At 59.1% G+C, this 66,421-nt stretch overlaps 4 protein-coding genes across 12 annotated transcripts; 3 read left to right on the plus strand and 1 right to left on the minus strand.

The window, feature by feature from the left end:
• Positions 1 to 323: 323 nt before the first annotated feature.
• On the plus strand, positions 324 to 17,830 carry LOC138242061 (caspase recruitment domain-containing protein 10). Of its 4 annotated transcripts, XR_011191335.1 has the most exons (24): positions 325 to 1,097; positions 3,436 to 3,717; positions 4,086 to 4,223; positions 4,686 to 5,023; positions 5,545 to 5,727; positions 5,833 to 5,952; positions 6,267 to 6,392; positions 7,529 to 7,690; positions 7,775 to 7,906; positions 9,303 to 9,336; positions 9,612 to 9,649; positions 9,743 to 9,831; positions 10,486 to 10,526; positions 10,721 to 10,844; positions 11,632 to 11,794; positions 11,996 to 12,119; positions 12,215 to 12,458; positions 12,559 to 12,625; positions 12,803 to 12,905; positions 13,310 to 13,468; positions 14,320 to 14,432; positions 14,598 to 14,713; positions 16,200 to 17,509; positions 17,569 to 17,830. XR_011191335.1 is itself a non-coding variant. In XM_069196995.1 (23 exons), the coding sequence occupies exons 1-23, from the start codon at positions 1,091 to 1,093 to the stop codon at positions 16,405 to 16,407; spliced, it is 3,111 nt and encodes a 1,036-aa protein (XP_069053096.1). In that variant the 5' UTR covers positions 325 to 1,090; the 3' UTR covers positions 16,408 to 17,830. The 4 variants fall into 4 exon arrangements, 3 of the variants coding, with proteins under 3 accessions (XP_069053098.1, XP_069053096.1, XP_069053097.1); XM_069196995.1 differs by having other exon boundaries at positions 16,200 to 17,830; XM_069196996.1 differs by having other exon boundaries at positions 10,724 to 10,844; positions 16,200 to 17,830.
• Positions 17,831 to 18,303: 473 nt separating this feature from the next.
• On the minus strand, positions 18,304 to 25,586 carry LOC102698435 (probable endonuclease 4). The gene is made up of 8 exons (XM_069197031.1): positions 25,498 to 25,586; positions 24,850 to 25,038; positions 22,911 to 23,120; positions 22,164 to 22,346; positions 20,374 to 20,505; positions 20,043 to 20,147; positions 19,114 to 19,243; positions 18,304 to 18,544 (listed from the first exon to the last, which is right to left on the minus strand). Exons 2-8 carry the CDS (start codon positions 25,025 to 25,027, stop codon positions 18,487 to 18,489), a joined length of 996 nt encoding a protein of 331 aa, XP_069053132.1. The 5' UTR covers positions 25,028 to 25,038; positions 25,498 to 25,586; the 3' UTR covers positions 18,304 to 18,486.
• Positions 22,343 to 49,314, plus strand: tnrc6ba (trinucleotide repeat containing adaptor 6Ba). Of its 4 annotated transcripts, none has more exons than XM_069196988.1 (22): positions 22,343 to 22,504; positions 30,995 to 31,082; positions 31,224 to 31,245; positions 32,252 to 32,659; positions 33,733 to 36,870; positions 37,163 to 37,321; positions 37,432 to 37,616; positions 39,484 to 39,558; positions 40,061 to 40,261; positions 40,797 to 40,943; positions 41,301 to 41,435; positions 41,792 to 41,926; positions 42,109 to 42,237; positions 42,516 to 42,696; positions 43,439 to 43,609; positions 43,739 to 43,915; positions 44,258 to 44,401; positions 44,751 to 44,843; positions 45,004 to 45,216; positions 46,366 to 46,436; positions 47,013 to 47,152; positions 48,243 to 49,314. In XM_069196988.1, the coding sequence occupies exons 2-22, from the start codon at positions 31,026 to 31,028 to the stop codon at positions 48,853 to 48,855; spliced, it is 6,594 nt and encodes a 2,197-aa protein (XP_069053089.1). In that variant the 5' UTR covers positions 22,343 to 22,504; positions 30,995 to 31,025; the 3' UTR covers positions 48,856 to 49,314. The 4 variants fall into 4 exon arrangements, with proteins under 4 accessions (XP_069053089.1, XP_069053087.1, XP_069053090.1 ...); XM_069196986.1 differs by lacking the exon at positions 22,343 to 22,504 and adding an exon at positions 27,952 to 28,451; XM_069196989.1 differs by lacking the exon at positions 22,343 to 22,504 and adding an exon at positions 27,952 to 28,451 and having other exon boundaries at positions 40,821 to 40,943.
• A 3,062-nt stretch (positions 49,315 to 52,376) lies between these two features.
• Positions 52,377 to 65,786, plus strand: csnk1e (casein kinase 1, epsilon). Of its 3 annotated transcripts, none has more exons than XM_069197022.1 (11): positions 52,377 to 52,618; positions 55,571 to 55,666; positions 56,542 to 56,652; positions 57,331 to 57,479; positions 58,227 to 58,455; positions 58,812 to 58,982; positions 59,229 to 59,377; positions 59,465 to 59,651; positions 60,046 to 60,185; positions 62,497 to 62,569; positions 63,063 to 65,786. In XM_069197022.1, the coding sequence occupies exons 2-10, from the start codon at positions 55,591 to 55,593 to the stop codon at positions 62,527 to 62,529; spliced, it is 1,245 nt and encodes a 414-aa protein (XP_069053123.1). In that variant the 5' UTR covers positions 52,377 to 52,618; positions 55,571 to 55,590; the 3' UTR covers positions 62,530 to 62,569; positions 63,063 to 65,786. The 3 variants fall into 3 exon arrangements, with proteins under 3 accessions (XP_069053123.1, XP_069053125.1, XP_069053126.1); XM_069197024.1 differs by lacking the exon at positions 52,377 to 52,618 and adding an exon at positions 53,095 to 53,391; XM_069197025.1 differs by lacking the exon at positions 52,377 to 52,618 and adding an exon at positions 54,911 to 54,935.
• Positions 65,787 to 66,421: the final 635 nt, after the last annotated feature.

A 66,421-nucleotide genomic window follows, 5' to 3' on the forward strand; every position in this document is an offset into this window, starting at 1 on the left:
TTTCTGTGTCTGGTCAATGTAATGATCCCAGTTTGGGACAGTTTGCGACGCCTTTGCTCTACTACGGTGCAGCGGCGTCATCTGCCTGGTGATGACCCCCCTCCAGCGGTCGCCTTGTGAAACTGCAGCCCCGGGGGCCACCGCCGCCGAAGCGGTCCGGACCGGGTCCCTGCTGCGGGTTCTGAAAAGGTCCCGGGAGTTCGGTTCGGTTTGCGTTTTTGTGGCGCGTGGGGGAGTCAGACGTTTAAGGGCCAACTTTCATTGTTCCATCGTGTTGAGCCTTTGATCAGATTATTATTATTAATTATTATTATTACTCGTATTTTTTAAAAAATAGACTGTTCTGCCTGAAACGCATGTGGGAACACGTCCTTCGGAACTCCCTGCGCCTCCAGACAACTCCTGAGACTTGTTTACGGGACTCTTAGCGACGAGGGCGAGAGCGAGAGGTTGAACGGGACCCCAGTTTAGAACCCATTAATCCAGGCTGACACGTTACACGTTGTTTTTAAAGAGGGGCGACACCTGTAAGCTACCGGTGAATAAACCTCGCAGAGAACTGTCCTGCTCTTCAGAGAAGAGCGAGAGGCTCCGATAATGTTTTCCTGAGACAAGGGCGTGATTACAACGTGCTTTCTCAACACGAGGATTGAATTTCAGGAATGCGCCTATTCTTATAAAAAATTACACACAACCGGAAGTTTATCTCCGTCAGGGGTGCGCCCTGGTGCGGGAGGGCACTCCATCAGTCTAGGTCTATACCACTTCACGGGCTAAATATACCTGCGTGACGTTTAGAAACGGCTTCGCTGAGCAGTTAAACTTGTGTTGTCGGTGTTGTGTTTTTTGCCTGGTCTTCTTCTGCTCGGGGGCTTATAAAGGAACTTCCCGCCGCCTCCCTGTTTGGGAAAATCCGGGGACGGGGGAACCCAAACACTGGAGAGGGGCAGGATCAGCGGTGAGGAGGGCGGGTACGAGAGTCTGTAGCGCTGCGACCGGCGCCGCTCCACCACTTGCAGCCCTGACCTGCTGCTCACCTGAGCTCCTCTCGGATTCCAGGGAGTCACTCTCACGAGCGTACATTCCGAGCATGTGTGGTAAGAGAGGCCTGTTCCCGGCTGTGTGTGTCCGTGTTTCTGAAGCTGTCTGACCGGGGTCTGTCTGTCTGTCTGTCCAGGTGTCTGTCCGTCCAAGTGTCTGTCTAGCTGTCTGGAGTCTGCCTGTCTGCTGCTCTGTTTGTCTGCTGGTCTGTGAGTGTGTCAGGACGTCAGGACCAGTCACCTGTGTGTGTGTGTGTGTGTGTGTCAGTGTGTCAGGACGTCAGGACCAGTCACCTGTGTGTGTGTGTGTCAGTGTGTCAGTACGTCAGGACCAGTTACCTGTGTGTGTGTGTGTCAGTACGTCAGGACCAGTTACCTGTGTGTGTGTGTGTGTCAGTACGTCAGGACCAGTCACCTGTGTGTGTGTGTGTCAGTACGTCAGGACCAGTTACCTGTGTGTGTGTGTGTGTGTGTCAGTACGTCAGGAGGTACTGGTACTGAACTGAACAACTTTATTTTGTACAATATAAATTCCAGGTTATAATGCTATTACTGCTTTTGAAAATGTATACGCATTACTTTCTCATTTTATATGGTAATTGATTTTTCATGCATATGAATGAGAATTAAGCTATAGTTGTTTAACAGCTCTGACTTAAGTTCTCCGAAGTGTAACTGGACTGCAGTGACTGTACAGTGTGTCTGCAGTGTGAGATCACCGGACTGGACTGCAGTGACTGTACAGTGTGTCTGCAGTGTGAGATCACCGGACTGGACTGCAGTGACTGTACAGTGTGTCTGCAGTGTGAGATCACCGGACTGGACTCCAGTGACTGCACAGTGAGACTGCAGTGAGAGATCACTGGACTGGACTCCAGTGACTGTACAGTGAGACTGCAGTGAGAGATCACCGGACTGGACTCCAGTGACTGTACAGTGAGACTGCAGTGAGAGATCACCAGACTGGACTCCAGTGGTACAGTGTGACTGCAGTGAGAGATCACTGGACTGGACACCAGTGACTGTACAGTGTGAGTGCAGTGAGAGATCACTGGACTGGACACCAGTGGTACAGTGTGACTGCAGTGAGAGATCACTGGACTGGACTGCAGTGACTGTACAGTGTGTCTGCAGTGTGAGATCACCGGACTGGACTGCAGTGACTGTACAGTGTGTCTGCAGTGTGAGATCACCAGACTGGACTCCAGTGACTGCACAGTGAGACTGCAGTGAGAGATCACTGGACTGGACTCCAGTGACTGTACAGTGAGACTGCAGTGAGAGATCACCAGACTGGACTCCAGTGACTGTACAGTGAGACTGCAGTAAGAGATCACCAGACTGGACTCCAGTGGTACAGTGTGACTGCAGTGAGAGATCACTGGACTGGACACCAGTGACTGTACAGTGTGAGTGCAGTGAGAGATCACTGGACTGGACACCAGTGGTACAGTGTGACTGCAGTGAGAGATCACTGGACTGGACTCCAGTGACTGTACAGTGTGACTGCAGTGTGAGATCACTGGACTGGACTCCAGTGGTACAGTGTGTCTGCAGTGTGAGATCACTGGACTGGACTCCAGTGGTACAGTGTGAGTGCAGTGTGAGATCACTGGACTGGACTCCAGTGGTACAGTGTGACTGCAGTGGGAGATCACTGGACTGGATACCAGTGGTACAGTGTGACTGCAGTGTAATCCAGCAGACCAGCGTGGGTTGGAGTTGGGTTTTGTCAGAGTGCAGCCTGCTTTTGTATTTGATGACCGTGACTCACACCTTCGCCTGCACGAACGGCCGATTCTCTGATGAGACGGAAAATCGAAGGGACAGGGCACATTCCTCCAGAAGAGGGAGAGAGGAGAAAGCAGGACGAAGGGACTGAGGGAGGAGCAGGAGAGGGAGTGGGAGGCGTGCGCAGAGACAGAGAGTCTCGCAGGGCTCCTGGGAGAGGGAGACGGGCCGAGAGCGCGGGGGTCGCGGCGTCTGTAATGAGCCTCCAGTTCTACTCCCGCCCCTCTCCTGATCTGGCAGAGAGATTCCTCTGGGCCTGCGATCTGTCTCGGCCTGTCCTGGGACCGCCGTCTCTGTGTGTGCTGTGTGTCATCGCCCCCAGGCCGGTCTGCTGCTGTTCCTCTCGGCTCTGCTCCGACTTGCCTCTTATCTGCGCTGAGAAACTCACACATCGTTAGAGAGCAATCTCAGCCCCCTCCATCTCTCCTCCTGCCACCCCCTCCACTCATTCTTTCTCTCCTGTCTCCCCCTCTTTCTTCTCCTCCCTTTCCTCTCGCCTCTCTCCTCCCTCTTTCTCCACTCTCCTCCCTCTCATTCTCCCTTTCTACCCCATCTCTTCCTCTCCTCTCTCTCTGATCTCCCTGCGGTCCCCCTCTCTCTGCAGACTGGGTGTCCATGTCTGTGGAGGGGACAGGGCAGCCGGGGCAGCAGGGCAGCAGCACGGAGGCAGGGGCAGCAGGGGCAGCAGGGGCAGCGGCCCCACCCTGGGGCCCAGGCCAAGACGAGGAGCTGTGGGACAGGGTGGACGGGGTGCGCCACAGGCTGACCCGCCTCCTGCACCCCGCCAAGCTCACGCCCTACCTCAGACAGTGCAAGGTGATCGACGAGCAGGACGAGGACGAGATCCTGAACTCGCCACTGTACCCCCTGCGCATCAACAAGGCCGGTGAGGGAGGGAGGGGTCGGGGAGGTAGAGGGAGGGGCTGGGGAGGTAGAGGGAGGGGTTTGTGGGTGGATGGAGGGAGGAGCCAGTGATATAGAGGGAGGGGCTAGTCAGGGTTGGGGGAGGGGTCAGGGTGACAGAGGGAGGTTTTGCGGGTGGGTTGTGGGAGGAGCCAAGGATGTAGACTGACGGGTTGGACAGGGATGGTGGGAGGGGCCAGGGGGGATAGGGGGAGGGTCTCTGGGGAGTGGGCGTCGGCTAGTGTGAAGGAGGCCGAGGGTCGGAGGAGGGGCAGCTGTGGTTGTGAGACCACCTGACTGTGGGTTTTGACTGTCCCTGCCCATGTGCCCATCTGTGTGCCTGTCCATCAGGACGCCTGATTGACATCCTGAGGCAGAGGGGGCAGAGGGGCCTGCAGGCCTTCATGGAGTCTCTGGAGTTCTACCATCCAGACCAGTACACCCAGCTGACAGGGCAAGAGCCCACCCAGCGCTGCTCCATCATACTGGGTGAGTCTGTCTGATTGCCTTCATTCCTGTCTGTCCTTCATGTGTCTTTCTAACCCTTCTCTCTCAGTGTACTGGAGTGTCCAGTCAGTGTGTCTGTATGAACCCCTCTCTCTCTCAGTGCAGTGTTCATGTACTGGAGTGTCCAGTCAGTGTGTCTGTATGAACCCCTCTCTCTCTCAGTGCAGTGTTCATGTACTGGAGTGTCCAGTCAGTGTGTCTGTATGAACCCCTCTCTCTCTCAGTGCAGTGTTCATGTACTGGAGTGTCCAGTCAGTGCATCTGTATGAACCCCTCTCTCTCAGTGCAGTGTTCATGTACTGGTGTGTCCAGTCAGTGTGTCTGTAGTGACCCCTGTGTCCAGGCGGCCAGTGTGTCTGTAGTGACCGCTGTGTCCAGGCGCCCAGCGGTCAGCGTGTCTGCAGTGACCCTGCAGTGACCCCTGGGAGTCCTGTCCTGTCCCAGATGAGGAGGGCCCGGAGGGGCTGACCCAGTTCCTGCTGCTGGAGCTGCGGAAGCTGAGGGAGCAGCTGAGGGGCAGCCGGCTGTGCGAGAGGCGCCTGTCCCAGCGCTGCCGGGCCGCCGAGGAGGAGCGGGCGCGGGCCGAGCGCCGCGCGCAGGAGCTGGCCCAGGAGCGCCGCGCGCAGGAGCTGGCCCAGGAGCGCCACCGGCTCGACTGGGAGGCGGGCCGCCGCGAGCTGGGCCTGCTGAAGGACCGGCACCTGGAGCAGGTGCTCAAGTACTCCCGCGCCCTGGAGGAGCGCGGCCTGGCCTCCGCCCGCGAGAGGGAGCTGCTGGCGCAGGTGCCCGCCCGGGGGGGGGCGGGACGAGACCGGGGGGGACCCCGAAACGAGTGGCTCCGGCTCAGTCAGGAGCGACCCAGGCTCCCATGGCCGAATCTGGGGGGGGGTGGGGGGCAGGGGTGAGGGGACCCCCTCTGTGAGGTGGGTCAGTGACTTCTCTGAGCTCCAGGCCAGCTGAGAGAGGGGCTCGTCCCTGCCCTGTCGGGTTTGGACCAGAACCGGCAGGGCGGGGCAGCAGCGGGGCGGTAGTGGACTCGGGACTCTAGGGCGGGGCAGCAGGGTCCCGGGTTCACATCCCGGGGGGTCACTGGTACCCTGCTCCGCTACAGATGGCTCTCCGAGGCGCCTGTGACCGTCAGAGCTGGTCTTGCGGTCATTCCTGTCCCATCGTCTCTGATCTGGACTCGTGCAGCGGGGGGGGAGAGAGGGAGGCGCCAGACGGGCCGACGGGGGGAGGGGGGCACCCCCAGAGACGGCCAGATGAAAGGCGTGGTTGTCGTCTCTCCCCCCCCCCCCTGCAGGTGGAGCAGCTGAAGAAGAGGCTGATGGCCCTGGAGCAGGGGGAGAGCGCCCCCCCGGCCAAGCTGCCCCTCCAGGGGGACGGCAGCCGGCTGGCCTGCGGCGAGGGCGCCCCCGCAGGTCAGGAGGACTCACTGCACCGCACGGACAGAGACAGGCCGAGAGAGGGATCAGGAAAGACCCAGGTGACGGGCCGTACCCTGCGGGCTTGGTGCGCTGATAGTCGTTCCTGGGGGATCAGCCAGGCTCTGTTGACTCCTGTGTCTCCTCTGTCTCTGCTCCTCCCCCAGGCCCTGCTGGATATCCTGAGACAGGACCAAGAGGAGGCCCAGCAGCAGAGGCTGGAGCTGTGCAGTACCATTGCCAGGCTGCAGGGGGAGCTGGAGGCCAGTGAGAAGCAGAAGGACAAGGTCTGGGAGAGAGAGTGTGCAATTTGGTCCTGTGTGTGTGTGTGTGGAGACCGTGTGTGCTGTGCACAGTGTTTAATCCCATGCTTGTCTCGCACAGCTGAGCTAGTTTCTCACTGTCAGCAGCTGGAACGTGGACAATAGAGGTGTGTGGTGCTGTTGTGTAATGCTGTCTGAGTTGTGATGCATCTTGTCTTGTGTGATTGCATACTACATTGTGCTCTCTGTTGTTGGGTGGCACACTGGGTGGTTTCAGTGTGCCCCCTGTTGCGTTGCCATTGTTGAGCGTTTTGTTGGTGTGTTGTGACGTTGTGTAGCTGGTTTCCCAGTGCGAGCACCTCCAGCTTAAGGTGCACACGCTCCAGCTGGACTGGGAGACGGAGCAGAAGAGAAGCATCTCCTACCTGAACCAGATCATCGAGCTGGAGAGAGAGAGGGACCAGGTCAGTGTGCGCTGCAGCACGCCTGCTGTGCAAGTGCACTGTTGTGAGCTGCAGCAGTGTTGTGTAGGGCTGCTGTGTGTCTGAGTGCACTGTTGTGTGCTGCAGCAGTGTTCTGCAGGGCTGCTGTGTGTCTGAGTGCACTGTTGTGTGCTACAGCAGTGTTGTGTAGGGCTGCTGTGTGTCCGAGTGCACTGTTGTGTGCTGCAGCAGTGTTGTGTAGGGCTGCTGTGTGTCTCAGTGCACTGTTGTGTGCTACAGCAGTGTTCTGCAGCGCTGCTTTGTGTCCGAGTGCACTGTTGTGTGCTGCAGCAGTGTTGTGTAGGGCTGCTGTCTGAGTGCACTGTTGTGTTGTGCTCACTTTTTAAAGACAGTCTCTCTCTCACCCTCCCTTTCCAACCCCTCACCCTGATACTTTCTCTCTCTTTCGCTGTGTCTGGATCTTCCCCTCTTTCTCCTCTCTTCTCTCTCCTGCTCTGTTCCCTGTGTCTCCTCTCCCTCCCCATGTCTCCTCTCCCTCTCTCTCTTGTCTCTCCCGCCCTGCCCTGTTCCCTGTGTCTCCTCTCCCTCTCTCTCTCCTCTCCCTCTTTCCCGCTCTGTTCCCTGTGTCTCCTCTCCCTCTCTCTCTTGTCTCTCCCGCCCTGCCCTGTTCCCTGTGTCTCCTCTCCCTCTCTCTCTCCTCTCCCTCTTTCCCGCCCTGTTCCCTGTGTCTCCTCTCCCTCTCTCTCTCCTCTCCCTCTTTCCCGCTCTGTTCCCTGTGTCTCCTCTCCCTCTCTCTCTTGTCTCTCCTGCCCTGCCCTGTTCCCTGTGTCTCCTCTCCCTCTCTCTCTTGTCTCTCCCGCCCTGCCCTGTTCCCTGTGTCTCCTCTCCCTCTCTCTCTCCTCTCCCTCTTTCCCGCCCTGTTCCCTGTGTCTCCTCTCCCTCTCTCTCTCCTCTCCCTCTTTCCCGCTCTGTTCCCTGTGTCTCCTCTCCCTCTCTCTCTCTTGTCTCTCCTGCCCTGCCCTGTTCCCTGTGTCTCCTCTCCCTCTCTCTCTCTTGTCTCTCCCGCCCGGCCCTGTTCCCTGTGTCTCCTCTCCCTCTCTCTCTTGTCTCTCCCGCCCTGCCCTGTTCCCTGTGTCTCCTCTCCCTCTCTCTGGCAGGCTCTGCGCTCCAGGGACGTGCTGCAGCTGGAGCACACCGAGTGCCTGCTGGACAAGAACCGGCTGCGGAAGCAGGTTGCGGAGCTGCTGGCCAGTCAGGAGCAGCTGCAGCGCGACAGGGAGCAGCTGATCAAGAGCAGCGAGGAGCCCTGCCTGCACTGTGTGAGTGCGGCACCCTTCCCAGCGCACCCGCCTGCGCAGGCGGCCCTGCCCCGCGCCGGGGCTGACCCCTCTCCTCTCTCGCAGAGCCAGCTGTCCCTCTTCAGCGATGAGCCCTGCAGCGACCTGTGCTGCTCCTTCAACGACAGGATGTCATTACCCGAGGACACCAGCTGGGGGAGCTCTCACCCTGACAGTGCACACCCACCACTGCGCAAGGTGGACACGCTGCACCTTACACACTGCACAGAGCACACTACAGTGTTCACACTGCACAGAGTACACTGCATCTTGCACACTGCACTGTTCACAATACAGTGTTCACACTGCACAGAGTACACTGCATCTTGCACACTACAGTGTTCACACTGCACTATTCAAACTGCACCTTTCACACTGCACTGTTCACACTGAACCTTACACACTACAGTGTTCACACTGCACTATTCAAACTGCACCTTACACACTGCACTGTTCACACTGCACTGTTCACACTGAACCTTACACACTACAGTGTTCACACTGCACTATTCAAACTGCACCTTTCACACTGAACCTTACACACTACAGTGTTCACACAGCACTATTCAAACTGCACCTTACACACTGCACTGTTCACACTGAACCTTACACACTACAGTGTTCACACTGCACTATTCAAACTGCACCTTTCACACTGCACTGTTCACACTGAACCTTACACACTACAGTGTTCACACTGCACTATTCAAACTGCACCTTACACACTGCACTGTTCACACTGCACTGTTCACACTGAACCTTACACACTACAGTGTTCACACTGCACTATTCAAACTGCACCTTTCACACTGAACCTTACACACTACAGTGTTCACACTGCACTATTCAAACTGCACCTTACACACTGCACTGTTCACACTGAACCTTACACACTACAGTGTTCACACTGCACTATTCAAACTGCACCTTTCACACTGAACCTTACACACTACAGTGTTCACACTGCACTATTCAAACTGCACCTTACACACTGCACTGTTCACACTGCATCTTACACACTACAGTGTTCACACTGCACAGAGTACACTGCATCTTGCACACTACAGTGTTCACACTGCACTGTTCACACTGCATCTTACACACTACAGTGTTTACACTGCACTATTCACACTGCACCTTTCACACTGCACTGTTCACACTGCACTATTCAAACTGCACTATTCAAACTGCACCTTTCACACTGCACTATTCACACTACACTGCTCACACTGCACAGAGTACACTGCTTCTTACACACTACAGTCTTCACACTGCACTATTCAAACTGCACTGTTCACACTGAACCTTACACACTACAGTGTTCACACTGCACTATTCAAACTGCACCTTACACACTGCACTGTTCACACTGAACCTTACACACTACACTGTTCACACTGCACAGAGTACACTGCATCTTGCACACTACAGTGTTCACACTACACTGCTCACACTGCACAGAGTATGCTGCACCCTGAATTCTGTACCCTGCAACACTCGCACTGTGCACTGCCTGCACCTGGACACTGTATATAGTGGGCTGGTCTGTCCAACGGAACTCCATGACTGCTCACACTGCTCTCTTCTCTCACAGGCTGTGCCGAGGCGGAACAGAGAGTCCTCAGATGGTGAGTGCAGAGCAGAAGCACAGAGATGGGGAGGAGAGAGTGCTTGTCTTTGCTGTGGCACATGTGTGTTTTCTGTGCACAGTACAGGAACGCCCTGTGTGCAGCGTGTGGGGTCTGTACTGGTGTGGACAGTGCACACTGTCTAGACAGTGTCGAGGTCTGTATGTGCACAGTGTAGTGTACAGGTGGACACGGCCAGTGTCCAGCCCCGGAGCAGGTGATCTGTCTGTGTAAAGACTGTGGGTGTCGGCTGATTGTACCCCTCTGCTCTGCAGGATCCTGTTCCAACTCTGAGGAGTTCATCTACCTGCAGGTGAGAGCAGCTTTTCAGAACATTGCTCCGCTCTGTCCCGGTCCTTCGCTGCTGACCCCTACAGTCTAACCCCTGTGTCCGTCCGGGTTTCAGGAGATGGGCAGTGAGAAGGACATCAACAGACTGTCCATCTTTCCCTTCCCTCCCTGTCTGGGCTCCATGCACCGCAGAGCCACCACAGAGTGCGTAGAACCTTGTGGACACGGTCGCCGAACCCCACACCCACTCACGGTCACCGAACCCCACACCCACTCACAGTCACCGAACCCCACACCCACTCACAGTCACCGAACCCCACACCCAACTCACAGTCACTGAACCCCACACCCACTCACGGTCACCGAACCCCACACCCACTCACACTGCCACACAGTCACCGAACCCCACACCCATTCACAGTCACTGAACCCCACACCCACTCACACTGCCACACAGACACCGAACCCCACACCCACTCACAGTCACCGAACCCCACACCCACTCACAGTCACCGAACCCCACACCCAACTCACAGTCACCGAACCCCACACCCAACTCACAGTCACTGAACCCCACACCCACTCACGGTCACCGAACCCCACACCCACTCACACTGCCACACAGTCACCGAACCCCACACCCATTCACAGTCACTGAACCCCACACCCACTCACACTGCCACACAGACACCGAACCCCACACCCACTCACAGACACCGAACCCCACACCCACTCACAGTCACCGAACCCCACACCCACTCACAGACCCCCTCATACCGCCACACCTTACAGAGCCCCACCCGGTCGGTGTGTGTGCTGTGTGACGGGCTGCTCAGCGTGTGTCCTCGTGTGTTTCAGCTTTGACCTGGACTCCTGGGGCAGTGACGAGTGCGCCGCAGGTACGGGAGAGTCCTCGCCCGTCCTCCAGCAGCCCCCTGTTCACCCCTCGCTTCTTCCTGAGGTCCTCACTGGTGGACACTGGCGTCTCTGTGTCTCCACGGGCCGGAGCTGTTGCTCTGAAGGGCTGTGTGTGTCTGTGTGTGTGTACTGTTCCACTGAGTGTCCTCCTCTTGTTGTTCCACTCGTTGTCCAGCAGAGGACCACAGCGAGCCATCGCTCTCTGCCTCCTGCAGCTCGCTGGCCTCCTACACTTTCCCCCCCGACCTTGTGACCCTGCCGAAGACCGCAGCCCCCAGACCCCCCCTGCCAGACCGCAGGTACCAGCCCACACCTGGCACTGACCTCTGCTGACTCACACTCACACCCTCTACTCTCTCACACTCACACTTACACACTCACAATCTCTTACACTCTCTCACACTCACACACTCACACACACTTACACACTCATACTCTCTCACACTCACACACTCACTCACACTTACACACTCATACTCTATCACACTCACTCACATACTCACAATCTCTTACACTCTCTCACACTCACTCACATACTCACAATCTCTTACACTCTCTCACACTCACACACACACTTACACACTCACACTCTTTCACACTCACTCACAATCTCTTACACTCTCTCACACTCACACACTCTCTCACACACACACTTACACACTCACACTCTTTCACACTCACTCACATACTCACAATCTCTTACACTCTCTCACACTCACTCACATACTCACAATCTCTTACACTCTCTCACACTCACATACTCACAATCTCTTACACTCTCTCACACTCACACACACACTTACACACTCACACTCTTTCACACTCACTCACAATCTCTTACACTCTCACACTCACTCACATACTCACAATCTCTTACACTCTCACACTCACTCACAATCTCTTACACTCTCTCACACTCACACACTCTCTCACACACACACTTACACACTCACATTCTTTCACACTCACTCACATACTCACAATCTCTTACACTCTCTCACACTCTCTACTCTCTCACACTCACATACTCTCTCACACTCTCTCACACTCACTCAGATACTCACTCATTCTCTCGCTCTCTCTCAGACCGGAGCCCCTCCTGCCCAGCCCCACCTCCTCCCGCCAAAGAAGCCTGGCCGACGACATCACCATCGTCGGGGGCAACTGCACAGGGATATTTGTGCAGAGCGTGAAGGCGGGGTCCCGGGCGGAGCAGTGCGGCCTGAGAGAGGGGTCCGAGCTGCTGGAGGTGAGCCGGAGAGGGAGGGCGAGAGCAGGGACGGAGGAAAGGAGAGATGAAGGACAGAGAGGAGGGTGGTGGCCAGATGAGGGAGGGAAGTGGGGAGAGGAGGAGGAAGGGCGAGACGGAGGGCGGGGTGCCATGCAGGAAGTGGGGCTCTGTCTGCGTGTGCCGTTGCCCTGACCCGCTCCCTCTCTCCCTGTGCCCCAGCTGCAGCGGGTGCTGCTGGGAGGAGCCAGCCTGCAGCTGCGCCACTGCACCCTGGAGGTGGCGCACTTCAGCCTGCAGTGGTGGACCGAGCCCGCGGCCCTGCGGCACCAGCCCAGCCCCGAGGGTGAGTGCCTCGCCGTGCCCGCTGCCCACGCCCACGCCCACAGCCGCCGTGCAGCCGTGTAACGCGCCCTGTCCCTTCCTCTTCCTCGCCCTCAGCCTACGCCAGCCTGCGCGCCCAGGCGGACAAGCCCGGCCCCGCCGCCGGCTTCGATTCCTTTTACATCCGGGTCAACCTGGACCTCAACCCCCAGGGCCCGCCCCCCTGCCTGGGCGCCCACGCCGACGACATCCTGCACGTCACCGACACGCTGCATCGAGGGAAATGCCAGTGGCACTGCGCCCGAGTCGAGCTCCAGACCGGAAAGGACCTGGAGGCTGGCGTCATGCCCAGCTACAACAGGTAGGGGGAGGCGTGTGCGTGGCTGTGCGGATGTGTGTGTGCACTGGAGCCTGGCTCCCCTCTGTGGGCACGCTGGGTCAGTGTCCCTCTTTCTCCACAGAGCTCAGCAGCTGCTGCTGGTCAGACTGCGCACCCTGGCCCGGGAGCAGGAGGACCGTAATAAAAAGGTGAGAGACTGACCCAGCAGTGACCCCTACAGGCTGGGGAGGACCCCCAGGGTCCCAGTCCAGGATGAGCCCCTACAGCCCGGAGATCACAGTCAGGGTCCCAGTCCAGTGTGTGGTTTGGCGAGTGTCTGGACTGGACAGCTGTGTGCTGAGACCGGGTCTCTCTGTGTCCTGCAGTTCTCCAGGAAGGCCAGGGAGCGCGTCCGGCTGGTGAAGGCGGTGTCCCCTCACTGCCGCGGCATGGGCTCCGCCCCCCAGGTTCACTACACCCTCAGCCAGCGTGAGTGCCGCCTGCCAATTAACCAATTAACCCAGCAAGCTCATTAACCAATTACCACCTGCCCCTCTGACTCCGTATATCTACTGTTGTCAATTATGACAACCATCTCGCCAACAGAGGGGTTCACGAGCAGCAGGGGCCACAGGTCACCCCTTAATGAGCAGTTTTGAAGGAATGGGCACAATCCCACTAAGATTATTTCAGAGATAATCGAACAATTAAGCAATTTACAGGTCATCTGGGCTGGAAACAAGACCACCACACCTGCCACTATCCAGGACCAAAGACAGTCATCCTCATTAAGCAAATTAACAAGATCAAATTAAACACAATTTTATATTTCTTTCCTGCTTCACAGAATGATGGATTTTCCAGGAAGACTGTTCTCTGTAACTGTGTTTCAGGTCACGAGGAAAACCTGATCCCATACAGTCTGGTCCAGCCCGTCCTGGTCCAGTCCAAACGGCCTGTTGTCTTCTCCCCCTCACTGCTGTCCCATGGGCTGATAGTGCGCCTCCTGCAGCCTGCATCGTCTGGGCTGGAGTTCAACACCTGTCCCCCAGGTACGGCCACGGACACACACACCTGTCCCCCAGGTACAGACACGGTCACGCTCACCTGTCCCCCAGGTACGGCCACGGACACGCTCACCTGTCCCCCAGGTACAGACACAGACACACACACCTGTCCCCCAGGTACGGCCACGGACACACACACCTGTCCCCCAGGTACGGCCACGGTCACGCTCACCTGTCCCCCAGGTACGGCCACGGTCACGCACACCTGCCCCCCGGGTACAGACACTGACATGGCCACACACACCTGTCCTCAGGTACAGACACTGTCATACACACCTGTCCCCCAGGTACAGACACAGACACACACACCTGTCCCCCAGGTACGGCCACGGACACACACACCTGTCCCCCAGGTACGGCCACGGACACACACACCTGTCCCCCGGGTACAGACACAGACACACACACCTGTCCCCCAGGTACGGCCACGGACACACACACCTGTCCCCCAGGTACGGCCACGGACACACACACCTGTCCCCCAGGTACGGCCACGGTCACGCTCACCTGTCCCCCAGGTACGGCCACGGTCACGCTCACCTGTCCCCCAGGTACGGCCACGGACACACACACCTGTCCCCCAGGTACGGCCACGGTCACGCACACCTGTCCCCCAGGTACGGCCACGGTCATGCTCACCTGTCCCCCAGGTACGGCCACGGTCACGCACACCTGCCCCCCGGGTACAGACACTGACATGGCCACACACACCTGTCCTCAGGTACAGACACTGTCATACACACCTGTCCCCCAGGTACTGTCACGCACACCTGTCGCAGGTGTGGATGTAGTACTGTAGGGCCGGGGATATTCAGTCCCCGTGTGTCTGTTCTCAGAGCCCATCAGCGCCGCCGACAGGCAGGATCAGAAGGTGTTCCTGCTGGAGTCTCCTGGGCCCGAGCAGAGTCTGGGGATTAGACTGCAGTCCATCCAGGAGGTCATCAGCCAGGTACAGAGCCGGCCCTGTGATGATGGGAACAGCCAGTCTGTGTGTTGTGGCGTTTCAGAGGCTGAGGTCACACACACACACACACACACACACACACACCTGAGCGCGGAGCTCTGAGCCTTGTGTGTGGACTGTGAAGCCGTTGCCCTCTTGCCCTGTGTGCAGGACAAGCACTGCCTGCTGGAGCTGGGCCTGGGCAGCGTGGAGCGACTGCTGAGGCAGGGCGTCTACCCCATCGTCATCCACATCAAGCCCAAGGACAAGAAGGGCCGGAAGTTCAGGTGAGCCACACTGCTGAGGCCACCGGGCCGCCTGCTGCAGCTACTCTCACACCCAGTGTGACTGCCTCACTCCCCGGCTCTCTCACTGCCTCACTCCCCGGCTCTCGCACTGCCTCACTCCCCACTCTCACACTGCCTCACTCCCCGGCTCTCACACTGCCTCACTCTCCACTCTCACACTGCCTCACTCCCCACTCTCACACTGCCTCACTCCCCACTCTCACACTGCCTCACTCCCTACTCTCACACTGCCTCACTCCCCGGCTCTCACACTGCCTCACTCCCCACTCTCACACTCACACTGCCTCACTCCCCGGCTCTCACACTGCCTCACTCCCCGGCTCTCTCACTGCCTCACTCCCCGGCTCTCGCACTGCCTCACTCCCCACTCTCACACTGCCTCACTCCCCGGCTCTCGCACTGCCTCACTCTCCACTCTCACACTGCCTCACTCCCCGGCTCTCACACTGCCTCACTCCCCGGCTCTCACACTGCCTCACTCCCCGCTCTCACACTGCCTCACTCCCCTGCTCTCACACTGCCTCACTCCCCACTCTCACACTGCCTCACTCCCCGGCTCTCGCACTGCCTCACTCTCCACTCTCACACTGCCTCACTCCCCAGCTCTCACACTGCCTCACTCCCCGGCTCTCACACTCACACTGCCTCACTCCCCGGCTCTCACACTCACACTGCCTCACTCCCCAATCCCATACTGCCTCACTCCCCACTCTCACACTCACACTGCCTCACTCCCCGGCTCTCACACTGCCTCACTCCCCGGCTCTCACACTGCCTCACTCCCCGGTTCTCACACTGCCTCACTCCCCAGCTCTCACACTCACACTGCCTCACTCCCCGGCTCTCACACTGCCTCACTCCCCGGCTCTCACACTGCCTCACTCCCCGGCTCTCACACTCACACTGCCTCACTCCCTACTCTCACACTGCCTCACTCCCCGGCTCTCACACTGCCTCACTCCCCACTCTCACACTCACACTGCCTCACTCCCCGGCTCTCACACTGCCTCACTCCCCGGCTCTCACACTGCCTCACTCCCCGGCTCTCACACTGCCTCACTCCCCACTCTCACACTGCCTCACTCCCCGGCTCTCACTCTCACACTGCCTCACTCTCCAGCTCTCACACTGCCTCACTCCCCAGCTCTCACTCTCACACTGCCTCACTCTCCAGCTCTCACACTGCCTCACTCCCCGGCTCTCACACTGCCTCACTCCCCGGCTCTCACACTGCCTCACTCCCCGGCTCTCACACTGCCTCACTCTCCAGCTCTCACACTGCCTCACTCCCCAGCTCTCACTCTCACACTGCCTCACTCTCCAGCTCTCACACTGCCTCACTCTCACACTGCCTCACTCCCCGGCTCTCACTCTCACACTGCCTCACTCTCCAGCTCTCACACTGCCTCACTCTCACACTGCCTCACTCCCCGGCTCTCCCTCTCACGCCCCTCCCTCCTCACAGGAAGCTGGTCTCGGAGCGCGGCGATGAGGGGCTGCTGGAGGCCGTGTGCCAGGCGGAGGAGCTGCAGCTGGAGACTCTGCCCCTGCTCTACCACACGCTCGAACCCGGCACCTGGCGCAGCACCGAGGAGCTGCTAGCCGCTGTGCGCAGAGCCATCGGCGGCCAGCAGAGGGCGATGGTGTGGGTGGAGCCCGACAAGCTGCAGTAGCCCCCCGGACCCCTCGATCGGCTGATCGCCCTCACCTGGCTGAACGACACCCGGTCCGTCTGGGGCTCTCCGTGCTGTTGAGTGTTTAAATAGCCGACCGGTGGGAGGGGCGAGGACCTGCAGTCGGATGCCCTCTGTCTCTCTCTCTTTCTCCCCGCCTCTCCGCCCCTCTGTCCAATTCCCATGGCGCAGGCCCTCCCTCTGTCCCTCAGGCTCCCACCTTACTGGCCACGGGGACCGCTGGGGCTCGCCATTCCCAAGGAACAGACAACTGGAAACCAGCAGGAGAATCTACCAGTCGGCGCTTCGGTACCGGGCAGCAGTGCCGGTCCGGACCGGGCCAGAGGGACCGTTTCGCACAGACGCAGTGTCAGCAGTGCCGGTCCGGACCGGGCCAGAGGGACCGTTTCGCACAGACGCAGTGTCAGCAGTGCCGGTCCGGACCGGGTCAGAGGGACCGTTTCGCACAGACGGAGTGTCAGCTGTGCCGGTCCGGACCGGGCCAGAGGGACCGTTTCACACAGACCGGTCTGGACTCACTTCACCCCTGTTGGAGTAGCACAGAACGGCTGCCCTTGGACCCCTCCCTTACCAACAGCGCCCCCTGTCTTTACCTCCCCCGAATCGGGGAACTGTCCTAATAAACCACAGGAGCGGCCGAGAGAAGAGCAGAAAAATCGATTTAATCGCTAGCAACAGGGCTCAGCCGGGTCTCGCCAATCCCACCCCCTTCCCAGAACTCTATTCCGAGCCCCCGGGGCTGAAGGGACTCGGTTTCTGGGGCAGCCTGGACTCGCTGCCAGCTTCCGGGGCCTCGGTCTCTGCGTCTGCGGGGGCGCGAGGTGGAGACCGGCTGGAGCGAGCCCCGGGCGTCTCTGAAGCGGAGAGGAGAGAGGGAAATGGGTCGGGGCTCTTCCCACGCTCGAGGGCTTCGGAAGCTCGAGCGGCAGGCGGACTCCCTGGGAGTTTTCCTGGACCCACCCAGCCCAGAGCAGTGTCCGGCTGCATCAGCAGGACTAGCTGGACAGGTGAGGCCCGGGGCCAGGGCAGGACCCCCGATTCAGGGCCACATACAAGACTAGACGGGGTTCTCCAGGATCAGGCCTGGGGACCCCTGATTCAGGGCGACATACAAGACTAGACGGGGTTCTCCAGGATCAGGGCTGGGGACCCCTGATTCAGGGTGACCTGTGGACTAATTGGACTGCACTGCTGTTTTTCTGGAGGTGATCCTTAAACCAGACTTAAACCTGCCTGAAGACGGGTGATTGGCTATCGACCGAGTGTCTCAGCAGTGCGACGCCACGTTTAACAGTGCGGAACAGTGTCCGTGGTCAGGGTTAGACACACCGCTTGTTTTAAAATGCAAAAATGATTTGTTTTTAATGCCAATAAACAAATATTTGACACGGCCCCCTTAAAAGCTTGCATCTCCAAACGCTTTCCATTGAAGGGAGAGAAAAAAACATTTCCCAGAAAAACAATTACAGCAGTGTGGATGAGAGCGTGCTGCAAAAAAATGGACATTTGGGATCAGCGCAGGGCTGGTAAAGGTGAGGATCAGTGCAGGCGATCTACGATTCCCCAAAATGCCCTTAAGAAACTTCAGCGGACTGCCCTGGGAATTGCAAGCAGCCGCGATGCGATACCGGAGCGCGGGTTCCAGCCGCCTGGACTCGCTGCAGGACGTCCCGTCCGATTCTCTCGGTCTGGACCGGGGTCAGACTGAGGAGCGCGCTCGGCAGCCAGGGCCCTGCCAGGCCGACACATGCGGGTGCCTGGTTATTCTGGAGAGAGACGGGGACGTTCTCCACCTCCATCGCAGGCGCCTCTCTCCTGAAAGACTCCCCCCTTCCCCACACATCTGCACACATGCCCAAGACCAGAAGCGAGAGCTTTCACGTTCATCTGGAACTTTATTGGTAATATTTTTAATTTGACAACATTTCCGGGGAAAAAAAGACACAGTCAAAAACAAAAACGTAGAAAAATACAAAACCCAGGACAGGCAGTGACCTTGCCCAGTCCGGGGGGAAGGAACGCTGAGAACATCGCGGTGTGACCTCTGACCTCTGACCCCTAGTCCTCGCAGAGGGAGTACAGCAGCTCAATCTGCTCCGCGTACTCGAACCCTGTGCTGTGGAGGGCAGCAAAGAGAAACTTACTGGAGCAGTATCTCACCTGGGATTCGAACCCACAACCTTCCAGAGTAGGGTCCAGTTTAGAGATCATGTCACAGTCCCCTGCAGCCCTCATGAGCCACACCTGACCCTTCCTGACGTCAAATAAAAAAACATCGCTAAATTGATCAAAACGGGCATCGTAAAACCTGCTGGCCTGCGGGTCCCAGTGGTCTGCTGGTCACCCCTGACTGCGGCGTCTCCATCTCACAGGTACACGTTTAGAACTGAACTCTGCGTTACCGGTGGTAACAGACATGTTAGCTGTGGTAAGAATAGGATGGTGATTAACACACAGGCCAGCTCTTGTCCCAGGAAACTGGGGGCTGTCCATGAGCACCAGGACACTGATCAGATGGGAGACAGAGTTAGAGGTATGAATGGCAAGGAACTTGTTAGATCAGTCAAGGCGCCAGTCGCCCCAGGAAGGCGGGAGGGTGTGGGATCCAGCAGCAGTGGGGGTCACCAGGACCGGACTGGGAACGCCGGGGAAAAAACGTCTCCCTGCCGCCCGCGCCACACTCACCGGCCCGGCGTCTCGAGGATCATGGGGATGCCGTCCAGGCGCGGCTCGTTGACCAGCTCTCGGAACGCTGCCAGGCCGATCTGGCCGCGCCCAATGTCCTCGTGGCGGTCCAGATGACACCCCAGCTTTCCTGGAACGCCAGCAGAGGGAGGGGGGGGGACACAGATTTGGGGCGCGATGCGGTGACTTGTTTGAGCTCCAGTTGCCCTGCATTTCCACTCCCTACCACTAGAGGCCACTTTCACAGAGGAGCTGGAGCCTATCCCAGCAAGCACCAGGCGCAGAACGGGGTACATCCTGGACAGGACGCCAGTCCATCAGGGCACACACAGACACAGACCAGGGCCAGTTAACCTACCAGCCTGGCTTTTGTGGACTGTGGGAAGAAAGAGGAGCAAACACAAAGAGAACATACAAACTCCACCCAGACAGCACCCCAGGAATTGAACCCAGGGCCCCAGCACTGTGAGGAAGCAACGCTAACCATTGCATTACCTTGCTGACCTCCAATAACTACAGTGAACTTTTGCAGGATAGAGCTTCAGTGCCCCCTAGTGGCAAGCAGTTGAAATGCAGGGAGCCAAAGGAGTGACCTCCCAGCTCCCCAGTCAAACCTCACGCTCACCTTGGAGGTCAAGGGGCAGGGGGGGTGGAGCGTGAGATCACCCCAGTTCGGGACCCTGAGGGCCACGGACAAGCAGATTTCTGGGCCCTTGGTTTAAGGTGCAGAGAAGGGCTCAATTCAGGTCTGGCGTTAACATGAACTCTTTCCACAGTCACACCCCAGAACATTACGCGTTCCCAGGCTGGGATAGTCTGGAGCCCCCGGAGTCCCACTGGGCTGTGGCCCTGGAGGGCCAGAGCCGGTCTCGGGGACGAGAGAGCCGTGCGCACGCAGAGACAGGGACAGACGGGGACACGAGACTCACCTTTGGAGTCGTTGAGGTGAAGAGCTCTGAGATACGACAGCCCCACCACAGAGTCAAACTCATCCAGAACCTTCTTTATCCCTCCGGCCGCAGAAATGTCATAGCCTGGAGACAGAGAGAGAGAGAGGGGCAGAGAGAGAGGGAGGGAGGGAGGGAGAGGGGTGTGGGATGGAGAGAAGATGAGTTCAGACGCTCTGAGACTCAAAGGCACAGAGAGAGGAAGTGCAGACAGCGTGGGTCCCGGCTAGAGGAATTGTGGGAAATGAAGGGGAGGGAGAGGGTGGCGAGGCACAGAGCAAGGGAAGGGATCGGCCCCGTCAGGCCCCCTCACCCGCGGCGAAGGCGTGGCAGGTGTCCAGACACACCCCCACTCTGCTCTTGTCCCGAACCCGCTCGATGATCCCGCGCAGCTCGGAGAACTGGCCGCCCACCGTGCTGCCCTGCCCACTCATGTTCTCCAGCACTGCGGAGGCACAGAGCCGGGAGAGATCAGGCCTCGCTGGCCCTGGCATTGTCAGTGTGTGTGTGAGGCTGTCTCTGTGTGCACCGGTCAGTGTGTGTGTGAGGGAGAGTCTGTGTGTACTGGTCAGTGTGTGTGTGTGTGTGTGTGTGTGTGAGGGTGTGTCTGCGGACCAGTCAGTGTGTGTGTGAGGGTATCTGTGTGCAGCAGTCAGTGTGTGTGTGAGGGTGTGTCTGCGCACCAGTCAGTGTGTGTGTGAGGGTGTTTCTGTGCACCAGTCAGTGTGTGTGTGAGGGTCAGTCTGTGGACCAGTCAGTGTGTGTGCGAGGGTGTGTCTGTGTGCACCAGTCAGTGTGTGTGCGAGGGTGTGTCTGTGTGCACCAGTCAGTGTGTGTGTGAGGGTGTGTCTGTGTGCACCGGTCAGTGTGTGTGTGAGGGTGTGTCTGTGTGCACCGGTCAGTGTGTGTGTGAGGGTGTGTCTGCGCACCAGTCAGTGTGTGTGTGAGGGTGTGTCTGTGCACCGGTCAGTGTGTGTGTGAGGGAGAGTCTGTGCACCGGTCAGTGTGTGTGAGGGAGAGTCTGTGCACCGGTCAGTGTGTGTGAGGGTGTGTCTGTGTGCACCGGTCAGTGTGTGTGCGAGGGTGTGTCTGTGTGCACCAGTCAGTGTGTGTGCGAGGGTGTGTCTGTGTGCACCAGTCAGTGTGTGTGTGAGGGTGTGTCTGTGTGCACCGGTCAGTGTGTGTGTGAGGGTGTGTCTGTGTGCACCGGTCAGTGTGTGTGTGAGGGTGTGTCTGCGCACCAGTCAGTGTGTGTGTGAGGGTGTGTCTGTGCACCGGTCAGTGTGTGTGTGAGGGAGAGTCTGTGCACCGGTCAGTGTGTGTGAGGGAGAGTCTGTGCACCGGTCAGTGTGTGTGAGGGTGTGTCTGTGTGCACCGGTCAGTGTGTGTGTGAGGGTGTGTCTGCGCACCAGTCAGTGTGTGTGTGAGGGTGTGTCTGCGCACCAGTCAGTGTGTGTGTGAGGGTGTGTCTGTGCACCGGTCAGTGTGTGTGTGAGGGTGTGTCTGTGTGCACCGGTCAGTGTGTGTGAGGGTGTGTCTGTGTGCACCGGTCAGTGTGTGTGTGAGGGTGTGTCTGTGCACCGGTCAGTGTGTGTGTGAGGGTGTGTCTGTGTGCACCGGTCAGTGTGTGTGAGGGTGTGTCTGTGTGCACCGGTCAGTGTGTGTGTGAGGGTGTGTCTGCGCACCAGTCAGTGTGTGTGTGAGGGTGTGTCTGCGCACCAGTCAGTGTGTGTGTGAGGGTGTGTCTGTGCACCGGTCAGTGTGTGTGTGAGGGTGTGTCTGTGTGCACCGGTCAGTGTGTGTGAGGGTGTGTCTGTGTGCACCGGTCAGTGTGTGTGTGAGGGTGTGTCTGTGCACCGGTCAGTGTGTGTGTGAGGGTGTGTCTGTGTGCACCGGTCAGTGTGTGTGAGGGTGTGTCTGTGTGCACCGGTCAGTGTGTGTGAGGGTGTGTCTGTGTGCACCGGTCAGTGTGTGTGTGAGGGTGTGTCTGTGTGCACCGGTCAGTGTGTGTGAGGGTGTGTCTGTGTGCACCGGTCAGTGTGTGTGAGGGTGTGTCTGTGTGCACCGGTCAGTGTGTGTGAAGGGTCTGCAGGCCCAGCTCACCCGTCATGACAGCAGGCACCTGGCGGTGGGCGTGGTCTATCGCCTCGGCGATGCGCTGGATGCACTGGTCAGTGGTGATGTCACCCAGGGACGCCCCGGGGTGCAGGTTAAACATGGAGAGGCCCAGCTGAGCACAGCGCGACAGCTCGTCCACCAGCAGGACCCTGCTCTTATCACACACATCTGGACAGAGAGAGAGAGAGACAGGTCACAGCTCTTCACACACAGCTGGACAGAGAGAGAGACAGGTCACAGCTCTTCACACACATCTGGACAGAGAGAGAGAGATCTTTTTGATCTGGCAGCCCAGTATGTGATCTCCTGTCACAGCCTGAGGAACAGTGAGTCCGTCTCCCAATAATGCTCCAGCCGCCTACAGTATATGTCAATATTATATAATATGTCTTTGTTGTAAATGTCTGTAACATGTCTGTAGATTTTATTTTACTTCTATTTTTTGTTTTGTTCTATGTTAATTTTATTATTTTTATTTGCTTTGGCAACACTGATTGTACCTATCGGTCATGCTAATAAAGCACCTTGAATTGAATTGAATTGAATTGAGAGACAGGTCACAGCTCTTCACATACAGCTGGACAGAGAGACAGGTCACAGATCTCACACACATCTGGACAGAGAGAGACAGGTCACAGATCTCACACACAGCTGGACAGAGAGAGAGACAGGTCACAGATCTGGACAGAGAGACACACCAGTAGAGTTGGAATGGGGGCACTGCTCACGCACCTTGCTTGGGCGAGCCACAGTTCATCAGGTAGGAGCCGTGAGGCAGAATGAAGGCGGGCTCGACCCCGTGTTCGCGGCAGGCCTCCCGGAACCTGGCCGCCGCCTTCTCGTCCAGGGGGGGGCGCTGCCACGAGCGCTGGGAGCCCAGGAACATGGCGAAAGAGCGCCCCCCCAAGGACACACACTCCTCCACCGCCTTCCAGATGCCCCCTGCACAGGGCGAGAGGGCGAGAGGCAACGCTTGTGGGCTGAGACCTGCTCACCCCCAAGAGCCCGCCAGGTGTCACCCCTGTCCACAGAGGCCTGAGGAATCCGTCCAAGATCCTGGAAATATCCCGGGCGCGCCTGAGAAGTGTCCTGTCTCTCCCACCCGTGGGTGTGTCTGAGACGTGTCCTGTCTCTCCCACCCGTGGGCGTGTCTGAGAGGTGTCTTGTCTCTCCCACCTGTGGGCGTGTCTGAGACATGTCCGAGACATGTCCTATCTCTCCCACCCGTGGGTGTGTCTGAGACGTGTCCTGTCTCTCCCACCCGTGGGTGTGTCTGAGAAGTGTCCTGTCTCTCCCACCCGTGGGTGTGTCTGAGACATGTCCTATCTCTCCCACCCATGGGCGTGTCTGAGACGTGTCGTCTCTCCCACCCCTGTGCGCGTCTGAGAAGTGTCTTGTCTCTCCCACCCGTGGGCGTGTCTGAGAGGTGTCTTGTCTCTCCCACCCGTGGGCGTGTCTGAGAAGTGTCCTGTCTCTCCCACCCCTGGGCGTGTCTGAGAAGTGTCCTGTCTCTCCCACCCGTGGGCGCGTCTGAGAAGTGTCCTGTCTCTCCCACCCCTGGGCGTGTCTGATATAATGTTGCTATGGATGTAGGGACATGCGAGTCTCCCCACACCTGTGGGCATGGCTGACAGTGCCACTCCTACTATGGGCGTGTCTAATGCAATGCCCCTCCCGTTGAGGGTGTGCCCTAATATAGTCTCATTCCCAGCCATATCTGATTAACTAGCAGGAGCTCTTTAACCGGAAATAAGAGCCAGCAAATTCAGGAACAACTGAGTGACACTCCGTGCACAGTCAGCTGCAAACAGTGAGCTTGAATGTGGGCATTTGGGCATTCAGGACTGACCAAAGAAACAAGCTGAATTCAAGTCCTAACAAGCCAGCAGATCAGTTCGTACCCCAGTTCATGCTGGAATGAGCACCAGCAGTGTTCCTCCAGGACCAGGACACAGAGAACTGGGGTCCAGTCTGCTGGACTCACTGGACGGCCTCAGTCTCAGACTGCCAGCAGACTGGTTGGTCAGCTCATCACTGTTGACCGAGACCACCCTCTGCTCAGATCTGCCCATAAGGGCAGAGCCTGTGGGGGCAGGTGGAGTTTGCCCCAGCTGTGCAGCTGTGTTCATTTTGGGAGCTTTAGTAATGATCTGTAACTGCTGGGGCAGCTTACATGACAATGTCCCAGAGGGCTTTGCAAAACCAGAGCAGGACAACAGCAAAGACACCCGAGACAGGTGTACTCACACGTCCTAGAGACTTTCCCAGAACAGCTCGAGAGAGCACTTGCCCTCCTTTCGTTTGAAGCCTTTCTTATGCTCTTCGATAAACAAAACACTAATAAAAATAACTAAAAGGCGGTTTTAAAGACGGCGTGCGGACATGCTGACAGATGTGCAGACAAGGCAACAGCTGCAGGCAGATCGCCGCTTCTCTGCTGCTTTCCTGGAGATACAGGGACAGGGAACAGTGTCCACGCGACAGAATGTGGAAAAAACACGTTGATTTCGCATTAGCCGCAGGGCGACACAGTCACAGATGCCCGCCCCTACGAAACAAGCACACGACCCACAGGGTGAATTCACATCCGTGGGTGTGTTAGCAAGGTCATCAACTGCTCCGTCCTGCGTGTTACAGGTGGGTGTATTGTCCACGGTGCGTGCCGGGATACCTGCTATGGACACGTGCGCCCCGATAAACTTCTTCTCCCTTCCTCCCTGCGCTCGCGCCACCCTCTTCTTCGCCCCCTCCTGCCCCGGGGGCTGCGAGCGCCGGCCCTCCCCTCCAGCCTGCGCGCTCGTCTCCACCGCCGCCGTCTCCGGCTCCGTCCTCCGCTTCCTCGGCCCCATCGCCGCCAGCCCTGCGGGGCGAGGAGACAGCCGGCTCACCCCCTGCACGGACTGACAGACAGACAAGACACCGCCCCCCCCAGGACCACCTCTGAAAACTCAGCTTGTGCTCATCGGCCCCAGCAGACACCTGCGCGCCCAGAGACGGAGCCGTGCTCTAACGGCACTCGGTGTGTTTTTCTGCTGGAGTCCCGCATGCTGTCTGACGCAGCACCGGCATTTCTTTCAGGCATGCTTTGCGATTTATCGCGGCGCTGCTCGGGTGTGTGCAAGCGGCCCGTGGCGTTGCACAAACTTGGGAGAGCTCGGGTTTGGAATCCGCTCAGAGTGACAGCACACAGCCCTGCCGTCCCGTCGTCTGCTTGCTCCCATGGGGACAGACAGCGGTTTGGGCCATGCAAATGTCGCTTTTGCTTGCGCATTTGTTTGGCATTAAAGGCTTAAGCGGCTTAGCAACACATGAAACTCACAACAAGAAGCTGTGTCGCCCCAGCCTAACGCACCCCCAGGCGCTGCGCTCAGCCGTGCCCCGTGTTTCTGCAGGAAGAGCCCTGCGCCACGTGTTCCCAGAGGCCCCGCCCAGCCCCTTGACTCTCGCTCCTCATTGGCTGAGGGGAGCATCTTGAAATTCATTTAGTTCTTGAATTGCATTTTCGCATATGCTAGCTGGCTACAGGCAAAGTCCCATCTTTTATCAGACTACCCGAAGATCTTTCCAAGTTTTTATTAAGCTACTAACCCTACTAGGGGAATTTTACATATATTGAATGAAGTGGAAAGCGGGCGATTATCTGATTTTATCTAAGTGCATTTGCAACTGGGAGAGAGAGGCTGGGCTGCCGTGATTTCGAGGTGTATGGGGCGGCGGCGGCCATGCTTGTTTGTTTTTGAAAAGCTCCTCACCCGCTCAACGACTGTGGCCAAGAGGAGCCGCGTTGCCCAACACCAGGTTCGGCCTCTTAGGAGCAGCGCCACCTGCAGGAAGAGAGGGGGGGGCCGTCGGAGGAATCGGAGACCTGGCCTCCGCTGAGGAGCTCGACAGAATCGCTGTGCCCGATCCATCGTGCACACAGCCTCGGTATCATGCTCCTGTCCGATTCCTGAGGTGGCCCGCCTGCGTAACACCTGCCTTTCCAGTCCGCTTTCCAGTTTCGAATCATTCACTGCCTCATGTGGGAACACTGTCGTTATATTAATTAGGTGGGGCTGCACATTGGTGGTGGTGGAGGGGATCCCCATTACCTGTAAAGTGCTTTGAGTGGAGTGTCCAGAAAAGCACTATATAAGTGTAAGGAATTCTTCTTCTTCTTCTTCTTATTATTATTATTATTACAATACTGGGAAAAGCTTCTAGTTGAAAGACCCGAAAGATGAGCTTACAGATGGGGAAAGTACATTTCATCCAGCGACAACACACGAGAGGAACTCGAACCCGTGACCCGCGGTGCTCAGCCTGCTGTCTGGGAACGCCACAGCGCTGCAGTGACTGCAGTGGCCTGACGTACTGTTAACGCGCTAAACCGCCAGGTCAGCCGAGCTCTCAGGATCGTCTGGACGGAAGGGTGAACCGAGCATGTTAGCAGAGATATCATTGCCTGCTAACGATGGTTAATTAGCCAGCACTACTCATTGCTCTTAACGAATTAGTCAATAACCGCCGGAGGCAGAGGGTGCCGTTAGTCAACCTGCTAACAAAACTCGCCGTTGCTAAGTGCTCCTGCACGATTCCCAGTATTGCTTTCCTCGTCAGCTCGATGCTGCTCATGTCCCCTGTCCCAGATGGGAAGAGACGCCGGCTTGCAGATCTATCGACCCGATTGGGCCAGCCAGCACACGCCCGGTGTCACACAGCACTGCCAGTGACAGCACCGGATTGACGACGGTCTCTCTCCCGACTCCCTCAGCAATGTAACGTGGATGTTATGAGCCCGCCTCTCCGTTCGAGACTCACCTGAGCGTGTTTCCTGCCCTTTTCCTCACCTCTCCACACAAGCCAGAGCTCATGAACCTCTGTCACCTTTCTCACCTGGGGTGTAATCTTTGTCGGTGGACCAGTAGGGGGCGCTGTCTCCTTTGGCCCAGAATTCCCAAGCCCATTCCCCCACGGGGTGTCCAGGGACACTGTGCTCCAGCAGCTGACTTCCCAGACTGAGCTCCTGACTGCTTGGCCATTAGTGATCCCAGGGCACGTTTGTTACAACTGGGGCTGTTAACGCTGGTGTCCTGACTAAACTGGGCTCACTGGAATTCCCTCTTAATTCACCTGGTGGAACAGTTTCTCTCCCCAACTCTTGATCCCCTGGTGCAGAATGACCACTGTGTGTCTCCCAGGTGGGGTTACTGGTGCAGAATGAGCACCGTGTGTCTCCCAGGTGGGATTACTTGTGTAGAATGGCCACTGTGTGTCTCCCAGGTGGGATTACTGGTGTAGAATGACCACTGTGTGTCTCCCAGGTGGGATTACTGGTGCAGAATGACCACTGTGTGTCTCCCAGGTGGGATTACTGGTGTAGAATGACCACTGTGTGTCTCCCAGGTGGGATTACTGGTGCAGAATGACCACTGTGTGTCTCCCAGGTGGGATTACTGGTGTAGAATGACCACTGTGCAGAATGTACTTTTTTTAAAGAGCTCTGTATATGTTATCATCATAGGCTACTTTCGGTCCCTTTTTATTTATTTTTTAACTACTGAAATAAAGTCAGGCGAGATACTGCAGTATGTTAATTCTTGCCGATACACACCACCATCTGAATTTGAATTTCGGATTTCATTTTTTTTTTAATCGTTTCGGTTGTTCGGGAGCCGCGATCGAGGCTCTAAGTATGAATTAAATCATTCCCAGTCGCAACAGAAGTGTGAGTTTCAGCAGCCTCATTCATAACAACCACGGAAGCACCAGCAATTTGATACAGAATGTTTTTTTAGCGGCCAGAAAGGACGCAGTCAGTTGATTTGTGTAATTTGCTTAGGTCGTAAAAAAACAGTTTAAAAAAAATTAAGGTCGTTCTCGCCTCCTTATAGCGACACGAAGGGATGCTGGATTCTGACGGGCAATCCGTCTGTAATCACATGAGATTTCTCAGCTTGAAGGTCGGGAGCGAAGAGAAAAAATTTCTCCCTCCCGTCAGAGAGACACACACACACTGAAGAGTAAAATGGCCGACCGTCAACACTGACTTCATAGCGCTCACAACACACCGAGGAGATTCTGCAGTTCAGTTTACAGACGACAAAAACCCAGCGAATTGCAATTACGCTCATCGACAAACGTTTTTTTTTCTTCATTTTTTTATTTGTTATAATTTCCTGATTGCTTGTTGTGTGTGTGTGTGTGGGAGGGTTATAGTATTCGATTTAATGTGTTGCCTCAAACAGCTAGTATTCCGCACTGAAGCACTTTATTTCATATGTAATTCCTGAGGTAAGTGTGGTTTTAAAATTTTCCTTTTTTTCCCCACCCCCCACCCACCGAAGCGCTTTTTGGTGTTTAATTCGTGGAGTTTAATTTGCTGGTAATTAGGAAAAAACGGAGTTTGGGCTGCCGTCCGCTTGGATCGGTAATGAGTTTTATTTTCGTTGGAGCTGGAGAAAAGACGTGCCTTTTTGTTATTATTAACATTGTGCATATAACTTATTGTATTTTAATATTTACCACGTTTATGTTACATTTTAGCACTGTAAGTGGCGTAGGAAAGCTTACAGCGTTTCTGCCTCAGTCACTGTAGCGCCTACTTAATCCCTTTCGGATAGATTTTGCTTGGTTTTTTTTTTAATCGTACTCTATTTTTGATATTTTAAAACGCAACCTATTAGACGGTTTCTTGTGGTTTCATTTCAAAGCAAACGTGTAAGTGGTCTAGACGAACCGCCAATCCGGCAGGTTTTGATAAGTCGGGGTTGAGGTCGCGGTTGCCCGGACTTTCCTGGCTCCCGCGGCTGTCAGTGAAGGCCCCGGCCTGCGCCTTCGTACTCGAGCCCGAGGCCTCGGCGAGGCCTTGTTTTGGTGCGGGCCGGGTGGTTTTAATTTCTTAGCATTTATATCACGGGCGACAAGTCAAAACGATCAGCAACAGCCGCCTGGGTAGGGGTGACATTACCGCTGGGGACTATGCACGTCTGTCGCTAAAAATAATCGAGATATCGGGGTGTAAAAGGCGTTAATTGTGCCGCAAGTTGGCTGTTGGGTGTTTTGACAGCTCGGGGTGATTTCAGTGGGACTCTGCCTCAGCCGCTGAGCGCAGTGGCTACCTGAGGCTTTGGGAGTTAATAACGAAGCACCTGCGGTATCTTAGGTCTTGTTTCCTGGTGTTTTTTAAGGAATGGCGTTTGAATATTTTCTGGCCAGTATCAAATTGCCCGCATAACGTCAGCGCCAGTGCGCCGTCTGCGGTGGACGGACCGACCTGTCAAACCGCTGTCACCGGGCTGCGCCGGGGGTTTGAGGGGTTACGCGAAGCCCGCTGGCCGGGTGACCGCTCTAGGAGGATTTGGAAAGCGGGGAGACAAAAAAAATGAGTAAATTGACAAAGCTGTCGGCATCAACTGGCTGTGAGCTCGACGTTTCTGTCCTAAGGCACGTCTGCTTTTCGTTCACCCCCGTCTTCTCTGCGTGTAAAGTGTGTGTCACACCTACGTTATCTTTCTGTACGTGTGTTTGTGTACCTGTTTACCTTTCTGGGTGCCTGAAAAACGCTTTCTTCGTGTCTGTTTTAAACTCTGGCCGCTGATCAAGGTTGCCAGTTCAAATCCCGCAGCCGGCAGAGGAATCCTACTCCATTGGGCCCCTGAGCAAGGCCCTTCACCTCAGCTGCTCCAGGGGTGCTGTATAAATGGCTGACCCTGCGCTCTGACCCCCAGCTTCTCTCCCTGTCTGTGTGTCTCATGGAGAGCAAGCTGGGGTCTGGGAAAAGACAAATTCCTAATGCAAGGGCCAATAAAGGGATGTTAGACGTCAGTGCAGCCCACTGGGTAGAGGTCTGTAAACCGGGGGGGAGGGGGGAATCACATCACTGATGCACAGGCCTGGGTGCTTCAGCGATGGGCAGCAGAGCCCTGCGTCACCGTCATTGTCTTCCCCCCCCCGCTCACTTCCTGCCGCTCGGCCTGGAGGAGCGGTTCCGGCTCTGGGTTTTCCGTGGCTCTTCCTGGGACTTGGGCGGCTCTTCCGGAGATAACGAGCCGGCTTTGCCGACGGCTCTCCGAGCTCGGGAAGCGGTTCTCAAGCGCTGTGGGAAAGACGCAGGTGTGGTTCCCTGGCAGGGCCAGCTGCTCGATTGCTCGACGGAGCCCGCTAATTGGCAGTTTACTAATTAAGGAGCGGGCTGTGGCCTTCTTCCACGTCGGTGGCGGAAGGGGAGGGGCGCCGGCGACCAGGTGGTGTCCGTGTGGACGGGCGCGTCCGGCGCTGGGTGGCTGCCAGTGCCGATGTCAGGAGGTCGGAGGTCGGAGGTCAGAGGGCTGCTTGGCGGGACGTGAGCTGGATGCTCGCGGTCCGGGCGCCGTCGTCTGTGCTCCCCTGCACGCTGTCGCCTCTGTCGGGGCCACTGTGGCCCTGGTCTGCGCTGTCCGCTGTCCAGGGGACCAGCTGCTCCCCAAGGTCCAGTTGGTCAGCCCCGGGCAACTTATAGCTGGAACCAGAAGCTCCCCAGAGTGACCACCCGACTGCGGTCAGCACGTGCAATCTGGGCCCGATCTGGCCCGGCATCCTGCCGCTGAGGCCCGCCCGCGGAGACGCTGATCGCTTGGCTCTGTTCCCACGCAGGGGGGAGCCCCCCCAACCTGCAAGAAACCTAGCCCGCTGGCGGTCCAGAGGGAGGGGGGGGCGAAAGGGAATCGTTTTGCTTTGTTCTGTTTTGGGGGGGGCAGGCTGAGGGTTCGAGCCTGAGGGTGCACTGGGGGGAAACCGCAGTTCTCATGGCGTCTCTCTCTCTCTCTCTCTCTCCCCCTCCCTCCCGTCGGCCTCAGAGAGGAGCATCAGGAAAGGGAACAGCAGTTCATGGAAGACAAGAAAAGGAAGAAGGAAGACAAAAGGAAAAGGGACGCTGCCCAGAAGGTAGCGGACGTGTGTGGGGCCGCCGGCCGGCCCGTGTCTTCCGTCTGTGTTGGCTCGCCTGTGCCCGTGCAGTCGCCGGCCTCGCGTGTGAAGGCAGGGTGTCGCTCGACCCTGTTCACTGACTCTCTTCTTTTCTTTCAGGTTGCAGAGCAAAAAAACAAAGGTGAGTGGATCTCTGTCTCTCACTCTTCCTCACTGTCAGACTTTCTCCCTCCCCCCCCCTCTCAGTGCAGTGTTCATGTACTGGAGTGTCCAGTCAGTGTGTCTGTATGAACCCCTCTCTCTCTCAGTGCAGTGTTCATGTACTGGAGTGTCCAGTCAGTGTGTGTGTATGAACCCCTCTCTCTCTCAGTGCAGTGTTCATGTACTGGAGTGTCCAGTCAGTGTGTCTGTATGAACCCCTCTCTCTCTCTCTCAGTGCAGTGTTCATGTACTGGAGTGTCCAGTCAGTGTGTCTGTATGAACCCCTCTCTCTCTCAGTGCAGTGTTCATGTACTGGAGTGTCCAGTCAGTGTGTCTGTATGAACCCCTCTCTCTCTCTCTCAGTGCAGTGTTCATGTACTGGAGTGTCCAGTCAGTGTGTCTGTATGAACCCCTCTCTCTCTCAGTGCAGTGTTCATGTACTGCAGTGTCCAGTCAGTGTGTCTGTATGAACCCCTCTCTCTCTCAGTGCAGTGTTCATGTACTGGAGTGTCCAGTCAGTGTGTCTGTATGAACCCCTCTCTCTCAGTGCAGTGTTCATGTACTGGAGTGTCCAGTCAGTGTGTCTGTATGAACCCCTCTCTCTCTCAGTGCAGTGTTCATGTACCGGAGTGTCCAGTCAGTGTGTCTGTATGAACCCCTCTCTCTCAGTGCAGTGTTCATGTACTGGAGTGTCCAGTCAGTGTGTCTGTATGAACCCCTCTCTCTCTCAGTGCAGTGTTCATGTACCGGAGTGTCCAGTCAGTGTGTCTGTATGAACCCCTCTCTCTCTCAGTGCAGTGTTCATGTACTGGAGTGTCCAGTCAGTGTGTCTGTATGAACCCCTCTCTCTCTCAGTGCAGTGTTCATGTACTGGAGTGTCCAGTCAGTGTGTCTGTATGAACCCCTCTCTCTCTCAGTGCAGTGTTCATGTACTGGAGTGTCCAGTCAGTGCTAATCCCTTCCTCTCTCTCTCTCTGCCCGCCCAGTGCCAGAGTTGACCAAGTCCCTATCTGCGCAGTCTCCGGCCGCCCCCAGCTCTGTTGCCCCCAGCCCTGGCCCCTCTCCCTCCTCTTCCTCCTCCTCCTCTTCCTCCTCCTCGGCCGCAGCCGCCCCCCCCCAGGGAGGGAACAATGCCAAGCGGGCGGCGGTGCCCAACGGACAGCCCCCCAGCGCCCAGTCCCAGCGCTACATGCCCCGGGAGGTGCCCCCTCGCTTCCGCTGCCAGCAGGACCACAAAGTGCTACTGAAGAGGGGGCAGCCCCCCCTGTCCTGCATGCTGCTGGGCGGGGGAGGGGGGGGCAACGGGGGCGCGGCCGGGCAAGGGCAGACCCCGCCCGCCTCGCAGGGCCCGGGGGACCCCTCTAACGCCGGGGGCCAGGCGGCCAGCCCTGCAGGTGAGTGAGCCGGAGGGCGCCGTTGAGGACCTGTGTGTGTGTGTGTGTGTGTGTGTGTGGCAGCTGTTGGCGTTGGGCAGCCCCAACAAGACTTCAGGGCAGATTTCATCTGGGCTCAAGCAGGGTTTCACCCCCCGAGAAAAGAGCGGTCCACTCTGAACCCCTGGTCACCGTCCGCGCCTCGCCAGCCTCTGTAGATGGGGGATGGAGTGCAAGCCCACCTTGTCCCTGTGGGATGGATGCGGCAGAGACTGTAGCACCTCCTAGAGGCCGGGGCCAGTCCGCAAAGCCAGCGCAGGACCAGACACCCCCCCAAAACACAGCTGGACCAGAAGCTGTCACCTATCTCTGGGGCTTTGCATTCACTACATAAATAGTGTTAGGCAGCCAATCACCACCCCCACCCCCCTTCCCCTGCAGAAAATGGAACAGTCCGTTTCCTCTTGAATGTGACCCGTTGGCCCTGCTTGGGCCGCTACCAAACTTATGTTAGAAGGTGGGGGGGGGGAGGTGTGTGTTTGCTCAAAACGGCCGCTGTCGGTGGTCTGTGGACCCATGTGGATGGTTTGCCGTTTTTACAGAGAAAGTGTCGGATCAAGACCAGCACGTGTTCATGAAAGTTTTTCCCCCAGTGTGACGCAGAAAATAAAGAACCCTTATTCCTACACGCCACCCTCTCTGGTCAGACCTCCGGAGCTACCGAGCCAGTACTGGGATGGGAGACCTCCCGGGAAAACCAGGTTGCTGCCGCAAGTGGTGTTGGTGGGCCAGGAGGTGTTACTCCTGACGACAGTTCTCAGACCTGTGTTCCAGTCAACTGGACAGAGTCTCCTCCTCCCCCTGATCTGTGTGCGGTGCAATATCCGCCATGCGTCGCCCTGATGGGGGTTGAGGTTGGTCCCCTCCCGAGCACAGCGTGCTTTGGGATCCTTTGGGAAGAAAGGGGCTGTAGGAATCGAACGGGAGTTTGTAACTCGGTGTCGGAAATCTGTAACTGCGAAGTCCTTTATATTATCGTATCCTAAAACCCTGCGGTCATTCACGAGTTTCTCCCCTTCCCTCTTTCTGCTCAGATTCCAGTGCAGGATCAGCTGGACCGGCTACTTCCTCACCCTCCTCCTCCTCCTCCTCATCATCAATCGCTGCTGCTGCTGCTTCTTCTTCTTCTTCTTCTTCAAATTATGCAATTTCCACGTGGGGGGCGAGCTCAGGCAGCCAGCCCCCGTCTCAGGGCTGGGAGAAGGTGATAGTGGACGGCTCGAACATGGAGGAGTGGCCGAGCATCGCGGCCGGAGGGGGGAGCGGCGGCGGCGGCGGCGGGGGCGGAGACGGGGGGTCAGCAGGGGCGCCCCCGTCCGAGAAGCCCGGCGGCGGCAGCGGCGGAAATCCGAACAGTGCCTCGTGGAGCGACAGGAGCCTGCAGCAGCCCTCGCAGGCCGGAGGAGGGGCGGGGAAGGCGGCGAGTTCCTGCCCGCCCAGCGAATGTATGCAGCCCGGCGGGGGGGGCGCCTGGGGCTCCCCGGCCGCGGGGGTGGCGCCCTCCAAATCCAAACCCCCTCCCTTCCCCGGGAATCCGGAGGGTTCCCTTGGTGGCGGCGGTGGGATTCCCGGGGACTGGAAGAGCGCGGTGGTGGCGGCGGCGGCGGCCGGCGGCAGTGCCAACTTCAACCCCAACGCCAACCCCTCAGCCTGGCCCGCGCTGGTGCAGGACGAAGGGGGCGCCGCGGAGGGCGGTGGCGTGCCCGGGGCCCCCTCCTCTGTCCCGCCTCCTTCTTCCACCTCCGCCGCCGCCGCCGCCGCCACCTCCCCCGGTCCCTCCCTCCACCCGCCCGCGCCCTCGGCTTCCGGGAACCCGGCCGGCCATCAGCACCAACTTCACCAAATGCAAGGCAGGGATCGCCACAAAGAGGACTGGGCCGCGGGGAAGGAGCACGGACAAGGGGCAGGACCAAAAAAAGCAGGGAATGGGAACGGGGCCGCGGGAGAGGAGGTGGACTGCGGAGGGGGCGGCAGGGCTGGAGAAGGAGATCCCTCCCTCTCCTCCTCCTCCTCCTCCTCGTCGACCGCCTCCTCTGCGTCCTCTTCCTGGAGAGCCCCGCCTTTCTCCTCGCACCCCAAGCCGGCGGCCGCGAGGACTGACGCTTGGGAGGGCAGGGGAGGGGGCAACGGGGGAGGCGCGGGGGCGGCGGGAGACGCCACGGCCCCCTGGGGCTACAGCGGCGCCAGCAGCCAGGAAGGGAAAGAGGGAGCTGGAGGGGGCAGAGCTTGGGGTCCGGGCGGTGGGGGCAACAGTAAGGCCCCCGGGGTATCTCAGGGAGCGTGGGGGGCGCCGGGAGGAGGGGAGGAGCTTTCTGTGGGGGAGTGGGGCAATTCCGGAGGGGGAGGGGGCAGCTGTAATCAGCCGGCTGTCTCTTCGCCCACCACTACTATGACAAGAGCTTGGGACAATCAGAAGGGAGGGGAGCTGGGGGCCGGGGGGGAGTGGGGCTCCGCGAGGGGCGCGGGTGGGGGCCAGGGCAGTACAGGGAGGGGCGGAGGCGGGGCGCAGGGCTCTCTGCCGTCGTCCTCCTCCTCCTCGGGCAGCGGGGGCCGCTCCAGGGCGGGCGGGGGGGGCCACAATCAGCACCACTCGCACCACGGCCACGGCCACCACCACCGGGCCGGCCCGCTCAGCACCCCCGAAGTGGCCTTACAGAACCTGCTCAGCAGGACCGACCTGGACCCGCGGGTGCTGTCCAACTCCGGCTGGGGCCAGACCCAGATCCGGCAGAACGTGGCCTGGGACGTGGAGGGGGGCGGCGCCCCCGGGTCTGCAGCGTCCGCCGCCCCCGCCGCCGCGGCCCCCTCGTCCCCCTTCACCGCTGCTGGCTCGATGACTACTGACGCGGCGCCGCCCCGCCCCGCCGTGACCCCCGCCAACGCCGGCGGCGACGGCGCGGCCAGGGAGAGCCGGGGGGGGGAGGGCTGGGAGGGCGGCGGCGGCGGCGTTGGCGGGGGTCACGGGGTGCCCGCTGCCCAGCCGGCGGGCGGAGCCTCTCTCCAGCGGCAGGCTCCGGCCCTCCAGCCGGGCGGCGCCAACCCGCCGGCGCCCGCCAGCGCCGCCGCGCCTTCCTCCGCGCACGGGCACGCGCACGCGGCGGTGGGGGGCGGCGCCCCCGGCAACGGTAACCAGGGCATGGCGGCCGGCGGCCAGGGGAAGAATTCTGGGGGCTGGGGCGCAGGGGCGGGGGAGCCCCCGGGGCAGGGGTGGGGCAGCGATGGGCAGGACTGGAGAGAGCGAGGCCGGGGAGGGGGGGGCAGCTGGGGAGATTTCGAGCAGCAGGGCCCCCCCGGCGGAGGAGGGATCGGGGGTGGCTGGGGGGGCGGCGGCCAGGAGGAGAAGGGGGTGGGGACTGGGGGCGGCTGGAAGGAAGTGGGGATCAGGGATGGGGGCTGGGGCCAGAGAGGGGGCAACGACTGGGGTGACCGCGACACCAAAACAGGAGGAGGAGGAGGAGGAGGAGGAGGATGGGACGAAGGGAAAGGCTCGGAAGGCGGGGCCTGGGGCAGCTGGGACGAGGGGGGCCCCACGAGGAGGGGCTGGGGGGGGGCGACGGGGGACCCTGGAGGCAAGCCGCACCAAGGCTGGGGGAAACCCAACCAGATACCAAACAGCCAGGCAGCCGCCCTGAAGACCCAGGGACAGCAGCAGCAGCAGTCCACCCTGGAGCCGGGCTCCGCGCAGGGGGGCTGGGGCCGAACTGGAGCGCCTCCCCCGGGCGCCGGGCTCCAGAACCAGAACCAGAACCAGAACCAAAGCACCGGCTGGACCTCTGGCCCCATTCCTCAGGTGGCCAGCGGACCGGGAGACGGGATCGAGCCCAGCGGCTGGGAGGAGCCCTCCCCCCAGTCCATCAGCCGCAAGCTGGAGATCGACGACGGGACCTCGGCCTGGGGCGACCCGAGCCACTACAACTACAAGGCCGTCAACCTCTGGGACAAGAACAGCGCCCCCTCTGGCCAGACGCCGCCAGTGCAGGCCCCGCAGCAGCAGCAGCAGCAGCAGCAGCAGCCGCAGCAGCAGCAACGCCAACAGCAGCAGCAGCAGGCTGCCCACCCACAACAGCAGCAGCACCAAGGCAGGCAAGGCCACCAGCCTGTCCCCTCTGGGCCCAGGGACTCGAACCCGGGCCCTGGAGCTCCCAGCCTCCCCGGGAAAGGCCCCGGGCTTGGTAAGTATCAAATCTGGGTACTGGGGTTCAGGAAGAGTGTAAATTTTGCAGAGCGGACTCCTTATATGAGTAGTTGTGTTGAGTTGTGCGGCCCTCCGTGTGTTTGTGCGTCTGCGGGGTTGCGTTGTGTGTCGTGAGCGCGGGGGGCGCGAGTTGAAGCAGCGCTCCCGAGTCTCATCTACTTTCCGACACCCCTCCGAGAGGCGAGCCCCGGAGAGGAGGGGGTGGGCCGGCCCGATTCTGGGGGCCTGGCTCTGACCGTTGTGCTCTCTCTTCCCTCTCTCCTGCCCAGTCTGGGGGGGCAGCTCCGGCCCCTCCGGCCCCGCGGTGGACAACGGGACGGCGGCCTGGGGGAAGCCGACCGACGCCGCTTCCGGCTGGGGCGACGCCGAGGATTCTGGGAAGGCCGCGCCTGGCTGGGGGAACCCCTCTCCCAGCTCCGTGAAACCTGGTGAGAGCCGCGTGACCCCCGAACCCCGACCCCACTGGTTCCTGCTCGGGTGGCGTCTCGCGAGGCGCGACCAGCTTTGCGTGACCTTTGCCCCCCCCCTGTGCCCGCAGGACCGAAGTCTATGCAAGAAGGCTGGGGCGAAGGCGAGGGGTCGGTCAGCGCCTCCCGCCACTCCAGCTGGGAGGAAGAGGAGGAGGGCGGCGTGTGGAACAGCGCCGGCTCGCAGGGCAGCGGCTCCTCCTACAACTCCGGCGGCTGGGGGCAGGGCGCCGCGGGCAAGAAGAGCGGCAGCAAGGTGCGCGGCCAGCAGGGGGCGCCGTGTGTGCCTGTGGGCGGACGATTCTGTGGTGTGTGTCAGTGTGTGTGTGTGGTGTGTGCTTGCCCGTGGGCGGACGATTCTGTGGTGTGTGTCAGTGTGTGTGTGTGGTGTGTGCTTGCCTGTGGGCGGACGATTCTGTGGTGTGTGTCAGTGTGTGTGTCAGTGCGTGTGTGTGGTGTGTGCTTGCCCGTGGGCGGACGATTCTGTGGTGTGTGTCAGTGTGTGTGTGTGGTGTGTGCTTGCCTGTGGGCGGACGATTCTGTGGTGTGTGTCAGTGTGTGTGTCAGTGCGTGTGTGTGGTGTGTGCTTGCCCGTGGGCGGACGATTCTGTGGTGTGTGTCAGTGCGCGAGTGTGTGTGTCAGTGTGTGTGTGTGTGTGTGCTTGCCCGTGGGCGGACGATTCTGTGGTGTGTGTCAGTGCGTGTGTGTGTGTCAGTGTGTGTGTGGTGTGTGCTTGCCTGTGGGCAGACGATTCTGTGGTGTGTGTCAGTGTGTGTGTGTGTGCTTGCCCGTGGGCGGACGATTCTGTGGTGTGTGTCAGTGTGTGTGTGTGTGCTTGCCCGTGGGCGGACGATTCTGTGGTGTGTGTGTGGTGTGTGCTTGCCTGTGGGCGGACAATTCTGTGGTGTGTGTGTGGTGTGTGCTTGCCTGTGGGCGGACAATTCTGTGGTGTGTGTGTGGTGTGTGCTTGCCTGTGGGCGGACAATTCTGTGGTGTGTGTGTGGTGTGTGCTTGCCTGTGGGCGGACAATTCTGTGGTGTGTGTGTGGTGTGTGCCCGTGGCCGGACGATTCTGTGGTGTGTGTGTGGTGTGTGCCCGTGGCCGGACGATTCTGTGGTGTGTGTGTGGTGTGTGCCCGTGGGCGGACGATTCTGTGGTGTGTGTGTGGTGTGTGCCCGTGGGCGGACGATTCTGTGGTGTGTGCCCGTGGGCGGACGATTCTGTGGTGTGTGCCCGTGGGCGGACGATTCTGTGGTGTGTGCCCGTGGGCGGACGATTCTGTGGTGTGTGCCCGTGGGCGGACGATTCTGTGGTGTGTGCCCGTGGGCGGACGATTCTGTGGTGTGTGCCCGTGGGCGGACGATTCTGTGGTGTGTGTGTGGTGTGTGCCCGTGGGCGGACGATTCTGTGGTGTGTGTGTGTGTGTGGTGTGTGCCCGTGGGCGGACGATTCTGTGGTGTGTGTGTGTGTGGTGTGTGCCCGTGGGCGGACGATTCTGTGGTGTGTGTGTGTGGTGTGTGCCCGTGGGCGGACGATTCTGTGGTGTGTGTGTGTGGTGTGTGCTTGCCCGTGGGCGGACGATTCTGTGGTGTGTGTCAGTGTGTGTGTGTGCGTGTGTGTGGTGTGTGCTTGCCCGTGGGCGGACGATTCTGTGGTGTGTGTGTGTGTGGTGTGTGCTTGCCCGTGGGCGGACGATTCTGTGGTGTGTGTGTGTGTGTGTGTGTGTGCTTGCCCGTGGGCGGACGATTCTGTGGTGTGTGTGTGTGTGTGTGTGTGTGTGCTTGCCCGTGGGCGGATGATTCTGTGGTGTGTGTGTGTGTGGTGTGTGCTTGCCCGTGGGCGGACGATTCTGTGGTGTGTGTCAGTGTGTGTGTGGTGTGTGCTTGCCCGTGGGCGGACGATTCTGTGGTGTGTGTCAGTGTGTGTGTGTGCTTGTGTGTGGTGTGTGCTTGCCCGTGGGCGGACGATTCTGTGGTGTGTGTCAGTGTGTGTGTGTGGTGTGTGCTTGCCCGTGGGCGGACGATTCTGTGGTGTGTGTCAGTGTGTGTGTGTGTATGTGTCTTCCTTGAGGAGACGCCAGCCGTTTGTCGGTGGTGCTGACCCGCCTGTCTTGTGTGCGCAGGGTTCTGTGAAGGCCGGCGCGGGTGACTCCTGGATGAACCCCATCTCCAGACAGTTCTCCAACATGGGCCTGCTGGTAAGGGACGGGCCTGGAGTCGGCCCGGCTGGGCGGCATCGCTGCAGCTGCTGGTATTTTGTGCGGGCGGGGTGGTGAATATCGAAACCGATCAGTGGCACGCGGGTGAGAGTGAAATGCTTCCGAAACGTCGGATCACGAGTGTAAGCTCAACGCTTCCCTCCTGCTCTGCCCCCTTTCCTCTGGCTCGGCGATGAAGGCTGACCGTTGGGGCGCCCTCATGAATAAACGGCGACTAGAGTGCACTACGTATCTCATTTAAATGCTCGTTGTGTCTTGAGTGTAGTTGTGTAAGGGTAGATTAGACCCATAAAAGGCGCAGAACCGGAGCCTCTTCACTGTGTTGCTCTGCGCTGTGCGCTGTGGGTGTCGACTCTGATGTTGACGTCGTGTTTAGACCCATAATTCCCGGTTCATTCCCGGGGCTGGGCCGGGGGGGGGTTTTCACAGCGGCCCCGTCGTCCCTCCCTGAGTAACCGCGTGTCTGTCCCCCCCCCCCCAGGGCGACGACGGCGCCGGCGGGAGGCCCGTGGACCTGGCGCCCGGCCCGCCCGCCCAGGAGAAGAAGCCGGAGGTGAAGGAGCGCGGGATGAGCCTGAGCGACTTCAACGGGGAGCTGCGGAAAGGGGGCAGGGGGGGAGTCTTCCGATCGCCCGGTTCCAAAGAGGTGGGGTCTGGCGAGGCCGGGCCTTACTACGACAAGGTGGGTACCCCCCACAAAACGCCCCCCCACTCCCCTACCCCCCCCCCCCCCCCCCCAAGCCTGGTAATGGAGCCGCTGGCCCAACAGGCACCTCACTCCAGAGGGGTGGGTCAGAACCCCACTCCGCTTCGCGAGCGTGAGCCAGGATCTTGTTGTACCGAAATCCAGTCCGTTCTGCTGCGAGAGACGTGTGAGCCCGTTCCAGACCCCGTGTGATTGTACCGCCGTCCGCGTCGTGATTAAATTGGGGGTCGCGACGTACTCGGCCTCTTGAGACGTCAGAACTGGTGTCCTCGGCATCCTGATCGGAATCTGGACTAAATCTTTGGCTAACTACAAGTAATTTGTCTGTCTCGTTGTGCTTCTCTCTCTCTCTGTCTCTCACACACTTTAACTCTTGTCTTTCCCTGTATCCTTCTCCCTTCCTCCCTTGTGTCTCTTCTCCCTCCATCTCTCTCTCTCTCTCTCGGGTGATCTGGCTCGGCTAACCTTTAACTGTTCCCCGTCCGACCCGATTGGCTGCCTCTGCGAGCAGCTGACCTTGCCTTTCTCCAATCAGGATGGGTGCCTTGGGGAGGAGGGGCCTTGCTCTCCATTTTCCCCACCCACTGGTTTCAAGCTCCCCCACTCGGGGGCGCCAGGCCCTGCCCCTCACTACAACCACCCTGCCCCCCCTAGACAAGTAAGACTATCGCCTTTTCTCACTCTTTTTTTCCAACCTCTTCCTCTCCCTCTCTGCTTTCTGCCCCTCTCTGTCCTGATGTAAGTAGTGGCCCTGATTCCATTTAATTTTCCCTGTTACTTTCTCACATTTTTTCTCCATCCCCACTCGGCTTCGTTTCTCCAAACAGTTCTGACGCCTTCCCTCTCGATGTCTCTCATGTTCTCTGTGAAACCCAGGCCCACCCTCCACTTACTAAGGCTTTCTCCTTATTGGCCCTCTGCCTTTAGTGTATTTTAGTGTACCGCAACGTGGGCTCTGTCAGTCTCCTTGTGTTCACGTTCCCTTCTCTGTCTGTCTGTGCCTTTCTGTTGTCAGACGGGCAGTCACGGCGTGTTTGGTGGCGGCGGTGGGATGGCGCAGTCTCGAGGCGTCCACCAGGCCGGGGTGCCGCCCATAAACCCGTCCCCAGGGATACGAGCGCAAGTGCCTCATCAGTTCCTGCCGCCTCAGGTGCGTTGTCTGCAGAGTCAATCTTTGGCTTTTATGTTTGTGACGTTTCCTGGGACTCGGGGCATCTGGTGTTTCCGTCTGTGTATAATCTGCGTCATAATACGAGTTTTGTAAGCATTTCCATCCATTCTAAACAGTAAAAATATAAAAATAGTTTACAGGCCCCTGTAACCCCTGCTTCACTCACAGGGCGCGGTCTTGATTTGACACTGGATCAATACTGGTTTTGCAGTCAGTCTTGGAATTTAACAGGGAGCCAGTGCAAGGAAGCCAGGACGGGAGTAATGTGGTGTGCGATGCGTGTGTGTAACAGGCGTGTAGCGTGTAACGCCCCCCATGCGTCCTCTTGTGTGCAGGTGCCGGGCTCGGTGCTGAAGCAGATGCCCCCCAGTGGCAGCCTGGGTGGGGGGATGTTCGGGGTGGGACCCCAACTCTCCCCTCAGCACCTGGCCATGCTCAGCCAGTTGCCGCAGATCCAGCAGTTCCACCTGGTAACGACGTCTCTCTATCTAGTGTCTATAAAGCCCCCCGGTCCCAGTCCTCTTTGCCTCTGTGCTGTGCTAATGTGCACTAATTAACGACAGTTTAATAATGAGCTACGTTCTTTGTTTTGGCAATCTGTTGAAACTCCTCCTTGTCGGCCCAACCCCTGTCTCTCCCGCCTCGCACCCAGGCCTGTCAGCTCCTGTTACAGCAGCAGCAACAGCAGCAGCAGCAGCAACAGCAACAGCAGCAGCAGCAGCTCCTGCAGAACCAGAGGAAATTCCCTCAGAACCTCCGGCAGCAGCCTGACCCCCAGCAGGTCGGTACCGCCCTCTCTCGACCGGCCTCTCTCCCTCCTAGAGCCGGCCGGCCCCCAGGCAGTCTCTCTCTTGGAGCAGCCCGACTCGAACACTACAGCGGGTGTTGAGGTGGCTGCTCAGGAGAGTGATCTGTGTGCATCGGGGCAGCACGCATTCTGGAAATTGGGGTTTAACCCCAAGAGGCAGGCCGCTGAGCCCCCCGAGCTGGTCTGTTGTCCAGTTCTGCTGTGTGTCTCTGTCAGTCCTGCCCTGACGCCTCCCTCCCTCTCTCCACCAGCTGGCCCGGATGATGGCTGTGCTCCAGCAGCAGAGGCAGCAGCAGGGAGGTGGGGGCTCCAAGCTGTCTCCCTCTCATCTGGGGGGCACCCCCAAACCCCACCTTGCTGATCCTCTACCCCACCCCAGCCTAGGCGCCTCCCTGGCAGACCTGCATCCCAAAACGCAGGGAGGGTACACCGGTGAGTCTGTCTGCGGTGGGCTGGACTGTGTCCATGTTATTAATAACCTTCTCTCCTTGTGTGCAGTGTGCAGTGTCCAGTCAGTGTGTCTGTATGAACCCCTCTCTCTCTCAGTGCAGTGTTCATGTACTGTAGTGTCCAGTCAGTGTGTCTGTATGAACCCCTCTCTCTCTCAGTGCAGTGTTCATGTACTGTAGTGTCCAGTCAGTGTGTCTGTATGAACCCCTCTCTCTCTCAGTGCAGTGTTCATGTACTGGAGTGTCCAGTCAGTGTGTCTGTATGAACCCCTCTCTCTCTCAGTGCCGTGTTCATGTACTGGAGTGTCCAGTCAGTGTGTCTGTATGAACCCCTCTCTCTCTCAGTGCAGTGTTCATGTACTGGAGTGTCCAGTCAGTGTGTCTGTATGAACCCCTCTCTCTCTCAGTGCCGTGTTCATGTACTGGAGTGTCCAGTCAGTGTGTCTGTATGAACCCCTCTCTCTCTCAGTGCCGTGTTCATGTACTGGAGTGTCCAGTCAGTGTGTCTGTATGAACCCTCTCTCTCTCAGTGCAGTGTTCATGTACTGGAGTGTCCAGTCAGTGTGTCTGTATGAACCCCTCTCTCTCTCTCAGTGCAGTGTTCATGTACTGGAGTGTCCAGTCAGTGTGTCTGTATGAACCCCTCTCTCTCTCAGTGCAGTGTTCATGTACTGGAGTGTCCAGTCAGTGTGTCTGTATGAACCCCTCTCTCTCCTCTCTCTCAGGGTTTGGCTCAGGGGTGAACCTGTCTGGCCTGGACTTGGGGTCCATGGTGGGGGGTCCCGGCGGGGTGAAGGACGGGGTGGGACAGCAGTCCCGCTTCAAGCAGTGGACCTCCATGATGGAGGGCCTGTCTCCGGCCGCCTCCCCGCCGGACGTGGCGATGGCCAAGAACGGTAAGCGCGCGGGAGCCGCCGAGGCCAGCGTCCGCCCACCCGCCCCCGAGGGGTGCAGCCCGCCCGCCTGTGTCCGTTTCGGGGTGTGTTCTTGGCCCGGGATACCGACCGCCTCTGTCTCCCTCACAGGCCCCATCGGCGGCCCGGTGAAGCTGCGAGGCGGCTCCCCCTACTCCCAGTACGACATGCTGGGGGGCGCCGAGGCGCTGGGGGCGCCCCCTGCCAGCGGGGGGGACAGCTGGCTGCCACACCGCACCCCGGGCAGCAAGCTGGGCAGCAAGATCGGCACCTCCAGCTGGCCCCCAGGTAACGGCCGCGCCCCCGCCCGTCGTGTCCGCCGGCGCGGATGGTGTGTGCGGGGGGGGGCGGGTACGTTCCCTCGGGGCCTCTGTGCTCTCCTGGGCTGATCGCCGCAGTGCAGCGCAGGTGGGAGAGGAGGTCCGTTGCGGACAGGCCCCCCCGAGATCAGGCCCCCCCGAGCGGTCGCTCCTGGTCTGCGTGCCCTCGCTCGCCCGCGCCTTGTGACTCCCCGGGGTGTGCGCCTGTTTAACGTTGGCCGTCTGGTCCTCTGCGCGGACCCCCGAGTCCCGAGCCCTGGCCAGGCGGGGGCGAGGGGTTTACCTGGTGTCCCCGCTGGTGTCCCCGCAGAGTTCCAGCCCGGTGTTCCCTGGAAGGGGATGCAGAGCGCTGACCCCGAGTCTGACCCCTACGTGACCCCGGGCAGCGTGCTGGGAACCTCGGGGTCCTCAACTCTCGCTGACACTGAGCACCAGCTGCTGAGAGACAACACAGGTACACAGCGCCCCGAACCCTGGGGGAGACATAGGGGTACACAGTGCCCCCGAACACTGTGGACGACAGGTACACAGGGCACCTTGTCGCTGGGGACGACATAGGGGTACACAGTGCCCCCGAACACTGGGGACGACAGGGGTACACAGCGCCCCTGGTCGCTGGGGACGTCATAGGGATACACAGCGCCCCCGAACACTGGGGACGTCATAGGGGTACACAGCGCCCCCGAACACTGGGGACGACATAGGGGTACACAGCGCCCCAGACACTGGAGAGACAGTGCTGGTACACTTTGCGGGTGGGTGGACACTGAGGCAGTGACCGTCTCGTGCTCTCTCACTCCTAGGGTCTAACCCTTCCCTCGACACCTTGCTGCCTTCACCCGGTGCCTGGCCCTACAGTGCCTCTGACAGCCCCCACAGCAACGCACACAACTCAGGTACAGGCTGCTGGGCCCAGTGTCCGTCTCTTGTCTGTTCTGTGCTGTACAGGTGTGGCTGGATGTGCACTGTGCAGCCTTTGAGTACTGGCCTCTTGTTTTTTTATCTAACAGACTATCACAGTCTCTCTCTCCTTGTCCTTCTGTCATGCCCTCCCAGCAAAGTACACTGAGTATAAACCCAGCTGGCCTCCCGAGCCCATTGGACACAACAAGCTCTGGAAGACCAATCGCAACTCCTCCCAGGTGCCACGCCCCCCACCGGGGCTCACCAATCAGAAGCAGCCCTCCCCCTCCCCCTGGGCTGGAGGAGGCCCACGATTGGCCAGGGGCTGGGGAGGGGGCGGTGGCCAAGACACTAGATATGGGGCAGGTAGGTTCATTTTAATACACGCCTTGATCGTGGTACGTACAGCCATACAGCACCTGTTCGGTGCCATAGCATTATCAAGACCGTATTTGAGAGAACAGTGGAGCTTAGACCTAAAAAGGTGCTGTTGAGTCCAGTATGATAACTTGTAGTTACAAAACGCCCTCCCAACCACAAGGATGCTGTACATACAGATAAACAAATATGATAAAAAGTGCTGTACGTTCTTGGGTCAATTTGGGAATAACAGACAGGTGTGGTAAAAGCGTGATTTTTAAGTCTAGAAGAATGAGCCTCCCCGAGACCCGGAGGAAGGGCGTTCCGTGTTCCTCAGTGGAGCGGCGCCAGAATAGGCCCGGTCTCCGGGGGTCCGGGAGTTAGTCCCGGGAACGGCGAGGACAGGACCAGCCTCGGTGTAAGCATGCAGGGGTTCAGGGGGGGTGTGGTAGAGCCAGATCCTTCAGAGCCTTGGGACGCGCGGGCTGGGCTGGGGTTCTGTGGGCGAATGAAGCAGTGCGGCGCTGCCGAGGGTCGGGCTCACTTTAAAAACCCTGCGGTCTGTGTGGGTCCTAATGCCCCAGTATAGTGACGGGGACACTATACTGTAAACAGGCGCCGTCCTTCTGATGAGACGTAAAACCGAGGTCCTGACTCTCTGTGGTCATTAAAAATCCCAGGGCGTTTCTCGAAAAGAGTAGGGGTGTAACCCCGGCGTCCTGGACAGATTCCCCATTGGCCCTTACCAATCATGGCCTCCTAATAATCCCCCTCTATGAATTGGCTACATCACTCTGCTCTCCTCCCCACTGATAGCTGATGTGTGGTGAGCGTTGTGGCGCACTATGGCTGCCGTCGCATCATCCAGGTGGGGCTGCACACTGGTGGTGGTGGAGGGGATCCCCATGACCTGTAAAGCGCTTTGAGTGGAGGGTCCAGAAAAGCGCTATATCAGTGTAAGCAATTATTATTATAAAAACTCTGGGCTGCGGCGCTCGAGACTTCCCTCTCGACTGGCTGCTGCTTCACGTAGTGGAGCTCACGGCTGTACCCCTCCCCTCGACTCCGGGGGGGGGAGCCCCCGCCCGCGGTGTTGACTGTTGAAGGAGGGGCCCGTCGGGAGCCAGGGGGGTCTCACGTGTGTCTGTGCCGCAGGCTCGGCGTGGAGCGACGGCGGGGCGGCGAGGAGCAGCTGCTGGCTGGTGCTGAGCAACCTCACTCCGCAGGTACGGGGTTCGGGAGCGAGCGAGGGAGAGAACGGCCCCGCTATCTTAGAACTGTGTGTTTAACCATGAGAGGATCGACAGGTACAGCCTAGACACGGTGACGGTGCTTTCTGCTTTCGTGTCACAGTTCTGTCTTGAATAAAAATTAGGTATTTACACTGTGCCAGAACAGGTGGGAGGATACATATGGAAATCTAATCGGTAAAAACACCACAAGCCGCTAATCATCCAAACGACAGGAAAAGATACCGTCATCTTCTTTCACGGAATGACAGCAAGTCTCAGTGGGGTCACACATTTAATGCAGGCTTGTCAGTATTTGCTAAACCTCTCTGACTGTAACCTAAGAGAAAGGGTGATCTTTTCCATTATATAAATCTCCTGCACCGCATTCAGCGACATTATTTTCCTTGTAACCCGACCGGCTCGGATCCCGGTCGCTAAGCCAGGCTTCATGCCGAGAATCCCAAAAATGACATTTCTGGATTATATGTGGATTGTGTTTTTAATTTGAATATTTTGTTTGGTTTATCTCTTTGCTTCTGTGACTTTCTCCGAACTGTACCCCCCTCTCAGATTGACGGATCGACTCTGCGCACCATCTGTATGCAGCACGGCCCGCTGTTGACCTTTCACCTCAGCCTGAACCAGGGCAGCGCTCTGATTCGCTACAGCTCCCGCCAGGAAGCAGCCAAGGCCCAGAGTGCACTGCACATGTAGGTCCCTCTGCAGATCGCACTGCAGGACACGCTGCACGTCCTGTAGGACACACCGTAGGACACTGCAGATCCTGCAGATAGCACTGCGGACACACTGAAAGACACGCTGCAGATCCTGTAGGACACTCTGCAGATCGCACTGTAGGACATGCTGCACATCCTGTAGACACACTGTAGGACACTCTGCAGATCGCACTGTAGGACACTCTGCACATCCTGTAGACACACTGTAGGACACTCTGCAGATCGCACTGTAGGACATGCTGCACATCCTGTAGACGCACTGTAGGACACTCTGCAGATCGCACTGTAGGACATGCTGCACATCCTGTAGACGCACTGTAGGACACTCTGCAGATCGCACTGTAGGACATGCTGCACATCCTGTAGACACACTGTAGGACACTCTGCAGATCGCACTGCAGGACACTCTGCACATCCTGTAGGACACACTGTAGGACACTCTGCAGATCGCACTGCAGGACACTCTGCACATCCTGTAGGACACACCGTAGGACACTGCACATCCTGCAGATCGCACTGCGGACACACTGTAAGACACGCTGCAGATCGCACTGTAGGACATGCTGCACATCCTGTAGACACACTGTAGGACACTCTGCAGATCGCACTGCAGGACACTCTGCACATCCTGTAGGACAGCCCCAGGACCTGTTGGTCACATGTCAGGTCCCACTGCACATCCTGAAGGTCACACAGCAAAAGCAGGTCACACACTGGGCACTCGTATTCCCCTGAGTACCACACACCCACTGCTGGAGCAACGTACACACATAGGAGCTGGAAACACGCTCTCTGTCCTCCCACACCGTGTTCACGCTGCGGACCCGGACACACTGGGTCGCCACGAGCTACTCGCGGAGTCGGGGTCCCCAGCTCTGGCTCTGGAGGGGCGCAGACCAGCCGTGGCGGTGGTCCAGTCGGGCTCGGTGGGCCTTCGTTCCTGACCACGCAGCCCCCGACCCACGCACCCAGCCCGCAGAAATGTTCGGCATTTACTGTTCCCGTTCGTTCCCGGACCTGCCCTGATCTCCCTCCTCTCCCCCTCCCCCCTCCTCTGTTGCAGGTGCGTGCTGGGCAACACCACGATCCTGGCGGAGTTCGTGAGCGAGGAGGAAGTCAGCCGCTATTTTGCACATTCCCAGGCGGGCGGGGGAGGCGGGGCCGGCGGCGGCGGCGGCGGCGTCGCGGTGACGGGAGGGGGCGGGGCCGGCACGGGAGGCCAGGGCACGGCAGGGACGGGCGGCGGCACGCCGGGGGGAGATCGCGACCGAGGAGGAGGAGGAGGAGGAGCAGGAGGGGCGGCCGCAGGCGGGGGGGGCTCCCCCCTCACGGCCGGGGGCAACAACGGAGAAGGCAGAGGAGGGCCCTCGAGCTCGGTCGGGGGCTGGCAGGGCTTGGACGGGACAGGCAGCTCCCCGGACGCCTCGGCGGCCCAAGGACCCGGGCTCAGTATTTTCGCGCAGTGGAGCAGCAACGGCGCGGGAGGCAACGGGGGCACCGCAGGGGGCAACGGGGGCAACGGGGACCCCCAGAGGCAGGGGCTGTGGGGTGGCGTCACCCCGGGATATCCCACCAGTCTCTGGGGTGCCAGCCCCCTGGACGACAGGCACCAGATGGACAGCCCCGCGCCCCTGCTGCCTGGGGACCTGCTGGGAGGGGGCGCCGACTCCATCTGACCGGAAGAGAGACTTTTCCCAGGATAACCGACAGGAAAACGGGACACGGAGACGCGTGGACTGGGGGGGAGAGAGACGGCTGGACTCGCACACACGGAACATGCAACCTGCATTCGTGACACACACACACACACATACACGGAAAATGCAACCTGCAACCTGCATTCGTGACTGACACACACACACACACGTCCCAGCGACCTGCGGCCAGGTCACGGAGCCCCCTGCACGCTCCTCCTGAAGAGACACTGCTCTCTCAGAGGCCCTCCGGCAGACAGGCTGGGTTCTATTGTGTTGGATTTTCCTCCGTTTGTTTTTTTTATTTTTTTAATTTCGGGGGAGAAAAACAAACCCGGAACCCGGAACCCCGAAAGGGCAGCATTTTTTTTTTTAAATCTCTCCGGAAAAACGCTGACCTCATTTTGATTTTGTTTTCTTCTTGCGGCGTCCGCCCCACCACCACCCAGCCCCCCCCCCCCCCCCGCAGTCTGGAGCGATGGCACGTGTGTGACCCTTGACCCTTGACCCCTGTGTCACTCTCACTCCCCCGCCCCCCCACTGTCACACTGCGGCTCTCAGCAGCCTCTCATTGGCCCTGTCCGAACCGCAATAAGACTGGGAGCGAAGGCCAACCAGTACCGAGCGTTCAGGAAGAGAGACGCCAAGCCCATCCATCCAAGTCGGCTTCCCCCCCACACCACCTCCCCCCGAAAATCACTTTTCTTTCTGTTTTTTTTCCATTACGTTTTGAGTTAAAGACAGGGCTTTAACACTCCTGTTCCTTGCTGTTTTCAGTTTTTACAAAGAAAAAAAGAAATAATTTAAAAAACAATAAAGGTTGAAAGTATTGCCTGTTTCTCTCACAAGCTTGGTCTTTCCTTTTGTGGGGTCCCTCCGGGCTGCGGCACCCTTCCTTCCAGGAGCGGGGAGTCCCCCCCCCCGAGATCCGACCCGGAGTTTACCAGCTGCGGGCTCCAGCGTGTGCTGCCTGCGAACAGCGGAATGTTATTAAAATATCCAGGTTAAAAATCAGGTGTTTTCCTGATGGGCAAGGGGTTGTTTTGTGTTTTGTTCCCGGGAGCTTCTCCGGGGGCAGTCTGCCCAAAGATCCTGCAGCTGGGAAAACCCGAACTGGACCGCCTCCCCGCTGTGCATCGGGAGTCCGCGTTCCCAGCCCGGCTTCCTGCCTCATCCCTGCGCTTTTCCCCCGTCTCCCTGACTCTCGGGGTCGCTTCTCCGTTTCCTAAACGTCCCCCTCCCTCTCGGGGAGAGTTCTCCGTCTTCACTCTCTCTCTCGAACCTGGGGCCCCCGTCAGGGCCGCACTCCCGCCCTCGCCTCTCTCGGCCCCTGGCCGGACTGGTCTGAGGCCTCCCAGTGCCTTCTGCGGCGTTGGTCCCACTACCCCAGCTGGGGCTCTGTGCACTCGACTCCTTTGTTTGCTCTTCCAATTAATTCAGCTCTGTGACGAAACACCGGGTGCCACCAAAGTCCCGGACTGGAACGGGCCAGAAGGTCCGCCTGCTGCCTGGGCTCTCCCTGCGGCGCGTGTGGAGCCCAGCGGCGGTCCGGGGCGGGACGGGGGGCAGGAGGAGCCAGACAGATGCAGACGCGGGTCCCAAGAAGCAGGGCGGAGAGCCGGAGCAGGAGGCTGCAGGCGGGAGAGCAGGGAGGGGGGCTACGATCCGAAACCGGGAACTGGGGGGTGCGCCTTTGCGCCAAGGGTGGTGGGAGTGTGGAACGAGCTGCCCAGCCAGTGTTGTGAAAGCTGTTGCAAGGAAGCTTGGGACCAGTGCCTGTGATCAGCTGGCTAGCAAATACCAGGCAGGCCTGCGGGGCCGGCCAGCTTTCTGCCGTTTGTAATGTTTTCTATGCTCCTGCGTGCGGGAGAGCTCTGGACTTACTGTGCTGGTTCCAGTTCTTCCGGCAGGGGCAGGTGCTATAAATGCTGTCGACTGAAATATCGTTCTGAAATACACTGTTGTTTTCCCTCGCCAACGGTCTCCGGTGTTAAACCTGTCGGGTGTGAAAGCTGTTTGATCTCCTTCCTCTTCCTCCTCCGCTCTCCCCTCTCTCCTTCCTCTTCCTCCTCTCCTCTCAACTCTCTCCTCTCACCTAATGCTGTCACAGCCTGGTGCTGCGTGGGGTGGGGCGGTGAGACTCCCCCCAGCTGCCCCCAGACCTTCAATAAACAACAGCTTGTTTCCACCCGAGAGTCCGTTCAGTGACCTCCCTTCTCCTGCTCTTCGTCATCCTCCTCCTCCTCCTCCTGTCCTGACCGTTTCACTGCTGTTGTACTTGACCATCCTTTCTGCCTGCTGGGCCCTGCTCTTCCTCTCCCTATTCCTCATCCTCAATCCCCCCCCACCACCACCACCCCTGTCTCTCTTCCCATCATGCCTTAGCCCAGAGCGCGTCTGGGACACGGGCGTGCATCTGTACCCCCGTTTCCCAAGGGGTGACCCCAGTGTCCGCTGGCTCGACTGAACCCCAATCTGAGTGAAGGATGGGGTGGGTTAAGACCTGCAGGACAGGTGGTGCTGTTCACAGGGCACTTATTTCAAATTCCTCACGCACCTGCAGAGCTGAACACACTTTCAGAAGTCTGGGTAGTAAATCCTGCTTTAGATGTGAGGCTCCACTGGACAATCAAGACTGGAACAAAAGCCAGCCGACATTAGGGTCACCAGGACCTGGTCTGGGGTAGTGGGACACTGGGGTGCCAGCCCCTTGGACGACACTACACCAGACCTGGGGAGCTGGAGTGTCAGTGGGTTTCAGTTACCCTTAACTACCCCACTTGTCTCTCTCCTGGAGGGTCAGTGTGTCTGTGGGCTGTCCAGTCTCTCTACACCAGGGCTGTCCAGTCCTGCTCCTGGGGGTTCAGTGTGTCTGTGGGCTGTCCAGTCTCTCTACACCAGGGCTGTCCAGTCCTGCTCCTGGAGGGTCAGTGTGCCTGTGGGCTGTCCAGTCTCTCTACACCAGGGCTGTCCAGTCCTGCTCCTGGGGGTTCAGTGTGTCTGTGGGCTGTCCAGTCTCTCTACACCAGGGCTGTCCAGTCCTGCTCCTGGAGGGTCAGTGTGTCTGTGGGCTGTCCAGTCTCTCTCCTGGAGGGTCAGTGTGTCTGTGGGCTGTCCAGTCTCTCTACACCAGGGCTGTCCAGTCCTGCTCCTGGGGGTTCAGTGTGTCTGTGGGCTGTCCAGTCTCTCTACACCAGGGCTGTCCAGTCCTGCTCCTGGAGGGTCAGTGTGCCTGTGGGCTGTCCAGAAAACACCAGGGCTGTTTTCCAGGTCTCTTTTTTAAGCACCAGGACCCACAGAGCTCAGAGGAGCTGGCCCATTGGTCCAGCCGATTATAAGCTGCCCGAGAATGCAAAACCTGCAAATATACTGGGCCAGATCCGGGCGGGCCCGGTGAAACCGAACGGGGGCGACGACGTAGGACCAGCAATCTGCAGTTCCGCCTCTGTCCGGGAAGAAAGGCGCGCTGCGCCTTTAAGGCGATCCGGGTCGCGTCCCAGCCGCTGGATGACATCATCGCTGTTGTGGATGGTGCTGCTCGGAGGGGAGAACAGGGCGAGAGGGGGAGACAGAGAGAGGCGCTCGGCTCTTCGCACGCAGGGACTCGCAGCAGCGGCGGAGCGCCTTTGGGGCATGAGAGCCGCCAGAATCCGCTCCCATCCAGCGCTGCCCACGGCCCAGTCCGACTGACAACCGCCGGATCAGCACCGCCGCGGCGCTCGCTACCGGAATAACCCACCATCGGGTGAGGGGCCGGCCGGGGAGCCCGCAGAAACCCGGGGGGAAAGGCGCCGAGGAGGGGGGAGGGAGGTGTTCGTGTTTGGGTCGGGGAGTCGGCGGCACCGGACCCGGTCGCGGGGTGCGGGGAGAGACGGGGACGCGGAGCTGGAGCGGGGTGACAGCGCCCCGGAGCCGAAGGGCGCGGCTGCAGACCCCCTGTCTGCTGCCCCGGGCGCTGTTTTGGGGGAGAGGAAGCTGTCCGAGCAGGGGACGGCGAGCCGAGCCGGGCCGGGCCCGGTCTGCACGGCGAGCCCGCAGGGTTGAGGCGGGTGGAGGGGATAGCGCAGCCTTTTAAACCGGTGCGCACGGCCGCAGCCGCGGGTTCGAGCCCGGGCAGCCCAGTCCTTCCTCCTGCGGCCGCCGGAGCCCCTGTGATGGTGTTATTCCGACAGGACCCGGGAGTACCCACCCTCCTCCTCCTCCTTCCCCCAGCGCACACAGAGTCAGTGATTTCCTCCCTCGCTCGTCTCTAGTTGCCAGTCGGCGATATCGACGCCAAACTAGAAAAGAGGGGCGAAGGGAAGAGCGGGGGAAAAAAAAAACCCGACCAAAACAAAACCGCGTCAGCTCGCCGTGCGGGAACGCGGGCGCAGCGCGGAGAGGCGCCGCTGTCACGGACACTCGCCCGCCCGGAAGCTCGGCGGTCCGGCCCGGCTATTGTGTGCCCGAGCCCCTGCGCTGCGTCGTCACGGCCCTGGAGAGACAGATGCCCCTCTGCTGTTGACAGCCGTACCGGAGGTTTGTAGTGGGGGAGGAGAGACATTGTAGCCGGAGCCTTGCGCCGGCCTGGTGGAGGAGTACGTGTTGGTTACAATTCACGGCCTCCGGGAAGAAAGGGAAAACGGGTCTTTCTGTCGGCGTTTATTTCGGCGTCTGCTTCCCTGCCTGCCTGCGTGTCTCTTTGGCTCGGCGTTATTCCCGGGAGCCGGGATCCCCCGTAGACAACGACGACAACAACAACAACAACAAAAAAAAATAACCCCACCATCTCCGACAGGCGCTCCAGCCCGGATCGGAAGTCGGCTGCGCTCGCTGTTCGGGAGATCAGTGTTTAATCTCGGCAGGGCTGGCCTGCTTTTATACGACGAGTCGGCGGAAAGACCACAACAACAAAAAAAGGTTTTTAATGGGGGTTTGGTTCGTTATCCCCGGTGGTGCGGCTCCATATATGTTCGCAATGGCCCAGGCGTTACAGAGAGGCCGAGGCGGAAATAACTGTCCGGTAGCGACGCGGCTGTCGCCGTTACCGGCGCGTTTCCCGTCACTCGCGGCTCCGGTGAAGGAGGCGGCGGGCTGCGGTCATGGGCGTCCTGTTCAAGACCGTTGTTTTTCGGGGTCCGCCGCGCGAATGCACTTTCTCCGCCGGCGCAGCCCGGCCGGGAGCGGTGTCATGACGCCCCTGTCGATAAGTCGTCGTTGTTCACCGCTGTTCTGTTTTATTCGCGTGTCGGGGACGGGCGACACTCGAGGGGGGCTGTAAGAAGCTGAGGGCCCCGGCTTGGTCGTGAAGACTGGGGCCGGGTCTTCCCGGAGAGCAGGAGCTGCCGGGGCGGGGGGGTCGGTCGTCCGGTTGTGCCCCGGGGCGGTCTGGGGAGGGGGGAGACGCCTTTGTGTGGCGACTCCAGTCCGGTCGCCGATCCCCTTTCCAGAGGGCCCGGAGGGGGGCGGGGGGAGGGGGCTCCTAATTGTATTAACAGACAAGACTGTTCTGTTAATTCAATTGAAGACTGATAGGGAGACCACCGTCGCAGTGGACCGTCGTTACCGGGTTTTTATTTGGGGGGGAGGGAGGAAGTGACCGGAAGCGCCGTGCTCGCGGCCGGCAGGACTCCTGGCGCCCCGGTCCAGTCCGGCTTCGGAACAGCGGTTTCTGGACGGCCCGGCCTCTGGCCCCTCTGCGTCAGGGAGGGGTTAAGGAAGCAAGACGGGTCCCCGTCGCCTCTGAAACGGCTTTGAACGCCTCCTGCTCCGCCGGCCACAGGGCAGGGGGTCCGGTTCTCTAACCTCAAACACCTGCTGGTTTGGGGCTCTCCTGGACCGGCGCTGGTCCTGTTCTGACCCGCCCGTCTGCCTGGCTGGGTTTTTGTTCCTGCAGCCCTCTGGCCCCGAGGTGACAAACTGGGGGTCGTGCCGTGTCGCTGTGCGTGTCCGAGATCTCGCGGACGCCGAGCGCGTCCTGTCCTGTCCTGTCCTGTCCGCTCTGGCCTGGCCCTCCCTCTCTCCGTGTGCCCGGTGTAGGGCCTGACGTCGACGCTCGCCCGGGCAGGTCTTTCTGGAGCGAGGTGCGTATGCTGCCCCAGCCGTGTTCCGCAGCTCCCGGTCTCTCCCTCCTCCGGATCTGCCCCGGCGGCTCTTCCCAGCGTCCGGCCGCTGCAGCAGCTCAGCGCTCCCAGCGTCTCGTTGGGGGGCGGAACCACGGCCTCCGGGCCATGACCTCGTCTTCCCCGGCCCGCTCCGCATGTCTGCTTGGCCAACCTGTCACGAGTGTTTCGGGGTGACCTCCAGGCCCAGGGACCCCAGTGATCTGAGGGTCTGGGGTGACTGGGAGACTGTCTGTCTCCGTGCCCTTGGGTCAAGCCAGTGCTGGGGTACCTGTGTGCGTCCTGGTTTGGGACGTCCCTGTTTGTTATGGGGTTCCCCAGGTCCAGACTCAAAGGTCGTGGCTCAAACTGGTACCTGGGGTACTGGGCTACCTGTGTGTCGTCGTCCCTCTTGGGTTTGGGGCTCCCCCAAGTCCAGACTTGGAGGTTCGTGGGTCAAACCGATACCCGGGGTGTTACTGTGTGTCCTGATTTGGGACGTCCTTGTTGGTTTTGGGGCTCAGAGGTTCCTGGGGTGTTGCTAAGTGTGTGTCGTCCCTGTTGGTTTTGGGGCTCAGAGGTTCCTGGGGTGTTGCTAACTGTATCGTCCCCCCCAGCCAGTCCGCGGAGCCCGAGGATGGAGCTGCGCGTGGGGAACAAGTACCGCCTGGGCCGCAAGATCGGCAGCGGCTCCTTCGGGGACATCTACCTGGGTAGGTCAGAGGTCAGAGGTCACGGCCGGGCCCGCCCTTCCCCTTCCTGTCCTGTCCTGCTGCACAGGGGTCAAGGGGTTTGTGGGGTGGGGGGGGGGGGGGCTTTTGTCAAGAGATAATTCCCATTAAAACTGCAGTCGCTCTCCGGGTTTAAATGTAAAGGAAATCCTGGTCTGTTGTTGGTGAAGGTTTTAAAGGAACCCCTGCCTGTTTTTCACTCTGGGACGCCCCTCTCCCATCAAGCTGCTGCTGCTGCTGAAGAACACGGCCTGAGTGGCTGTAAACCCAGCCGGTTTTCGGGGGGTTGGTGGGCCTGACAGCCGTAGCAGCAGCCATATTTTCACTGGACTGTGCAGCCGAGACAGGGAGAGACAGACTTCATCAAGCTCAGCCAAGACGCGTGCAGAACACTTCCTTCAGTCTTCACGCCCGCAGCTCAGAGAGAGGTTTTCCAGAGAGGTTTCCAGGGGCTCCGAACTCCTGCTCTCGTTGGGAAGAGAGGCACACGGCCTGGGGGGCGCAGCAGGAGGCTGGGGTGCAGGAATAGCTTGGGAAGGGACCCCCTTCACGGCTGGTCTTCAGACGAGGCAGTACTGCACAGGGAGCCAGTGCGGGGACTTCAGCACAGGGGTTATGTGTTTGCCAGAATGGGAACCCCAAGGTGGAGGAAAATGCGGGGTGCAGGGCGGATCCCAGTTCCTCGAAGGGTTCACACACACACAAACCCCAATCAGCCGGGACTGCATGCCTTGGGAAGGTGGGAGACCCTCTTTGACAGAGCATGCAAACTCCACAGGGAAGAGGTCCCAGCCGGGAGGCCTGTGGAACCCAGCTTGCCTTCAGTCAGTCAGCCTCTCTCCATCGCTGTGTTTCAGGCGCCAACATTGCCACAGGGGAGGAGGTGGCCATCAAGCTGGAGTGTGTGAAGACCAAGCACCCCCAGCTCCACATCGAGAGCAAGTTCTACAAGATGATGCAGGGAGGAGGTGAGCTGGACTGGGGTGACCTGTCTCACCCAGTGTGTCTGTATGAACCCCTCTCTCTCAGTGCAGTGTTCGTGTACTGGAGTGTCCAGTCAGTGTGTGTGTATGAACCCCTCTCTCTCTCAGTGCCGTGTTCATGTACTGGAGTGTCCAGTCAGTGTGTCTGTATGAACCCCTCTCTCTCTCAGTGCAGTGTTCATGTACTGGAGTGTCCAGTCAGTGTGTCTGTATGAACCCCTCTCTCTCTCAGTGCAGTGTTCATGTACTGGAGTGTCCAGTCAGTGTGTCTGTATGAACCGCTCTCTCTCTCAGTGCAGTGTTAATGTACTGGAGTGTCCAGTCAGTGTGTCTGTATGAACCCCTCTCTCTCTCAGTGCAGTGTTCATGTACTGGAGTGTCCAGTCAGTGTGTCTGTATGAACCCCTCTCTCTCTCAGGGCAGTGTTCATGTACTGGAGTGTCCAGTCAGTGTGTCTGTATGAACCCCTCTCTCTCTCAGTGCAGTGTTCATGTACTGGAGTGTCCAGTCAGTGTGTCTGTGTGAACCCCTCTCTCTCTCAGTGCAGTGTTCATGTACTGGAGTGTCCAGTCAGTGTGTGTGTATTAACCCCTCTCTCTCAGTACAGTGTTCATGTACTGGAGTGTCCAGTCAGTGTGTACTAACCCTGTCTCTCTCTCTCAGTGGGGATTCCCTCTATCAAGTGGTGTGGTGCGGAGGGGGATTACAATGTGATGGTGATGGAGCTGCTGGGCCCCAGTCTGGAAGATCTCTTCAACTTCTGCTCCCGGAAGTTCAGCCTGAAGACTGTGCTGCTGCTGGCTGACCAGATGGTACCTCTACCCCTTCACCCGCTTACTCGTTTGTTCACTCGCTCATCTAGCGCTTGCTGACTTGCTCCTTCCCCCGTTCCCTCGCACGCCGATTCTCTTGCACTCTTACTCACTGTCCTGCCTCCTCCCTCCCGTCCCCTTGCACGCTCCCATTCTCTTGAATGCCTATTCCCTCGCACACTCATTTGCCTACCTTCTCCTTTCCCACCCACCTCGCGTACATGCACGCTTACTCGTTCTTCTGGTCCCTCGCACACTCATTCCCTTGCACGGTTATTCACCGTCTTGCCTTCTCCTTTCCTCTGTTCCCTCGCACACTCATTCTCTTGCACGCTTATGTGCTTGCACACTCGCTCCTTTCCCTGTTCCCTCGCACACTGATTATCTTGCACTTATTTACTTGCACGCTCGTTCACTTGGCTCCCTTCTCCCTTCTCCGTCCCCTCGCACGCTTGTTCACTCGCGGACTCGTTCTCTCGCACGCTTGCTCCTTGCGGCCTCGTTCTCTCGCACACTTATTCGCTCTCCTGCCTCCTCCTCTTTCCTCCTCCTCCCCTCGCGCACTCGGTCTCTTGCTGGCTGATTCACTGGCCCGCTTTTTCATCTCCTGGGCTGTTACTGACTGGCTCCCTCCTCCATTGTCTCCGCGTCCCCCTGCTTCCTCCTGCGTCTCTCCCCTCTTCCTCCTGCGGATCCTAACCCGTGTCCCTCACTGCCCCCTGCACCCCTCCTCCCCCCCCCCCCCAGATCAGCCGTATAGAGTACATCCACTCCAAGAACTTCATCCACCGGGACGTCAAGCCGGACAACTTTCTGATGGGCCTGGGGAAGAAGGGCAACCTTGTGTACATCATCGACTTCGGCCTGGCCAAGAAGTACCGCGACGCCCGCACGCACCAGCACATCCCCTACCGCGAGAACAAGAACCTGACGGGCACCGCCCGCTACGCCTCCATCAACACCCACCTGGGCATCGGTGTGTGCGTTGGCTAGTGTTGGACACGCTCTGCTGCGTGCTTGGGGCGGAGGGCGGGGCATGTTGGGAGGACACGCCCACCTGGAGGAGGGGAACATGGGATTGACACGCGCACCCGAGGGGGAGGGATGTCACGGCTGGACACGCCCACTCGGGGAGGGGATGTTGTGGTTGGACACGCCCACTCGGGGGGCTCAGTGGCCTTAGGGACTCACTATGTGGATAAGGGCGAAAGGGGATCAAGCTCTGATCGGAGGGTGTCATCGGGGCGAGCCTGCAGGGGGAAGTCAAGGAAGTCCCACCCTGCCTGCGCTCCGGTCCTCACTCCCTGCCCCCCTCCCCTCTCTCTCTGACAGAGCAGTCTCGGCGTGACGACCTGGAGTCCCTGGGCTACGTGCTGATGTACTTCAACCTGGGCTCCCTGCCCTGGCAGGGCCTGAAGGCCGCCACCAAGCGGCAGAAGTACGAGCGCATCAGCGAGAAGAAGATGTCCACGCCCATCGAGGTGTTGTGCAAAGGATATCCCTGTGAGTCCCTGTCCCGCGCATTGTCCCGTCCCCCTGGCCTGTGACTGTCCTGTCCCGTCCTCCTGGCCTGTGACTGTCCTGTCCCGTCCCCCTGGCCCGCATGCTGTCCTGTCCCGTCTCCCTGGCCTGTGGCTGTCCCGTCCCGTCCCCCTGGCCTGTGACTGTCCCGTCCTGCACGCGGTCCGGTGACAGTCCCATCCTGCGCCCCGTCTCTCTCTCTCTCACCCCGTCTCCCTCTCTCTGTAGCGGAGTTCTCCACCTATCTGAACTTCTGTCGCTCCCTGCGGTTTGACGACAAGCCCGACTACTCGTACCTGCGCCAGCTCTTCAGGAACCTGTTCCACCGGCAGGGCTTCTCCTACGACTACGTCTTCGACTGGAACATGCTCAAATTCGTGAGTCCGCGCCGGTCCCCCCACCTCCCCCATCCCCCGGCGCCGGGCTCCGGGACGCCCTCGTTAACCCTCTCCCCCCCCGGGCAGGGCGCGGGGCGGACGGCGGAGGACGGCGAGAGGGAGCGCAGGGAGGAGCGGGACGAGAGGATAGGGGCGCCTCGCGGGTCGGCGGCCCGGGCCCTGCCGCCGGGGCCCGCCGCCCCGGCCCCCAACCGGGTCAGGAACGGGCCGGAACCAGCCATATCCACCCCCGCCTCCCGCATCCAGCAGGCCGGTGAGTGCCGGGGGGGCTCTGCAGGCGTGCATGCGTCATCACCAGCTTTTAAAGATGGCTGCCTCTCCTCGTGGCTCCTGAGAGGGTTTCCGCTGAGCTCCCAGCCCGTCACTCCTCCGCACACAGAAGACAAAGCGTGGCTTTAAGAAAAAACCGGACTGGTTCGGCAGAGCTCGTTCCCTCTGCGCTTGAGCAGGGGCGCGGCGATCCAGCCGCCTCGGGTTCGAGCCTGGGCCAGGCCGCTCCTGGGTGGGGTTAGCGGGCCTGGGTGCGCTCTCGGGCCTGCGGGTTTTGCGGTGGTGACTCCTCTACTGCGGCTGGTGCTCGGGCCTCTGCAGCAGACAGGGGAAGGCAGCCGGTCTTCTGTGTGCGTTACTGTGCGTCTGTCTCCTAGGCAACACGTCGCCGCGGGCGATTTCGCGGGCAGAGCGAGAGAGGAAGGTGAGCATGCGGCTACACCGCGGGGCGCCGGCCAACGTCTCCTCCTCCGACCTGACGGCCAGACAGGAGGCCTCGCGCATCTCCACGTCACAGGTACCTGCGCTGCCGGCTCGCTGCGCGTCACTGGGACTCGCTGCCCGAGCGACGGCACTGCTCTTACTGGGACTGGTCCTCAGACTCGCTGCCCGAGCGACGGCACTGCTCTTACTGGGACTGGTCCTCAGACTCGCTGTCTGAGCGACTGCACTGCTCTTACTGGGACTGGAGTGTGGACTCGCTGTCTGAGCGACTGCACTGCTCTTACTGGGACTGGTCCTCAGACTCGCTGTCTGAGCGACTGCACTGCTCTTACTGGGACTGGAGTGTGGACTCGCTGTCTGAGCGACTGCACTGCTCTTACTGGGACTGGAGTGTGGACTCGCTGTCTGAGCGACTGCACTGCTCTTACTGGGACTGGAGCGTGGACTCGCTGTCTGAGCGACTGCACTGCTCTTACTGGGACTGGAGCGTGGACTCGCTGTCTGAGCGACTGCACTGCTCTTACTGGGACTGGAGCGTGGACTCGCTGTCTGAGCGACGGCACTGCTCTTACTGGGACTGGAGCGTGGACTCGCTGTCTGAGCGACGGCACTGCTCTTACTGGGACTGGAGCGTGGACTCGCTGTCTGAGCGACGGCACTGCTCTTACTGGGACTGGAGCGTGGACTCGCTGTCTGAGCGACGGCACTGCTCTTACTGGGACTGGAGCGTGGACTCGCTGTCTGAGCGACTGCACTGCTCTTACTGGGACTGGAGCGTGGACTCGCTGTCTGAGCGACGGCACTGCTCTTACTGGGACTGGAGCGTGGACTCGCTGTCTGAGCGACGGCACTGCTCTTACTGGGACTGGAGTGTGGACTCGCTGTCTGAGCGACTGCACTGCTCTTACTGGGACTGGTCCTCAGACTCGCTGCCCGAGCGACGGCACTGCTCTTACTGGGACTGGTCCTCAGACTCGCTGTCTGAGCGACTGCACTGCTCTTACTGGGACTGGAGTGTGGACTCGCTGTCTGAGCGACTGCACTGCTCTTACTGGGACTGGTCCTCAGACTCGCTGCCCGAGCGACGGCACTGCTCTTACTGGGACTGGTCCTCAGACTCGCTGTCTGAGCGACTGCACTGCTCTTACTGGGACTGGAGTGTGGACTCGCTGTCTGAGCGACTGCACTGCTCTTACTGGGACTGGAGTGTGGACTCGCTGTCTGAGCGACGGCACTGCTCTTACTGGGACTGGAGTGTGGACTCGCTGTCTGAGCGACGGCACTGCTCTTACTGGGACTGGAGTGTGGACTCGCTGTCTGAACGACTGCACTGCTCTTACTGGGACTGGTCCTCAGACTCGCTGCCCGAGCGACTGCACTGCTCTTACTGGGACTGGAGTGTGGACTCGCTGTCTGAGCGACTGCACTGCTCTTACTGGGACTGGAGTGTGGACTCGCTGTCTGAGCGACTGCACTGCTCTTACTGGGACTGGAGTGTGGACTCGCTGCCCGAGCGACTGCACTGCTCTTACTGGGACTGGAGTGTGGACTCGCTGTCTTAGCGACTGCACTGCTCTTACTGGGACTGGAGCGTGGACTCGCTGTCTGAGCGACTGCACTGCTCTTACTGGGACTGGTCCTCGGACTCGCTGCCCGAGCGACGGCACTGCTCTTACTGGGACTGGTCCTCAGACTCGCTGTCTGAGCGACTGCACTGCTCTTACTGGGACTGGAGTGTGGACTCGCTGTCTGAGCGACTGCACTGCTCTTACTGGGACTGGTCCTCAGACTCGCTGTCTGAGCGACTGCACTGCTCTTACTGGGACTGGAGTGTGGACTCGCTGTCTGAGCGACTGCACTGCTCTTACTGGGACTGGAGTGTGGACTCGCTGTCTGAGCGACGGCACTGCTCTTACTGGGACTGGAGTGTGGACTCGCTGTCTGAGCGACGGCACTGCTCTTACTGGGACTGGAGTGTGGACTCGCTGTCTGAACGACTGCACTGCTCTTACTGGGACTGGTCCTCAGACTCGCTGCCCGAGCGACTGCACTGCTCTTACTGGGACTGGAGTGTGGACTCGCTGTCTGAGCGACTGCACTGCTCTTACTGGGACTGGAGTGTGGACTCGCTGTCTGAGCGACTGCACTGCTCTTACTGGGACTGGAGTGTGGACTCGCTGCCCGAGCGACTGCACTGCTCTTACTGGGACTGGAGTGTGGACTCGCTGTCTTAGCGACTGCACTGCTCTTACTGGGACTGGAGCGTGGACTCGCTGTCTGAGCGACGGCACTGCTCTTACTGGGACTGGAGTGTGGACTCGCTGTCTGAGCGACGGCACTGCTCTTACTGGGACTGGAGTTTCCCTTCCTCCCCTGCTCTCCAGGTCAGCATGCCGTTTGAGCACATGGGGAAGTGAGCCCTGCCCCCGGCCAGCCAGACCCGCGGGAAACCGGCAGGTGAGATTCCCAGCATGCACTCCCACAGCCCAGTGTTCATGTACTTTCACAGGCCGGCATGCCGACCTGTGGCCATCTCTGGCCAGTGAGCTGTTCCCCCATCGGTGTCCAGTGTCTCTCCTTGTCCCCTGTCCAGTGAGCCCTGTGCCCATCAGTGTCAAGTGTCTCTAGTTGTCCCCTGTCCAGCGAGCCTTGTGCCCATCAGTGTCCAGTGTCTTTTGTTGAGCCCAGTGCCCATCAGTGTCCAGTGTCTCTCGTTGTCCCCTGTCCAGCGAGCCCTGTGCCCATCAGTGTCCAGTGTCTCTTGTTGAGCCCTGTGCCCATCAGTGTCCAGTGTCTCTTGTTGAGCCCAGTGCCCGTCAGTGTCCAGTCTTTTCTTTCCCTTCCAGTATGGGCTAGAGCTTGACCAGTTCCTTAGCAGCCTGTGTGTGGAGGCGGCCCCCTGCTCGAGCCGCGGCAGTAATCGCGCCCCGCCTGTGCCTTTGTCTTGCAGTGCTGTGGCCCTGGTGTGGACCTCAAGGGATTATCCCCCGTTTTTGTTTCGTATTTAAAAAAAAAAACTTTTGCCAAGAGGACAAGGAAGTGGAAGGAAAGGCCGCTGCTCCCCTGCCAAGGGGGCGAGGAGACCGGGGTTACCCCCGCGCCCCTCCGTCTCGTGCTCACAACAACCCCCCCCCAGAACACCCCGTTTCCATGGTGACTGGACCCCCACCCCACCCCCACCCATCTTCATTCCATCTGCTGCAGTCTTGGGGGTGCCGGGAGCTGGGGTTCAGTCCACCCCACCAAGTAGGTTCCTTTTGCTCGTGCTCGTAGTGGGACGGTTCACAGACACTTCAGGGAAAACTCGGGACATGTGTGTGCTAGTCTCCGTGTGTGTGTGTGTACTCATGGGCACGCTTAGAAACGTTTCGAAGTAATCGTGACGTCCCTGAAGCAGGAATAAGGTCACATCTTTTCAACACGCGTGTGTTTATTTTTTATTGCCTTCACCTCTTCCGTGGCGCAGGGGCAGGGGGCAAGAGGTCGGCCGCTCGTGGGCGGGGAGGGAGCCGGAGAGAGCCGGGCGCCGGGCGCTGGGACGGGAGGTGTTGGCGCGCTTATTTGTGGCGTCAGTCCGCTGAGGAGGTGGCACATCGGGGAGGGCAGGGTGGAGGTGGCGAGGTGGAGAGGGGGTGGCAGACGCAGGGCAGGGTGGGGAGGGCAGGGCAGAGGTGGAGATGGCGCAGCAGTGAGGCTGGGGTGGCGATGGCGCGTCGGTGAAGCCCTGCCCCCTCTCCCCTCCTCAGAGGGACGTCTGACCGCCAGACAGGATGGCTTTTGGCAGAGCAGGTGACGTAGGAAGTTTAGTCCAGGGGGCCGACAGAGGGGAAGATTGCAGACTGGCAGAGACCGGCGGCGCGGCGCAGCGGGCAGGACCTGGCTCCTCTCCCCTCCACCCCTGCTTGACCACGGGAGGGAGAGGGCGCACCATGTGAAGCTTCTGAACAAGATGTCCGTTTTGTTTTGTTTGACACACACGTTTATATACACGATGACCAGACGGCTTGCCGTTAGAATATCGGACTCGCTCCGCCAAGAGATGAGGTTCCAATCCGAAGGGTGGAGCGTACCAGTTCCAGGCCGGGCTGTCCCGATGAGAATGGCTATTCTAATGATCGTGATTGTTATTATTGACTTTATAATTTAAATATTTTTTTTGGGGGGTGGGACGGGGTGCGGGGGGCTGAGGGGAGTGAAGGGGTGGAATGGAATTTTTTTACGTCACTGTAAATATTTTTTTTCTCCTCTGTGTCAAAGCCAGACTGTGGACGGCCGTTCGAAGGTGTCGTGTAGGATGAGCTCGCGGGCGGGGGGGGCTCGTTCCCCTCGTGGAGATGGTTACACTGCTGTCTGGGTCGTGACGTGGGGGCGCTGCGGTTTCTCGGCAGGCGGTGGGAGACCGAGGGCAAGATGGCTCCTGCCTGGCCCCGCGCGGCCCATGAGATCTGTGCGCTCGTGCTGCTCGTGATCCGGGTCTCCCATCCCGCTGCTCTCGTGTGTGTGTGTGTGTGGGGGGGTCACACCTCCCTTGCCCTCTGACCTTGTCCATTGTCCGCCGTCGGCGCCCACACGGCGGTCAGGTGAGTCGGATTTCCGGCCGGTCTTCCGGGAGCAGCGGACTCTGGGAGCGCGTGGCGGTTCTCGGTGGGGAGCTGAGGGGAGGCCGCCCTGGACAGTTTCCGCCCGGGACCTGGACAGACCCCGTCCTCGCTCCTCCATCTTTCCTGACGGGGCCGGTTCGCAGTCCGGGATTTCTGTGCCCTTCCTGCTGGTGTTATCCCAGTGCTCTGCCCTGAGGGTACTGGTCCCTGTCTCGGCTCCCACTTCCTGCCCCGTGTTCCAGTTGACCAGACGTTTTAAATTGACTCGAACCCACTGTGCTGACAGGCCGCCCCTGGTTTTCCCCCCATGATGTCTGACCCCTCCTCTGATCTCTGTAGTTTTCATTCATTAAGAGTAGATTTCTGATTCCTCACTGGGGGTTCGATTGGTCCCTGTGTAACATCCCTTAAAAAAATAGATGTCTCGTGTGCGATCTTATAACAATGGCGACCCTGCGGACTGGATCTTGCTCGGATTTTGAGCTGATCAGGTGCGGTGTTGTCGTCGCTTGTGTGCGGTGCCCTCTGGGAGTTTCTGCGCTCGCTCCGCAGTGCGTCCTGCCTCAGTGTGGGTGTGTCCCTGGGTGGGTGTGTCCTGGATGGGTGGGCGGGGCCATATTTGGCAACCTTTTCCCTCTTGAAGCACTGGAAGACATCTGCTTGTTTTTCGGCATCCCTATCCAACTGCAAAGGCGCTTTCTGATCCTAAATTTCCCCTTTAACAGAGCTTTGGAAATACCTGCTGAGACCCGGCAATGATGGATTTTATCCCTAAATTTTACTCCCCCTTCTCCGATACTGCAGCTGGTCTGGGAAAGAAGGGGACAGCTGCAGTCCGGGAATCAGGCAGTTCTTCTGATGTCGTGGGCTGGGCGTCGTTTTACTCTTTTTAGCGATGGTTGGTTTTTAGTGACCCAGGGGCAGTGTAACTCTCCTCCTGTATGTGTGTGTGGGAGGGGGGGATCAGGCACACTTTCTGTATTGTGTAATGAGATCTTGTACAGTTCTTTAACACTTTATTTACAACAGTATTTGTGTATATTTTATGAAGTAATAAAAATACAGACACGTCACTCCTGTCTGGGTTGGAGTCTTTCTGTTCCATCTCTCTGTTGTTGTGTGAAGGTGCAGTCTCCTACTGCTGTAGATGTTCACCCCTTGTCTGGGCTTGTTCGCAAGGTCTGGGGTCTCCCGTCTCGAACCCGGCTGTCTTGCGGGTCATCTTCACCTCTGGAATTTCTGCAGCAGGATTCCCAGGCTCTGTGCCCGACGGTTCTGGTTTCTGAGATCTCCGTCGCGGGTCCGGTTATTTAACTGCATGAGTCCGACTCCTGTGAGCAGGCTGGGGGGAGATTCATGGGTAACTGCAGCTCTGATGGAGGGAGTGGTCTGTGGAGGGACTTGTATCTGTGTCTGAGAAAATAGTTGGCTACTCAGGTTGGCCCAAGAGCCAGAGCAGACTGGACACCCGAGAGTACGGTTTGACACCCGGCTCTAAAGGCCTGTGACAGTGTGATCGATCAACTGCAGCGGACTTGATTGCTTTCGGTTTCATTTCGGCTCATAGTGAGACTCCTCACTCGAGTACATCAGGTCCTTAATTGATCACTGAATTATAATGCTGTCCATCCATTTTCAAACTGATTCATGGACCAGGACAAACTGGACTGCAATTTTCAAGCCGGTGTCCTGGTGTCCAAACTGTGAG

Source organism: Lepisosteus oculatus, chromosome 12 (assembly GCF_040954835.1).
Source record: "Lepisosteus oculatus isolate fLepOcu1 chromosome 12, fLepOcu1.hap2, whole genome shotgun sequence".
Classification (NCBI taxonomy): Eukaryota; Metazoa; Chordata; class Actinopteri; order Semionotiformes; family Lepisosteidae; genus Lepisosteus; species Lepisosteus oculatus.

Bases quoted from the DNA above. Each gene is read 5' to 3' on its own strand.
- LOC138242061 (XM_069196995.1), top strand. The intron at 5,953-6,266 runs GTCTGGGAGAGA...GACGTTGTGTAG, and splicing joins GTGAGAAGCAGAAGGACAAG to CTGGTTTCCCAGTGCGAGCA. The intron at 9,650-9,742 runs GTGAGAGCAGCT...TCCGGGTTTCAG, and splicing joins AGGAGTTCATCTACCTGCAG to GAGATGGGCAGTGAGAAGGA.
- LOC102698435 (XM_069197031.1), bottom strand. From the start codon at position 25,027: ATGGGGCCGAGGAAGCGGAGGACGGAGCCGGAGACGGCGGCGGTGGAG. The intron at 23,121-24,849 runs GTATCCCGGCAC...CGCCCTGTGCAG, and splicing joins GGCGCACGTGTCCATAGCAG to GGGGCATCTGGAAGGCGGTG. The intron at 22,347-22,910 runs GTGCGTGAGCAG...CTCTCTGTCCAG, and splicing joins CTGTGGCTCGCCCAAGCAAG to ATGTGTGTGATAAGAGCAGG.
- tnrc6ba (XM_069196988.1), top strand. From the start codon at position 31,026: ATGGAAGACAAGAAAAGGAAGAAGGAAGACAAAAGGAAAAGGGACGCT. The intron at 31,246-32,251 runs GTGAGTGGATCT...CTGCCCGCCCAG, and splicing joins TGCAGAGCAAAAAAACAAAG to TGCCAGAGTTGACCAAGTCC. The intron at 43,610-43,738 runs GTAAGCGCGCGG...TCTCCCTCACAG, and splicing joins CGTGGCGATGGCCAAGAACG to GCCCCATCGGCGGCCCGGTG.
- csnk1e (XM_069197022.1), top strand. From the start codon at position 55,591: ATGGAGCTGCGCGTGGGGAACAAGTACCGCCTGGGCCGCAAGATCGGC. The intron at 58,456-58,811 runs GTGTGTGCGTTG...TCTCTCTGACAG, and splicing joins CAACACCCACCTGGGCATCG to AGCAGTCTCGGCGTGACGAC. The intron at 59,378-59,464 runs GTGAGTCCGCGC...CCCCCCGGGCAG, and splicing joins ACTGGAACATGCTCAAATTC to GGCGCGGGGCGGACGGCGGA.